General features: G+C 34.1%; 7 protein-coding genes across 7 annotated transcripts in view; 3 read left to right on the top strand and 4 right to left on the bottom strand.

The window, feature by feature from the left end:
- Positions 1–6,140, top strand: part of LOC128014861 (serine/arginine repetitive matrix protein 3-like) — a 62,976-nt gene extending 56,836 nt beyond the window's left edge. Inside the window, exons 14-15 of the mRNA XM_052598547.1 lie at positions 3,382–3,601; positions 5,422–6,140. Of these exons, the coding sequence (XP_052454507.1) occupies positions 3,382–3,589 (208 nt within the window). The 3' untranslated portion in view covers positions 3,590–3,601; positions 5,422–6,140. The remainder of the gene's footprint in view (positions 1–3,381; positions 3,602–5,421) is intronic.
- A 3,681-nt stretch (positions 6,141–9,821) lies between these two features.
- On the top strand, positions 9,822–13,480 carry LOC128014874 (heat shock protein beta-1). Its single transcript, XM_052598566.1, has 3 exons — positions 9,822–10,285; positions 12,146–12,209; positions 13,008–13,480. Exons 1-3 carry the CDS (start codon positions 9,886–9,888, stop codon positions 13,171–13,173), a joined length of 630 nt encoding a protein of 209 aa, XP_052454526.1. The 5' UTR covers positions 9,822–9,885; the 3' UTR covers positions 13,174–13,480.
- A 3,724-nt stretch (positions 13,481–17,204) lies between these two features.
- LOC128014873 (14-3-3 protein gamma-1) lies at positions 17,205–31,705 on the bottom strand. Its single transcript, XM_052598565.1, has 2 exons — positions 31,479–31,705; positions 17,205–19,721 (listed from the first exon to the last, which is right to left on the bottom strand). Exons 1-2 carry the CDS (start codon positions 31,563–31,565, stop codon positions 19,065–19,067), a joined length of 744 nt encoding a protein of 247 aa, XP_052454525.1. The 5' UTR covers positions 31,566–31,705; the 3' UTR covers positions 17,205–19,064.
- A 1,255-nt stretch (positions 31,706–32,960) lies between these two features.
- LOC128014864 (scavenger receptor cysteine-rich domain-containing group B protein-like) lies at positions 32,961–49,779 on the bottom strand. The gene is made up of 12 exons (XM_052598551.1): positions 49,661–49,779; positions 46,696–46,810; positions 46,386–46,418; positions 44,477–44,515; positions 42,162–42,464; positions 41,882–41,947; positions 39,737–40,051; positions 39,071–39,148; positions 38,747–38,818; positions 37,191–37,505; positions 35,253–35,345; positions 32,961–33,816 (listed from the first exon to the last, which is right to left on the bottom strand). Exons 2-12 carry the CDS (start codon positions 46,784–46,786, stop codon positions 33,503–33,505), a joined length of 1,719 nt encoding a protein of 572 aa, XP_052454511.1. The 5' UTR covers positions 46,787–46,810; positions 49,661–49,779; the 3' UTR covers positions 32,961–33,502.
- Positions 49,780–54,585: 4,806 nt separating this feature from the next.
- On the bottom strand, positions 54,586–57,642 carry LOC128014878 (cystatin-B). The gene is made up of 3 exons (XM_052598570.1): positions 57,442–57,642; positions 55,711–55,812; positions 54,586–55,008 (listed from the first exon to the last, which is right to left on the bottom strand). Exons 1-3 carry the CDS (start codon positions 57,511–57,513, stop codon positions 54,880–54,882), a joined length of 303 nt encoding a protein of 100 aa, XP_052454530.1. The 5' UTR covers positions 57,514–57,642; the 3' UTR covers positions 54,586–54,879.
- Positions 57,643–58,296: 654 nt separating this feature from the next.
- LOC128014875 (thiosulfate:glutathione sulfurtransferase) lies at positions 58,297–61,877 on the top strand. Its single transcript, XM_052598567.1, has 4 exons — positions 58,297–58,578; positions 60,122–60,244; positions 60,339–60,501; positions 61,657–61,877. Exons 1-4 carry the CDS (start codon positions 58,446–58,448, stop codon positions 61,709–61,711), a joined length of 474 nt encoding a protein of 157 aa, XP_052454527.1. The 5' UTR covers positions 58,297–58,445; the 3' UTR covers positions 61,712–61,877.
- Positions 61,878–64,243: 2,366 nt separating this feature from the next.
- Positions 64,244–69,483, bottom strand: LOC128014877 (cystatin-A-like). The gene is made up of 5 exons (XM_052598569.1): positions 68,102–69,483; positions 67,933–67,952; positions 65,312–65,381; positions 64,959–65,066; positions 64,244–64,469 (listed from the first exon to the last, which is right to left on the bottom strand). Exons 2-5 carry the CDS (start codon positions 67,950–67,952, stop codon positions 64,350–64,352), a joined length of 318 nt encoding a protein of 105 aa, XP_052454529.1. The 5' UTR covers positions 68,102–69,483; the 3' UTR covers positions 64,244–64,349.
- Between the last annotated feature and the right edge of the window lie 2,606 nt (positions 69,484–72,089).

Below are 72,089 nucleotides of genomic sequence, written 5' to 3'. Positions count from 1 at the left end.
TATATTTTTATTTTTTAATTTTAGTTTAATTTGTAGTTAATTCTGTTATGTGCTTTATTGTTACTTTTTAAAGTATATTAAATTTAAAGTACTTAATTATAAGTATTACTTACTTTTATTTTGGTTTTGACCAAAGAAATGTATTCTATTTTATTTCAGCTTAATTTCGACAACCAAAATGGTTAAATGGGATGGATCATGCAAATTAAAGAAACAGTGTCACCTACAGGCCAGTTTGTGTAATGCAGGATTTCTGCACTCATGTGTTTTCACTTATAGCAACTATTTGGCTAGTACTCAATTTTCTTTAATTACAATTGTCAGGTTTCTAAAGTGGACTGTGTCCTGGAAGAATGTTCAAAAGCATTATAAATGATTTTATTATCCTCATGTAAACTATGACTTCCCACAGTGTGTCTTCTCCGCTGAGCTCTGATTGGTCAGGATTTGAACTCACTCTCTCCTTTATGAAGGTTTCCTTGATGACCTCACACCAGAATGATGTTGTCACGCATCAGGACTCCTGAAGCAGCTCTCAGCATCTCAAGAGTACAACTTTATCTGTGTCTCTTTAGATTCTGTCTCACTCCCTTTCTCTCTGCTTTCGTCGTTCTCACCACTAAACGAGTTCTGGGTCGTTACTCTTCACAGATTAACACTAACAGTCCCGAACAGTTCACTGACACAGAGATGCTAAGAGCCAGAATGCTTTGTGATGAGTTCAGTGTCGTATACTTAACTACCTTCCGAAAAACATCGATAAACAGTGTTATTCAAATGAAGCACACATGACAATTAATTCATAACTTGATGTTAATGTATTGCTTAGATGACAATGTGATACTTCAGTGCTATTGTATTTTTAGGAATAGTTATATAATTTTTTCCTGAGCTTTTAGAAATGAATTCTGAACATCATGCATTTAAAAATAATGCTTATTATGGAAATAATATACTTAAGTGTGAACTGAATGTATTTTTTTTTCACTTTTAATTGCGTGTTATTAACAATCGAATGAAAATATGTTATTGATTAAATTTATATTTAATGCAATACTTAAGTAGGGCTTGAGTACATCCTTATGTGTAATTTCATAATTACTTCTACTGTCTTTAAAATATGATTAAAGATTAATATGAAAATTATTATATTATAAATTTAATATTATAAAAATGTATAAAAAACAACTTTAATTATAAAAATTAAATTAATTATGAAAGTGATAAAAAAAACTGTTATATTATAAAATAAATATGTATTCTGATATAAAAAATAAGATTAAAATAAATATGGTTCAATATATTTGCTGAACTTAAATATTATACAAATTATAAAATCAACTTTAATATTATAAAAAATATTTATTATATTATAATAAATGGATTCTTTCAAATATAAATATTTAATATATTAACAAAAAAATGAAAAATAGGATATTAAAAAATGAATAAAGTTTTAGTATGTTAGTCAACATTAGTTAGTACATTTATGAAGCTTCGTTGACGGAAGATTATTGAAACATGATGTTAAAGTGAATTAAAATGACTGCTCACTACAGAAGTGTATGGCATAGATTGAGCGTCTCTGCTAACAGCTAACAGCAAACGCTGAACACTACTGCGGTGTGAATGTGTGTCTAACATGGTCTAAGAACGGATCTTTCTCACTGGAGACAGAGCTCATCTGTGTATTTACTGTCTGTTTACATGATGATGATGCTCTAACACTCACTAACCAAAGCTGAACCTTTCCCAGACATTTTCTCTTACAGAAACTAATCACGGCTGCAGGACGCTGCCACTTCCACCGCTCTGACCACAACATAGTGATACGTTCACGTTCATTAAAAGGCAGACTGAGATTATAGAGTTTATTTGGAATATGTTAAAGCTGAAACCTGCTAGTTTTTTATGATTTCTAGCTGGTCCAATGTGGTCATAATCTGGTCTAGATCAAGGCTTTTCATACTGGGGTCTGGGAAGTGTTTTGGGGAAAAAATAGTGTGAAAAATGTGCATTAAAAAAAGTTGATTTAATTAATCAGATTAAAAAATAACTAAATGGATTATTTAATCATCAAAATTGTCTCAGAGACTAAATAATATAATAATAATAATAATACAATTTTAAAATAAATACAAATCATATTAAAATAAATTAAAATTTGATTTAAAATTGTTAATAAATAACAATACTACATAAAACAGTGTAGTATAAAATAATATAAAATAAAATTTAAATAAAACAATTTAAAATAATCAGAAATTAAAAATTTAAATACATTTAAAAAAAATTATTTATAATTACATTTATTAAAATATCTACAAAAATTACTAAATAAATGATTATTCTAAGATAACAAAATCTAAATAAATAATACAATTTAAAAAATTTAAAATTTTAAAAATAAATAAATAATGAAATCATTTATAATAAAAAAAATAAGTGAATGAATAAGTAATATATTTTACAGTTCAGTACAGTAATGAGTAGAAAAACAACATCATAATGTAACTGTAATAATGAAATATATGTGACCCTGGAGCACTAAAGCAGTCTGAAGTCTCTGGGGTATATTTGTAGCAATAGCCAAAAATGCATTGTATGGGTCAAAATTATTCATTTTTCTTCTATGACAGAAATCATTAGGATATTAAGTAAAGATCATGTTTCATGAAAATATTTTATAAATTTCCTACCGTAAATATATAAAAACTTAATTTTTGATTAGTAATATGCATTGCTAAGAACTTCATTTGAACAACTTTATAGATGATTTTCTCAAAATTTAGATTTTTTTGCATCCTCAGATTCCAGATTTTCAAATAGTTGCATCTCAGACAAATATTGTACTCCGAACAAACCACACATCAATAATGTATTAATCTCAATTTTAAAAAAATTACCCTTATGACTGGTTTTGTGGTCCAGGGTCACAAATACAGTAAGAGTATACTGTAGATATAAAAATAGATAGATAGAATAACTATATAGATACCTTTGAAATTTTAAGATGGTCCTATTTGGGGGTCTGTGGCATCTAAAAGATGAATGATGGTGAGCTGGTGAGGATCAAACTGACCTGGTAAACCAGCTTGCTCAAGCTAGTAGACTGCATTGGACCAGCAGGAAACTAGCTCCCACGTAAACCAATGTAAATGCACCAAAGCAACCATGGTTTCTAACTCTAGCAATAATCCAAAAATCTAGTTTTGTTTCATATTATAATATATTGCATTGCAAACCATGGTCATTTTTATGCAAAGTGACGTCACAGTATATAAATGTCATGCTATTGAGTGGTCAAAGTGGTATTAAAGGTGCTTTTTATGCGATTATGTGTCTGTATTATATGAACTCCCTCTTGCATCTTTTCCGCAGTGCACGAAAGCGTCCCATCCCGTACTACCGGCCGAGCCCGTCCTCTTCCAGCTCGGCCAGCAGCTACAGCAGCTCGAGTCGCAGTCGCAGTCGCAGTCGCAGTTACTCCAGCTGCAGCAGCTCCAGTCGCAGTCGCAGTCGCTCCAGGAGCCCGAGTCCTGCGCACAGTTACTACAGCCGAAGCAGCTCCGACAGCCCCGGATTCTGAGACCCAGAGAAGGTACACAGGGGGAGACGGGAGAAACACCTTTCTACTGCAGCATCTGTGCTGAGGAAAACCACTATATAACGTGCAGATTTAGTGCAGCAGGTATCAGGGGACGGTGCATGCATACATGTTAGGATGGACTGACTGAACAAAAATCATGTCTGGGGTGAAGTGGGTTAATTGCACTGGATGCAAATGATTTTATGACTCAGAATTTATCTATTTATTTTGTGCTCTGGTACAGATATATGTGACCCTGGAGCACTAAAGCAGTCTTAAGTCTCTGGGGTGTGTTTGTAGAAATAGCCAAAAATACATTGTATGGGTCAAAATTATAGATTTTTCTTTTCTGACAAAAATCATTAGGATATTAAGTAAAGATCATGTCCCATGAAGATATTTTGTAAATTCCCTGCTGTAAATATATTAAAACGTAATTTTTGATTAGTAATATGCATTGCTAAGAATTCATTTGGACAACTTTAAAGATGATTTTCTCAATATTTAGATTTTTTTGCATCCTCAGATTCCAGATTTTAAAATAGTTGTATTTCAGACAAATATTGTTCGATCATAACAAACCACACATCGATGGAAAGATGATGTATAAAGCTCAAGTTCAAGTAAAAATGGTTTAAAATGACTAAATGCATAATTTAAAAAATCATATTAAAGACTAAATATAATAATAATAATAATAATAATTATATATATATATATATATATATATATATATATATATATATATATATATATATATATATGTATATATATATATATATATATATATATATATATATATATATATATATATATATATATGTATATATATATATATATATATATATATATATATATATATATATATATGTATATATATATATATATATATATATATATATATTAAAAATGTAATTATATTATTTTTTTAAATAAATACAAATCATATTAAAATAAAAACAAATTAGATTTAAAAAGTTAATAAATAAATAGTAATTCTACTCATAAACAATGTACAAAATGAAATATAAAATAAAATGAAATTTAAATAAAAAAAACATACAAATGAGAAATGAAAAGGTATTGTAAAAATTATGTGATGTATAAATCTCAAGTTCAAAAAATGGAGCCTTATGACTGGGTTTTGTGGACCAGGGTCACTCATATATTTATTATTAAATCAAAATACAATTACTTGAGAGGGTAAACTGAAAAAAATGCAATATTTGATATGACAAAATTAACACAATGAATTAAGTTTATGCTTAAAACCAGAAAAAAATATCTGCCAGTGGGGTCAGAAAAATATAATTAATTTAAGGTCGAAAATATTATTTTTCCTGACCACACTTAATTTTGATAAATAGAAAAAATAAAAAAACAAGACTTAATATCTTGTGTCATTTTGCTTGCTAAAGTTTGATCCATATAATTAAAAAATGTTTACATATTTATACTGGGAATATATTATCATTCTTGCTGTTTATTTGTTTCTTTTTCTTTCTTTTTTTCTCTTGCTTTCTGAGTATCAGACTCAAACTTGTTGATATATAATAATATATTTAATATTTATAATACTATATTCAAGGGGAAAACATGATTATTTTTGTGAGATTATGTTTTTATAATTCAATTTGTTGCTTATGTTTGGTGATGCAGAAATCACACACTTCACCTTTAGCATAGGCTTTGTTCGGTCAGAAAATTGAATTTTTATTAATAATTTTATTAGTCTTTTTGTGTATCTGACTCAAATCCACTCCATACCATTCTTTATAGTTTAAACAGCATAAATGCATAAAATCATATGTTTATGACCTTTCTTTCCACAGTGACTTTTAAAATAATAACAGTAGTGAAGAGTGGATTTGAGCGAAGTGTGAACAAAAGCATTTTAGGATGTAAATTAATGCAAATGATATATTTGATGTTACACTGTAAAACACAGGCAGTCTGTACAGATTAAAATCAGCCGCTTTTGTTTTACTCAATAAGAGTTGCTGAGTAAATGTCAAACACTGTAAAACGCATTCAACGTTACACATCGATCATGTCTCTATTTAAAGACTAAAAGGCCTGAAGAACAAAGATGAGATGAGCACTTTTTCCTGACATTCTTCCACGCTGCAAAAATAACCAAAAAACTGGATTAACAATGAGAGACTAATGTGACGGAGACTAAAACCATCTCCAAATCAAGAGACTTTATTCCTACAGTGACAATTCAGACTCAACATGATGAACGGAAGCAGAAACAAACCATTCGGTTTTCCAGTAGCTTATGATTTGGGTGAATCTCATAAAGAAATGTCCAGGTCATTTAGAAATAAGCAATTAGATGTCGAACAAATAAATTACCACAAACAATTGTGACTGTATTTTCATAACAATCAAGTATACCCCAACATTTGAACAAATGGATATATAGTTGCTCAAATAAATAAAATAGTAAATTAGTTTTTTTTTTTTGTTATATTGTTATTATTTGTTGCTTATTAGACTTACACTTATATTGGTTTATATTTCTTGTTATATATATATATATATATAAATAAATAATTGTAATTATTAATAATTAAATAAAACCTATTTATATTAAATAAAAATTATATATGTATATATATATATATATATATATATATATATATATATATATATATATATATATATATATATATATATATATATAAACATTTTATTTAATATAAATAGGTTTTATTTAATTATTAATAATTAAAATTATATATTTGTACAAAGTTTTATTTAAGCTACTCACAGTAGGTGGTCTAAATGTGTTTAATTAAATCTTGAAAAAAATATAGTAATATAATAATAAAAATACATGCTTCAATTAATCTTTTTCCCTTTGGGATCAAAAAAAAAAAAAAAACGGACTTCCAGTTTTTGAAAGATTTTTTATATATATTAGCCTACTGAGAATTGGGTGGTTTAAATGTGTATTGCAATAATAGTCATTATAAAAATAAATCTTTATTAAATTCAAATTTTTTTGACTGACAGTTTTTGTGAGATTCACCCATTTAGTAACTAAAAAAACTCATGTTTTTTTAAAAGTTGTATTATAATGAGTGTATATCAGGATGTTTCCATTTTAATATTTACACTGCAAGTTTTGGCTGTAAACTATGCACTATATATTCCAAGTTATATAGCGGATTAAATATAAAGGCTTTGAATGTGGTAAAGCTGGGCATGATGCAGAGTAGAGGCTGTGTTTCTGGGTCAGTCCTTTACTCTCTGATCTCTTTGGCAAATCCATATCTGATGCACCTGTAATGCCAGTCCCTTTCAGAGATGTGATATTTCTTATTATATACAGTATTCCACTTCTATTTTGGCTGTGTTTAGTGCATATAAATAGAGCTCTGTGTTATATAGACACCATGTACAGTCTGAACTCTGTTGTTTTAACCTGCGTCTCTATGTAGGTGCACTTTCCTGAAACCAGGTTGCAAAAATATTCACATACATGTGTTTTTCAGCATATTTATTCAGTGACTTATTCGTGTGATGCTATAAGGTTTTTATAAGGAGTTTATAAGTAGGTTGGAAACACATTTTTGATTGTTTCCAATGACGAGCTTCTGCGTTCTTTAAAGTCAACATGAAATAAGAATTGATTTCTAAAAAGATGTTTCTGGTCTCATTTTGAATGATTCATCAATGCACATTATTTTTATTTTATCTTGCACTCTGAAATGCATCACATTTTGGAAATAAAATGAGTTTCATGTTGACCTTTAATGCAGAATTTGAATTTTCGAACAGATGACTGATTGTTGTTTTATGTGTTTGCATTTTGCTAATATTTATTATAATTTATTGTACTATTTATTCTGTCATTCACTCCTTCAAATGGAGACTGAAGTGGTCTTTGTCAGTGTTTTCTTCTGGAAAGAGCTAATAAAGGAACCAGATTACATTGAACTTCAACACTGTGATGCAGGAATGGAGCTCAGTTTTCCTCTTTCAGTGTTATATGATTTTACAATCAGCTGTTGGGTTTATCATAAGAGTTGATATGGCTCTAAATTCCCAACTGTAGTCAGTAGATTTAGTGACCAGACATAGTTAAACACATAATAAAAGTGTCTACAAATGGATCATATTCATGTGCTTTTCTTGATTTTGAGTTTCTGTTTGTTTCTTGTCAGGGTTAATATTGAAAAGTACTATTAAAACATTTTTGTTGAATGAAATAAAAGCTGTAATAAAATAAATAAAATAAAATAAAAATATTAGATGAAAAACTTTTTTAATTTGAAATGTGGTTGACGCTCTAAAATTTCTGATAAAAAAATCTTAAAAAAATGTTTTTTGCATAAATTTAATCAGAAAATATCAATATGCAAGCAAATTCTAAACATAATAAAAACAACTATAATGGTGCATAAATAAATAAAAACAAAAGAAATAAAACAAATTAATCCAAAATAGTATTTTAAAAATAAAATAGAAAAATTACAACAGCTCATAGAAAATGGCTAAAAATCTGATTAAAATGAAAACTGAAAATAAAAAAAATTAAAAGCTTATTCAAAACAATAAAACCTGTCATAGTTTATAAATAATTAAATAAATAAACTAAAGCTAAAAATATAAATACTAAAAAACTAAATAATCCTATAGTAGTTAAAAAAGAACAATATATGTGTATATATATATATTTTTTTTTTATGAGCTGTTTTATATATATACAGTATATATATATATATATATATATATATATATATATATATATATAAACAGCTCATAACAAAATAGCTAAAACATCTTAAAAAGAAAACTGAAAATATAAAAATAAAAGCTAATTAAAAACATAAATAATAATAATCGCAACAATAGATTAACAATGATAATGTATTAATAATATAAATTATAACTATATAATATAAGTGTATAAATAAATTAATAAAACAGATAAAATGTATCCTAAATAGTATATAAAGAAGAAAAACATTCTAAATAGTAATTTAAAAATTGATGATAGCTCATAAAAAACTGAAAATATAACAATATAAGTTTATTCAAATCATTAATAAAAAGCTATAATAATGTATAACCAATATTGGAATAACATGTTTGTAGTGCTTACTGTAGAATTAAATACTAGCACATATCATACAGTGTTCTTTTTGTACTATTTTTATACATTAGATGTCCTAGCTTTGGTTTCTGAGAGTCTTCAGCGTCTTCGGCAGTAGATGGCGTCACTGATGCTGTAGTTAGTAAAGGTCATGTGATCAGGATTTGAGTCTGGAAGGTTCCTGCTCTTTCACAAACTTCTGCCGATCACCTGGGAAAATGGATCAGTTGTATTTTTAGTCCTGTGGCTCAAATGACATTTCTAGTCATTTCTTCAACGCCTTCCAGTAGTTACTTCCAGAATTGTATTTCCTGAACATTTCAAAAGCTGCTAAGTTTAGATAGAAGTGTGTAAATTAATTAATATTATTGAAAATTATTTTTATTCATCTAGCTATTTAAAAGGAGGTTCTATTGTTATTATTTGTTTACATTTTAGGTAATTTACTAGTTTAAGTTAATTAAACAAACAAAATAATTAATATTTGCTGAAATAAAATACATTTGGTTAATTATTATACATGACATAATTAAATAAGTTCACATTTTACAAGAAAATAATTATTTTTTATTAAATTATTATTATTATTATTGTACTTCATGCATATATAATTTAGTGTGTAAACTGATGTTCTCTTAGTAGTTATTTGTGAAATTCCAAGAAAATTCAGAGTTAAAAGTAAAAATTGAGTGAAAAATATTTATTTATAAAAATATATATATATATTTCTCAGTGTAACCCTGCTTGGCTGTATTTAAATTTCTTTGCACATTCATTGAATTCCTCCTGTAAATCAGTGCATGTGTTTGGTCACCTATTGTATCTTTGTGTTATCAGAGGTTTGGGTTTCTGCTGACTCGCTCTGTGCGCTTTACACTGATCTCCAGATTCCTCTGCGTCTGTGTCATGATAAGAGAATGTGTTTGTGAGACAGTCAGACAGGTTCAACCATCCAGGAAAGGAACTGTGCTGACTTTGGGAAGGCCTTTGCCTTGGATTCCATTCTTGTGTGAAGCCGTCCCTGAATAGACATTCTAGTCACTTCTATAAATATCTGGATGGGAGGGGGCATTTCATTAGCATGGAAAGGGGAGTGTCTGCTGAGCATGAGGTTAATATAAATCTCAGCACTTCCAAACAGGACACAGCACTTTCCAGAAAACGTTCAGAGCAAGAACAATCTTCAGCCATGGCCGAGAGACGCATTCCCTTCAGCTTCATGCACGGCCCATCCTGGGACCCTTTCCGCGACTGGTACCAGGGCAGCCGGGTCTTTGATCAAGCTTTCGGGATGCCTCCATTCTCTGAGGAGATGCCCACTTTTCCTAGCACACACTGGCCTGGATACATCCGGCCCTTTGGATTTTCTGAAATGGCTCCGTTAATGCAGAGCCCAGTGGCTCAGATGTCCCCCTCTGCGACCATGATGCATCCCCCGAACTACAGCCGGGCTCTTTCCCGACAGATGAGCTCAGGAATGTCTGAGATAAAGCAGACGCCGGAAGCCTGGAAGATCAGCCTGGATGTCAATCACTTCGCCCCAGAGGAGCTGACGGTGAAGACCAAAGATGGAGTGGTGGAGATCACTGGTGAGCACTTATTTAATAAATTAGCCATCATTTAAAATAATAAGACACTATTCAAGTCAACCTTACAAACGTCTGAATGTCATTGCATTCGATCCAAGAGAAAAAAATAAATAAAGCAAGTTGCAGAGAAAAATGCATTTCTTAAGAATAAGCTTATTTCGGTTTCACGGAGATACAGTTGCAATAGATGTAGTGTTGAAGACGGTCAGTATTGTGTTTGTTTGTGGTTAGTTAGTGGATGATGTTTCTCTTTAACGTGATTCTTTACACCTGTGTGAACTGATTCATACATCCACTAAAAATCACCTAAACACCAGCAGAATTTAAACATGATGCAGAAAAGTGAACTCAGGTTAGGGCTGAAGATCTTCTCTATATAACGAATCATATCCAGACATTTTGTGTGTTTTTTGTGGAAACTGTAGTGTGTGAAACTACTGTAAAAGTTAATATTTTACATTCAGGAAGGTAATTAGTGCTGATTTGTTTAGTTGTTTTGGAAGGAAATGTCCAGGAGGTACGGAAGCCAATTACTGCTACATAAGGAAACGTAAATATGACGTTATATTAAAAAGAAAAAAATATATAAATGATGTTAAAATCAATGACGAAAGAAGTCAAAACTTTGAGATAAAACTCATAATTATGAACTTTCATGTCATAATTATGACTTAGTATATGTCATAATTTAATATTTTTATGTAATAATTTAGTTTTTTCTCTCATGATTAAATATCTCATAATTTTGACTTTTTAATGTCAGAATTTCAACTTTTTTAAATTATGACTGTATTTCATAACATTTTGTCATTATTGAGTTTTATCTCATCATTCTGACTTGGTATCACTTTGACGTTTGTTATAGTTGTCTTTTTTCTCATAATTATGAGTTAGTATCTCATAATTTCGACTTTTTGTATTATGCTTTTTTATTTGGTCATAACTGAGTTTTATCACAATTATGACTTAGTATCTCATAATTTGGACTTTTTGTATCAATTATAACTTTTTTGTCTCATAATAATGACTTTTCATCATCTGGACTCTTTGTTAGAATTTAAATATTACAGTATCTCATAATTATGACTTAGTATCTCATAATTTGCACTTTTTGTATTAATTATGCCTTTTTTATTTGGTCATGACTGTATCTCATATAATTTTGTCATAACTGAGTTTTATCACATAATTATGAGTTAGTATCTCATAATTTTGACTTTTGTATCAATTATAACTTTTTTGTCTCATAATAATGACTTTTCATCATCTGGACTCTTTGTTAGAATTTAAATATTACAGTATCTCATAATTATGACTTAGTATCTCATAATTTGCACTTTTTGTATTAATTATGCTTTTTTATTTGGTCATAACTGAGTTTTATCACATACAACTTAGTATCTCATAATTTTTGTCAATGTTTAAACTTTTAATCCGATGACTTTGACTTTGTGTCTCATAATTTGACATTTTCTGTCATAATTATGATATACCAAAACGTTTCTTTTTGTGGAAGAAATTTCCCAAAGAAAGAGAGATGGTTAGCAGATACACATCACCAAACAAGAGGAAACTTAAACATGACTCATTAGAGTCAAACCCTCATGATTGTGACGTGTGACACTAAAACTGAAAAAATAACCAGATTTGTACATTTTCTGAAGAATGTGAATGGTAACTGATAATACAAATCTTGTCATCATGGATATCCATATGTGGATAGCAACTTAGATCATTTCATCCAATGTTGGAGAAAAGACAAATATTAGTTCAGTCATTGCTGTTTTAAAGAATCTGAGGGCGTTTAAAGATAATTCATTTATGTGTGTTTTTTTTCTTTTCCATGTGATTTGCTTGCAGGCAAACATGAGGAGAGGAAAGATGAACATGGCTTTGTGTCCAGATGTTTTACCAGAAAATACACGTAAGTAGCGAGATGCTACAGATTTGCACACGAAGCACACTTGGTAGGGAGGATCAAGAGTCACAGTGTCCTGAGAACACTAAATGGGGGGGACGGGTTTGGCAATGAATCATGCATCACATTGCATAGTATTTCACATCTGTTTTTAAAAGAACTGAAAATGTCCGTGGTCTTATTTTAAGTTAATTTTAAGGTAATTGAGTTTCAAGAGCTTCAAAATGCATTTTTGAAATCTTCTTAATTGCATTTTTTTGTGAGTGTATGGCAGATACTTAAATGTAAAAAGTGTACTTAAAAATTGCTACTAAATTTAACAATTACAAAGAAATGGTAAGTAACCCATTGAGTTATACAAGAAATCCTGAAGTAGAAAAAGTTTTTTTTTTTTTTTTTTTTGTGCATTTGCATTTGCATTCATTGTAAAAGTTATTTATTTCAGATACTTTAATGACAAGTTTATGTTTAGAAACAAATTTCACTTAGAAGTTGTTGGCCAATTTCAAAATTACAACAAAATGGCAAGTAACACATTTAATTAAACGTGAAATTTTAAAGCAGAAAAACTGGAATATTATTTATTTTAGATAGAACATACTCCTATAAATCTAAGATTTAAGCCATTTTTAGTATAGTAGTTTTAGACCTAATTAAATAAATAAGACAAAAAATATATCTCTCTATTCTCTAGAGTCATACAGATGTAAAACTTGATGTGATGACTGTCTAAAGACGACCTTTCGTGACCTTTTGTCTGGAGCTATGATTTCGTGACTGTAATCTGATTGTCTTGTGTTCCAGTCTGCCCTCTGGTGTTGACTCTGAGAAGATCACCTCCTGTCTGTCTCCTGAGGGCGTCCTGACCATTGAAGCTCCTCTGCCCAAACCTGCCATCCTGGGCTCTGAAATCAACATCCCTGTTAACACAGGCAGCGCAGTGACTGCTAGCACGACAAAGAAACCCTGAGCACTATGGCATGCTACACACACACACACACACACACACACACACACACACACACACACACACACACACACAAGCAGGTCTGAATGGTACTTTGAGCTTGTTCACAAAAGCAAATTAAATTTATATATATATAAATACAATTATTTACAAGCTAAAGAACATATTGAAATATAAGTTTGCACATGGCTGCATGTGTTTTACTGAATTTAATTATAATTTATATATATATATATATATATATATTGTCTAGAGAGATGATTTTATTCGATGAGAATGTGATGTTTTTGCAAACTTTCCTAATGGATGCAAGCAATTCTGCAAAAAAAAAAAAAAAAAAAAAAAAAAAAAAATATATATATATATATATATATATATATATATATATATATATATATATATATATATATATATATATATATATATATATATATTGATTTTGAGGTGAATTACTGTATTACATTTCTTCAGAAGAAAGGAACTGCAGTTTTACCACATGCTGGTTTTGCTACAGTTTTTACACCTTTTTTTTTAACCACTACCAAACATATGCATGCATCTGAACACAGTAAAATGTTTGTTTTATTTAATAAAAATGTAATACGTTACTCTTCCTGAAATCTTTTTTTTCCTGCTTATATCACCTTGTCCATATCAGTTATTAGTTAATGTTGATCATCAGTTGAATACTGTAGTTTTTTTAGCCAATGTTTTAGGTTACAACATTGCAGCCTTTTTAAAACCAACCTGTCTCCATTCTTACACGAAACTTTTCACCATCCCATAAATTCCTGATGGATAAAATTAAGAATAACCTCTGAAAAAAAAGGTTTCATTTTGACTTTATCAAACAGATATGGCCATGCTGTTTAACCACAGGAAGCATAACAATCTGGTTTCCTCACATCGGTCGTCTCAGCCAGGAGAACAGCAGGGACTGTCTTCAGATTGTATTGTATTATGAGGCATTACATAATATTTTAAATGACTGTAATAAAGGCTTTCCCATCATGAACTGTATGTCTGAATATGGTAGAAATTGTAATAAACATCTCCTTTCTGTATTATCTGGCATTTATCTATCTGATCACAATTACTGGTATTTATTATTATGTTACCACATTTTACCAGTTTTGAAGAATGCCAAGAATGTCCTTTCAAAATCAGATAAAGTCTAGATGAATTTAGGTTGATGTATGTTAAAAAAAGCTTATATTCCAGCTTTATGTGCAGAAACAACTGTGACCTCTTCCTTGAGTAAACACTTTGGCAATTTGAAAATATTCCTAAGTCACCTGACATAGCAACATTGACATAAACCACTGTCATGAGATGTCCAACTAACTCTAAATGGGTGAAGTGTCCAAGAAATCAAAACCAAAGTCATTTTTTGCTCTGTAGGCTTCACTGCACTGTTCTTCTGCAAAGCTTTACCTCTATCCCATCTATTGGCTCTTTCATCTTTGCATCCTTCCATTCTTTATTTTACCAGCTGTCCTTTTCCGAGCCAGAGAACAATCCAGTCTTCACTGAGGGTTTGACTGGAGGAACGACAGATGCATGCACATGCATACACACTGTCAGCCGAAACGCTAAAGTAGGCCAGCTCTCCTAAGACTCAGTCTCACTAACTCGCACTTCAATAATATTGATACAACTGCCAAAATGTAATAAAAGAAAATTTAAACCTATATTTCACCAACGTACGAGACGGTTATGTAGTCTAAGCCGGCAAATGCATGACTTTAAGCTTGACTTCAGAACATGTTTCAGGATTTGTCTGTAGTTCAGCTGTTTATCTAATAATTAGTCTATAACACAAACATAATCAGAAATAGGAGAATGAACATTGCATTTTGGGAATTCTGCAGCACATGTTTTTCTTGTTTTTTTTAAACAATGATTATAATAATTTAATGCTTTCGTAAATCAGCCTTTTTATTCACTTACAGTAGAACAAACTGAGATTTTACTTGTTCAAGAGACAGAAGAGAAACCACTGCCCATGAGATTGTGAATCCCTCTGCAATTGATTTCTTCAGTGTATAATAATAAAGAGGATTTTTTTTTTTTTTTTTTTTTTTTTTTACATAGCAGCTTTCCCTTGCAAAAAATTAACCATGGTTTCATTATAGTAAAAGTGTAGTATCATGTTTTTGGCGTATGGTTAGTGCAGCAAAAACTATTTCTCTACACAAAAATTGTGTAGTTACTCTGTATACCGGAAGGGTACTTTACTAGTTATTTTTTCCTGAAAAACCATTGCAACCGCATGACAACTATGATCCTATTGGACGGCGCGTTCGCCCCTACACCTTTTTGATTGGTCCTTCAATTTTGAATCACAGAAGCATTAGAGTGGTGAATGTGAGGTTTCTCAAAAATATAAAATTACATATTCTTGCTCAGGCAGACTACTATTCTATAGGCAAACTACTATTCTAGCTGTAGTTCGTTTACTAAGTGTGCAGAACAACCACCCAATAAAGCATTACAATAATCTAATCTTGAGTTCATAAATGCATGGATTAACATTTCTGCATTTGACATTGAGAGCGTAGGCCGTAATTTAGATATATTTTTTTAGATGGATAAATGCAGTTTTACAAATGCTAGAAACGTGTCTTTCTAAGGAAAGATTGCTATCAAATAGCACACCTAGGTTCCTAACGGATGGCTATCAAGTCTTTAGACAGTGTTCTATGTTAATACATGCAGAGTTTTTAGGTCCTATAATTAATTAACCTCTGTTTTTTTTTTTTTTTTATTTAGCAGTAAGAAATTACTTGTCATCCAGTTTTTTTATATAGACTATCCATTCCATTTGTTTTTCAAATTGGTGTGTTTCACCGGGCCGTTAATAAATATAGAGCTTAGTATCATCAGCATAACAGTGAAAGCTAACACCATGTTTCCTGATGATATCTCCCTAGGCTAACATATAAAGCGTGAAGAGTAGCGGCCCTAGCACCGAGCCTTGAGGTACTCCATACTGCACTTGTGATCGATATGATACCTCTTCATTCACTGCTACGAACTGATGGCGGTCATATATGTATGATTTAAACCATGCTAATGCACTACCATTAATGCCAACAAAGTGTTCAAGTCTATGCAAAAGAATTTTGGGGTAAATAGTGTCAAACGCAGCACTAAGATCCAATAAAACTAATCGAGAGATACACCCACGATCAGATGATAAGAGCAGGTCATTTGTAACTCTAAGGAGAGCAGTCTCAGTACTATAAGGTCTAAATCCTGACTGGAAATCCTCACATATACCGTTTTTAATATCTTGGACAGAAAAGGGAGATTCAAGATCGGTCTATAATTAGTTCTTTGGGGTCAAGTTGTGTTTTTTTGATGAGAGGCTTAATAACAGGCAGTTTAAAGGTTTTGGGAACATATCCTAATGACAAAGAGGAATTAATAATAGTCAGAAGAGGATCAATGAAAGATGAGGTTAAAGAGATAATTCAATCAAAAATTAGTTATCATTTTCAAAAGATTTTTTGAAGAATGTTGGTAACCAAACAGTTAGTGGTCCTCATTGACTTCCATAGTACGAAAAAAAAAAAATACTATGGAAGTCCATGAGGACCAAAAACTGCAAGGTTACTCACATTCTTCAACATTATCTTCTTTTGTGTTCAGCAGATGAAAAAAATTCACACAGGTTTGGAAGAACTTGATTGTGAGTAATCATGACTGATTGGTATTTTTTGGGTAAACTATCTCTTTAAAGAATACAAGTTTCACCTGAATGAGCTTTACAATAAAGCAGATCCGTTGGCTCTAACTGTGTGGCAGATTTTAGCACTTAGCAAAGCTTTAGGAGAGACAGCCTTCAGCCATCTAGGAGATGGCACAGGATGGCACTTAATGGGAGGGGAAACATGAGCTCAAACAATGTTGTTCACTATTATCTGACTTCTAGTGCCATTGGACTTGCACTTATTAATAATAGTCCAGCATGCTTTCTCTGATGATATCAACAGGAAATGACTCAGTCATGTACTTGGACAGCACTGAAATGGTGGTTAGAAGAGCACATTCATTTTTTATTTTTTTATTATCATTATTATTATCATTGTTTCTTTTGTGCAACCACTACTCGACTTACATTTAAGATACCATTAGACGAAAAAAAAAAAACAGAAATAATAAGAATAGGTTCCCTGTTCTTACATAAACATTCTGAGGAGAAAAAAAACTAATATTACAGCACATCTCAAATATCTCACAGTAGAATTTGACAGAATAAAGCACAGAAAAGGAATTTTAAGAACTACATTAATTGTTTCACAATGTAATCATAATTTACCATGACAAAAAAACACCAGAAGTGGTGATTTCTCTCTCTCTTTCTTTTACCCTTCCTTTTTTTGTTTATTAAAAACCAAATACAAGAATCGCATGTCACTAGAGCAACATCCATAACAGATTAATTCATGGTAAACACACACTTTTGGTATAGCGTACTTCAGCAAGGAAAGAATAATACAAGGAAAAAAATAATAATAAGAGATTGAAACAATCCAATATAAAGTAATAAATAGAAAATAATCAGATTCAACACTTGTCATTTCATGTTCATAGGAATACATAACATCTGCAGTTTTTAAAGTTAATAAAGTCAAGCTATGGTATATAAATACATCACCAGCATGCACAATATTGTATTATGAAGAATATTGGAGCTGTAGTTGTCCTACACTGAGAAACCATCGGTGCATTTCATGGGAATAATAATAATAATAAAAAACAACCAAAGCAATTTTATGCCTGTGCACTGTCAAATATGTAAAAAAAAAATTATTTGAATAACAAAAAATAACCTATTGTACCAATATTAAGTGAGTGTATCAAACCAAGTGACTAGGCATTGCTTTTCTGCTAAGCATTGGGCATTTTAGTTTTTTTCTTTCTTTTTGTGAATTTCATTTCTTGCCTCATTTGTTTTTGTTGTTGTTGTTGTTGTTGTTGTTTTTTCTCTATAATGTTTAGAACAACTCTTCAGTACATTAAAAATCAAATCAAATTATTTTTTTGTACAGTGTGGGTCAGGCTTGATAATTTTTCAAAAAGTATCCATAATAATAGTGATAATAAAAATGATTGGAAAAAAGTTTTAGCTTTGGATTGAAAAGGCAATATATTTACTAAGGAAGTCATAATTGTTATTTACCTAATCAACATTACTGTAATACAGTAGTTTTGTGTAGTTTCGAGGTGAGATGCATACTAACGATGTGTATCATAAATGGCACAGATAACCAGTTTGACATGAATGACTTTCAAACATTAGTGGGTGCCATTCAGTACCCTATAAACGTATATCAGACAAAAACACACCGTTTACGCCCAGTGCAGCCTACTTTTGCGAGGTGAGAACATTTCAAGTTTTCACTTATTTTTTTTAAGCCCACTCTTGTCGCTTTAAAGTACTCTTTACTCACAATGTAAATGAATATAAGCAGCTCCACTTCATATATCACTACACGATCAGTACTTATTGGTTTAGTGTAACCTTTCAGCCATTTAGAAACGACTGACGTACTGACAAGCTTCTTCCTCAAAGTGTTGAGTCAACGTTCCAGAACGAGAAGTTTAATTTATTCTTTTTAAGCTACTTCTTAATTATATATTTTTTGGATATACCGTTCTTTATAACTAGCATATTTCTCTCAATTGTAATTTTGTGGATAATAAAGAAAACTGCGCTGCTTTGCAATCAGCAAACATGGCTGACACAGTTCCATCATATGCTCCCTTTTGTGAATTTTTCATGTAACTTATACTTTTTTTAGTTTTTCTTTGTTGTGTGAGCACGCGTGTTTTATGTTACGGCTGAGAGGAAAAGGGTCTCAAAGATTTTCTCTTTTCTTCAGCGTTTAATTGTTGGCTTCGCCTCCCTCGTCGTCTTGTTGGTCACTCGTCCAGAGCGTCAAGTTGTCTCGCAGGAGCTGCATGATGAGCGTGGAGTCTTTGTAGGAGTCCTCGTTCAGGGTGTCCAGTTCGGCGATCGCGTCGTCGAAAGCCGTCTTGGCCAGATGGCAGGCCTGCTCAGGTGCGTTCTGGATCTCGTAGTAGAAGACGGAGTAATTGAGCGCCAGACCCAGACGGATGGGGTGCGTAGGCTGCATGTGCTCTTTGCTGATCTCATGGGCCTCGCTGTAGGACTTCTCAGAAGACTCCACCACCGTGGCTTTCTTTTCACCTGTGGCCACCTCCGCCAGGTAACGGTAGTAGTCGCCCTTCATTTTTAGGTAGAAGACCTTGCTCTCGTGCTGGGTGTCGTTGCAGTTCTTGATCAGGAAGTTGTCGAGGAGGTTGAGCACATCTTGGCATACGGCCTCCAGCTCTTTCTCGATTTTTTCACGGTAAGCGCGGACCATTTCGATTTTCTTCTCGTTGCCGTCGGCGGAGGTCTTCTGCTCGATGCTGGAGATGACGCGCCAGGAGGAGCGGCGTGCACCCACCACGTTCTTGTAGGCCACAGAGAGCAGGTTCCTCTCTTCGTTTGATAGGGCCTCGTTCAACTCTGTTACCTAAAAGAAAGAGAAGGGGTGGAGAGGTTACTTTAATAAGGATGGGTTTTGGCACAAATTACACGAATCAAGTCTGATCCACAAGCTTTCGATTCAATTTCCGATTCAATATCAGTTATTTTGGATATATATCAGGTACAGTACATGCCAAATTTGTACTACATTTCTATATTATTAAAGGTTAAAATTAACTGATTTGTATAGATATGCTTAAATTGCATACAAATTTGTTTTTCAGAAATATAAAAATGTAAATGGTGGCTGTCTTAAAATTTTATTTATTCAAACATTAATTAATGTTTCAAATTAAATATTCAAATTAATTAAACATCACAGAATTAAATTGTATATTTAATATGGTGTATATATTTAGCAAAAGAGTACATTTTTCTAGCTAACTAACGAGTTTTTCTGAAGTAAAAGTGACGTTACATGACATTGTTTACAATCTGTTATATTGATGTCTTTGTGCGGTTGCTTGAATATTGTAATAAAATGTGCAGATTTTTTGTTAATTTCAGTAACAAACATAGACTGTAAAAAAATATGGACGTAGTGTCCGTGACGTCACCCATGAACTCCTAATTTGCGGTTTTGAAGCCTAAAGTGTGTAGAGCGGGCCGTCGCCATCTTGGCAGTGCGTCACCGCGCGACTCTCATGGATAATCGAAAATGGGCAAAAAGGCGGGAGCTGATTGCTGAAGCCACGCCCACCTAGCGCAACGGCATTGTCAGCAGCGGCAATCCACCTGTCACTCAAGTGCCCTTAATTATGCAGAACTTTAAGTCTTAATATAATTTAAACGGATGAGTTTAAAAAACATTCACCCCCCTCACAGTTGTCATGAAGGGCAAAATTAGCAATATAGACCAAAATCATTTTTTGAACCAGGCTGTAAACATGTTTTTTTCTGCTGTAAAGTTGGGCATTTTAACATGGGGAGTCTATGGGACTGACTCCCTTTTGCAGTCAGCCTCAAGCGGCCAGTCGATGAATTGCAGTTTTAGTCACTTCCTTATTGGCCTCAAGAGAGAGAGCGGGAGGTTAAGGTCGGTAACAAAGCACAAAGCTTATTGTGATTTACTAGATGGGAAGCATGCTACAAATTTTAGGATAAATTAACTTCCAGAATTAATTGAGAATAAACTTCATCTTCTCTTTCCTAATGTTGGGATCAGAAGGAAGTTGATGCAAGATGTTTTTATTCAGCAACATTGCATTAAATTGATCGAAAGTGACAGTAAAGACATTTGTAATGTTACAAAAAAAATTCAGTACTTTTGAACTTTCATTCATCCAATAATGCATCACTGTTTTCACAAAAATATTAAACCGCCAAAAAAATTTCAACATCGATAACCAATGTTAATATTTGAGCACATAATAATTAATGATGACTGAGCACCAAATCAGAATAGATCATGGTTTGCCCTCAGAAATAAATTACATTTTCAAAAATATTAAAATAGAAATCATAATTGATCAAATAAATGCAGCCTTGGTAAGCAGAAAAAAATCTTAAATCTTAATTATTCCAAACTTTTGACTGGTTGTGTGCACTAGGCAGACACTTTTAGCCACGTCAAAGCATTATATTCTGCAGTTTTTAATCTCTTTAGAATTACAATTGTTTTGTGAACCATTGGTAATTACCATTACCATTTGTCCAATACACTTCAGTTTAAAATGATGGCGCAGTGCAGTTCTTGTTTTATGAAATTATATTGTTTTCTCTACCGTTTTGTACAGGAAGGAAAACCTGCTATACTGCAGTATGCATTTTGATGACGTCTGCTTAAAGAATTGCTTGCAAACCAAAAAAGCACACTAACTTGACGTTTACAGCATCATTTAGTTACAAAGCTGTTTATGCAGCAGTAGGGTCACTGATAATCCTTCTTCATTTGCATGGGTCACTAATGAAAATCATGGGGATGATGATCTTTCTACACTAATCTGTGTCTACTTCATCCTTTTCTATGTACTTTAAATTTGAATGGATGAAAGTTTAAGGATGTGTCATTTAAGTACAGATAACAGCATAGATGTGTTGTATATGGTAGTACACAGCATCCTTTTGGGAGTCATTTGAGTGAACCGTTCAAGTAGGCTTCAATGTGGTGATATGCCAAATGCCTAGTTATGGACACGGCATCTTCCTTGTAAATTTTTTGACCAGCACATGTACCACATGTCCTAGTGTAGGCTGGAGTGTAGTAAATCTATTTCTAGTAGACTGGCAGTGTTTCAAAATGAAAGATCTGTTTGCTTTTGTTTAGAAACACATTGCAACCTGAACTGCTTGTTGTTTACAGTGATATCTTGAAAAGTGAGCCTACACATTGCTAACCAAAATTTGGGCGAATGAAAGCATCGCAGCACATCGTTGCAGAGATGCTTTGATTTAAAGGGGGGGTGAAATGCTATTTCATGCATACTGAGTTTTTTACACTGTTAAAGAGTTGGATTCCCATGCTAAACATGGACAAAGTTTCAAAAATTAAGTTGTACGTTTGAAGGAGTATTTCTGTTCCAAAAATACTCCTTCCGGTTTGTCACAAGTTTCGGAAAGTTTTTTTCGAGTATGGCTCTGTGTGACGTTAGATGGAGCGGAATTTCCTTATATGGGTCCTGAGACACTTCTGCCGGAAGAGCGCGCGCTCCTGTATAGCAGAGCAATGAGTGAGAGAGCACAACAGACTTCACTGATCAGAGCGAGAGCGTCGCGGAATGTCACAAAAGAAGTGTGTTTTTGGTTGCCAGGGCAAGACAACCCTGCACAGATTACCAAAAAAAAACAGCATTAAGGGACCAGTGGATGGAGTTTATTTTTACAGAGCATCAACGGAGTTGTGCAAGTGTTTTTGTTTGTTCCCTGCATTTCGAAGATGCTTGTTCACAAGGCCCAGTTTGGTCCAAATCCAGACAGATTTGCGTATCATTTATTTCTTAAGAATGATGCAATCCCAAGGAAAAATGGTCACGATCGTGTTGGAACCGCAGGCGGTGAGTAAAACTGCTTCAAATATCTCTACCTCCTTGTTAGTGTGTCCGCCTCCCATGCGGAGACCCGGGTTCGAGCCCCACTCGGAGCGAGTCGTTGCTGCTGCTGCTCTCGTTCAGTTTCAGCCTCTGGATCTGATTCTGGCTCATAAATAAACGGCTGAATCTGACTGTAAGCCATGGTTTGTTTTGGATGATGGGTTTTCCCTCACAGTAATGTCACAGCTTCCAAACGCTCTCAACGCAAAAGCCTACTGGCGCTCGTGATTCTTTAGCTCCGCCCACACGTCACGCCTCCAGCCGGTCGTGTTTTTCCGGGAAAAATCGGTACAGACTATCTTTTTCTCTTATGAATATAATAAAACTAAAGACTTTTTGGATTTATGAAGGATGCAGTACTACTCTATATGTACTCAAGATTAACAGGAGATTGAGTGAAAACGAGCATTTCACCCCCCCTTTAACAGCCTGGTAGTGGGAGGATGAGCTGGTGCCTACAGATCTTTTTCTCTTCTACTACCTTTCACAAGCAATTTACTGCATCCTTTTGAAAAGCTTCATGATTTACTGAATTTTTTGCTGTATCTTTCACTTTCTGCGTCATCGTCAACCAAATTTCTCGCACAACCATATAGTATGCCGATGCATCATGCTCAAATTTAATACAGAAAATGGCTGATGATAAAACGAGCACTCGTCAACAAAGCAGGCTTTATGTTGCTATTATTTGGAACCCATTTAATTTGACTTAAAATATTTACTTGAAATTCCCAGAGATTAAGTTATTATTTCAATAATTTAACAACACATGCTCATGGTTCGCTTTTGACTGAAGTATTTTACTTTTTTGTTTTTTTTATTTTTCACTTAATCAGAATGGTACAAAACTTGCCGGTTTTGGCACTTGCTATGTGAACACACACACATTCAAGCATTAAAGGTTTATGACAGTTTAAGTTACTAATTTTATTTTCAGGTTTCTGCTCAAAAGTGGTGAAGAGGTAATAAAAGGATAATAACTATTGCAGAAATATTATTTAAGACCTTAAAATTCCCTAAGAATACAAAATATTAATAAAAAAAAAAAAATATTATATTAACTAAGTGTTCCTGTAGCTCAATCGGTAGATCATTGCGTTATCAAGCGCAAGGTTGAGGGTTCGATTACCCGGAAACACATGATAGGTAAAAAATTGATAGCCTGAATGCACTGTAAGTCGCTTTGGATAAAAGCGTCTGTTAAATGCATAAATCTAATTTTAAATTTTAACTATAATATAGTAAATTCAAAATAATTTTATATAAATTGAAATACACTTGTCTTATTGAATCCACAGTTCTTGGAAATTTGGAACTAGTTATAAAACGAAACTGGTTCTCAATACCCGGTCCTAAGTAACTATAATTATATTCTCTGATTCCGATATCCATCATATACAGTAAGAGACACAAATGTTCAAAGCCATGTTTAGAATTCGGTTTTGTTAAATATGACCTCACTCATGAACAAACAAACACACAACCTGTTTCCTGCATCAGACTCGGAATAATTTACAGAATTATGGATCAATTATTCCACAACCTCCTTCCTTCATCTCAAGCACAACAGCCATTAAACACCCTGAGATTGAAGAAGTCAGTCGCTGGATCGTTGTGTAACACATTTACTGGTGTTGCAGACATAGTTTAGGTTGCATACAGAAGTTACCATTTACAAACTGCCTTTAACCTCTTCCACACATAACCTCCCACCCAGACAGCGGGAGGGGAGTAAAGAGCAATCTTCATACTGTAGAAACAAGGCAGTCGTTTTTGTTTGGACGCAGTTGACTATCTCTGCTGCTGCCATGGCAACAGCATTGGTGTCCATGCTTCTTGCGTGTGTGTGTGTGTGTGTATGATGCACATGCAAGCTTGTGGGTGGATGTGTCGAGCTGTTTTACGCTGTCACACATGGATTTACATTTACATTCAATGATTTAGCCGAAGCTTTTATCCAAAGCAACTTACAAATGAGGAATACAAAAAGCAAGCAGACCAACAAGAGAGTAACAGTAGTATACAAGTCTAGCACAGTACACACAGCAAGCTTTTTTTTTTGTGAATAAGAAAAATGAACAGAATAGAATAGGTAAGTGCTATTATTGATTAGTCAAGTGTTGACAAAAAATAACAATGCTTCAATCAGGATTTTTGGAGCTGATTACCATTTGTTGATCATGATCTGCCGATACGATCACCTATACCGATCTTTTTTGAAGCTTCCTTTCATCATGTAGATTAGGGATTCACCGATTTATCGGCCGCCGATATTTATCGGCCGATTTTTCCTCAATTTACAACCATATACATAACTGCTATATAAGGGAAAAGGCCGATATAACAGACCAGTGGTTTATTAATGAACTGCGTGAAGGCACTGAGCTGTATAATGTCTGTTGCACAATCCTAGCGCTGCTTTCCGCATTTTAATGCTAATCAAATAACAAATAATGCACACTATTCTTGACTAAATATCTTTTGTAACTTTCATAAGTGTAGAGGACCTCATCTGAATGATGACCAAAACTTTACAGATGTTTTATTAAAGTCTATTGCATCCATTTTCACTCCAAAAAAAGAAATAACCATAAGCGCTTAACAAAGCACAGCATTAAACTCTCTCTCTACGTTGCATTATCACCACCATACAGGGAATACACAAAATGCTTATTACTGCTAAGAGTAAACAAATATATACAGATCTCATGACTTTTCATGGGGTTCCTTCATAAACTGACACACTTTAAATCCGAAGAACTGCATGCTTTCATTACTCCAATAGCTCTGTAGACTAGAAAACACGTCAAAATAAGAGTCTTGTCTTAGTAAAGGAGATCTAATACATATTTAAACTTACAAAAAATATTAAACTGTATACAAAAACAAATTAGAAGATGAATCATCATAAAGTCTGTTACAATTAAGAATTAATATGCATTTAGTTTATACAGTCAAGTACTATTTTACCTTTAACTTTATTTCTTTACCTGAAAACTGTTAAACTTCCATAAAAAGCACTGTTTAATATGTATCTTTGTTTTGTTGTATTTATGTAGGTCTGCTGAATGTTAAATGAATCCGATCCAAGTTCAGTAGAAATTATTTGATGATGCAGCAATAAAACTGCTAGTATAATTTAATGTAGTATTTTGAACTAAGCTGATTTAAAACATAAGAATACAATCTATTTTGCCAAAATGCCAAGTAATAGAGGAAGTGACAAATATCTGTATCGATATTGTAATCAACTAATAAGCGTATGTTAAAATCAGTATCAGCAGTATCAGCATTATCTCACCTTAATGTTTGATCATGCTGTGCATTTTTGCTTTCACAATCATGCAATTGCTGCATAATAGCTAGCACACAGCACAAGCCTGATTTCATGAGCTCAAGGAGAGTGCAGAATGGTTTAAACACTAAGACTTATTGTATTGCATGTCAGAAATATTAATATATAAGACACACTGTAACACAAAACAATTCAAATGTCACTTCCAGTGTAGATATTGTTGATTTATAATAGGATCAATCAAATTTTGTTTCATCACTTATGTCTGGTAGCGTAACTGATTTATGGGTCTAGAAAAACAAAACATGGTTGAAATGCAAATAAATCCAATTGTGTTATTTTCTTGCTTTAATAATATGTGCTGTACTACTACATAAAGGTCATCTGATGACATAAGCACATTTCTGTACAGTTTGCACATATGTTCATCAGTGGTTGGATATGCAGTCGGGTTTGATTAATGAAGATGGACTGCACTTATGTCTTTTCTTCCTGGTGGAGTCCATTAACCTTTTCATTTCTCCATCCTGTCCTTTCCTCTCCTCTTGATCTCACTAAAGTAAGCTCATATCCTTAACAATAAGTGAAACTGACTTTGTTTCCTGTTAAATATCCTGTTTCACTCAGTAATATATCACATTATGGAATTAAATTAGTTGTGAATGTCATTAGATGTCGACTTTAAAGGATTCTGCCAATAAATAAACATCCTGTCATCATTTACCCATTCTAATGATGTCTGAAAACAAAAGGAAGGATTATGTACGAGTCAAATCTGGCAGCTTCACAAGATGCATGTCTACAGTTTGTGTTTTTTGCATTAGACAACCACAAGTCACTGTTGTAACAATGAGTCAGAGGCGTTCGGATCCATGTGCAGAATTTTATTAAGAGAGTGGTCATACAGGCAGAAATCAGGAACGGCATCAGGTGTGTTAGGGATATCCAGAATCATTAACGGTAACAAGCGGAGATCAGGGCAGGCAGCAGAGAATCAGAGTCGGTAACACAATCCAAGATCAGACAAGGGAAAAGGCTCGGAAATGCTAGACAGGCTAAACAAGACTTCGCAGTGAGTGAGAGCGATTGTGCTGCTTTTATGTGTGCGTAATTGAGGTGCAGGTGTGGCAAGGAAATTGGCTGATGAATGAGGTGCAGGTGTGGCACGGTGATTGTGATGCAGTGACTCATGGGGAATTTAGTTCGCGTGTGGTGCAACAGTATGAGAGGTGCTAGTGTCCAAGTGACATCTGGTGGTTGATGGGTGGAATGGTCCTGAGTGGAGTGCCCTCTACTGAAGTTAATGGGCACTCCATCTAATGATCGTGACAACTGTGGTTGTATATAAAAAAAAAAAACTTGGACAATATAGAAACATGACACTTTTTGTGATCTGCAGGAAAAAAAATCACGTTTCAAACATGAGTCAGTATGTTACAAGAGTCAGTGACACACAATGCTGAATGATTCATAATGGTTTTACTGGAAGGCAAATCTCAAACTACTCGTAGTACATTGTTGGCGTGCGGCTTTGGATATATAAATCGTACACAACCTATTCTAGCACAAGCATGGTAAAGCACTTGATTATTTGGCCTAATTAGAAACAGATGCATTGGGCAGTATTGCACAACAGTGCAATGATACAGCTCTCATAATGTGTTAATTCTGTCTGTGAGCCCTTTGTAGTCTCAGGGCACTTGCAGTTTGGGTTGCATCATAAGACTCCAATGGAGCCTCCAGCTATTGCAGCAGCGAATGTTTGACGACTTTTAGCCCTAGCTGTAGATTACGACAAACACAAAAGGGCGAAGAAAGACATTAGATGAGGCAGGAAGTAAGAAAAAAAAAGTTTATGACAATCAAAATCTAGATAACGTGACTTTTAGTGTTTTTTTTTTTTTTTACAGATACAGTGAAATAATATAGTGGTCATACCGCCTACTCCTATTTTTATTATATTCGTCAAAAGTAGAAAGGTGATTTAAATTGATCATAATAAAAGGAGAGAATCATGAGCTGTATTAGACAGATTTGACTGACAGGGCGCTATTGTTAAACCCGACTAGTGCTATGGTGTCATCGCTAGCACAAAGAGGCTCTTTCTGCCTCTTCTACAAGATGACAGTATTTTAAAGCTGCTCATAATTCAGCTGCACATTTAAAATTTCATGTTAACAATTAGTATATTGTCTGAGAACAGCATTTCGTTATTGTGCTACTTTCTATGTAGCTAAAAGGCATTCAGGTATTTTGATCTGTGGAAAGTTCAAATGTGTGAAAGAAACACATTTCAATAATTTATTTTATGTCAGCAATTAAATCTGAGAACATAAAAGTGCAGTGCACTGCATCCTGCAATACTTCAGTTTGATGAAAAGCATTGCTTCAAATCAAAGGTAGCTGTAAAAATGCACAGAAATGAAGTACCCATAGACTGAAGGTTTTCTGTAGTGAAAGTGAAGCAGGAAGAAGAATGGATGGATGAGTGGAGGATGGGATGATGTTATAAGGCGGATGAAGGGGATTCTTGCTTAAAGTAACTCATTGTTATATAACCATCAAGTGATTGCAGATGTGCTTTTTTTTCTTTTTTTAATGTTTTTGCAGCTGCAGGCTTCTAAAAATAAAATGCATAAAAGCTTTATGACCATGCCGCTATAAAAAAAAAACATGAGTTGTCTTAAAGCAATGTCTATGGTGATGCCTGATGAAAGACAGCGGATGGAGGTGGATGTGGGTTCAACGCTGTCGATTCATGACGGATAATTCAGAGAATAAACACAAAAATGTATAATCATTTAAAAATGGAACGCCTCAAGAATTGTAGTTAATTTATTGAAATATTACCTTAAAATCTCAGGGGTTCAATTATATAATGTACATCTAAGGTGTTAGGCTTTTTTTTTTTTACAACATGCATGAGCATTAACAGGAGCAGCATGTATCCATGCATACATACTGTACATGCATGCATGCATAAATATTTTCTAGGTAAAGCATGACTAAATATTTTGTAAAGGAATTTGCTTTATTAGCATTTTTCATATCAGTTTTGATTATGGTTTAAAATCACTCTGGACCCCTGATGAACACACACCCCTGAGCTGCTCAGGGACCTTCAAGCTAGCTGAGCTTTCTGGTCGGCTGAGGAGTAAATCAATTCCTCTGTCCTCCAGTGTGTCTCAAAAAGAGACAATGTCGAGTAAGTTGCATGAATTCCTCTGCATGCATAAGCACACTGGATGACACCAAATAGAAAAAGTTTAAGTTAGTCACTTAGTTAGTCAAGCTTGTTTCTGCCACTGAATAGATAATAAAAAAGGTAATTGCAACTTTTTAGCTCACAATTCTGAGTTTTTTTTTTTGCAATTGTGAGCTAAAAAGTCCTAATTGCATGATAAAGTTGCAATTGCATTTGCTAGTTTATAATTCACAATTCTAAGAAAAAAAGTCTGTTAGTATACTGTTTTGGGTATTATAATGTTAGTATAAAATTGTAATAAAATGCACATTTTTACTTTATAAAGAGGAAAACAATCCTGTGTATAGTTGACATTTGAGGCTTAATACTATTGAAAAGAACTTAAAAAAAATCAGTTAGTGTTAGGTTGATCCATGCCATTACCGGTCAGAATTATTTATTGGTATAGCCCAGATAAAAGCAAACAAAAGATGATGGAGATCTGGGGGAGATATTCATTATATAATTAATTGAAATACACAGGAGTAGAAACTATATCTCAAGCTCCTTGTCTCCGAATGATTTTTTTGTTGTTGGTAGAAACCATTATATGAAACACACTTATGGCAGACCGGTGTATCAGAGGCAGTGTGCAATACACCTTAACATTTCCTCTAAGTAACTACTCATCTATCCAAAGCAGATGTCAATTAGACTAATAAGACAGTATTTTTCAGTAATGGACAGCATCAAGACTTGATGAGGTGCTAAATGGAAATGCACTTTCTTATTTATTTAAATGGTTGCAAGGAGTTCATTACACCAAATCAAAACTTGACAAACCAATAGCCATAGATGTTTAATAGCTTAAACTAAATGTTATGAACATACTTTAATATGCTGTTGCGTAACTTTTTAGAAGTGTGAAAATGGTATGTAGTCGTCACTCTGTTAAATTATTGGCTCTAGTCCGATTTTAATGATTTTATAACATACTAATTAACAGGTTGTTCTTTTAAAAGCTAAATAAATGTTTGGTTTTTCACACATTACATTTACGGGGACTAGACGTAATGCTAAAAAAAAATTAGATTTTATTTAGATTTTATGATTGAATTGATAACTGATTTCTTCATTTTATTTGTCACTCCTAGTTCTCCATACTGTATTAAGTCACTACCAGGTGTTTTCTTAAATGTTTTATTTTATTGTGCCAGAAAAAGGAGACATGCAAAACTTTCATAACAGGAGGGAGAATATAACCATGAAACCTGATTTTTAAAACACTGGTTTTAAAAATGTGATGCAAACTACTGCCTCCTTGCATTATGGCCCTATCAACTTTCAATGCAAACCTACGCCCTTGAGAGAGAGAGAGAGAGAGAGAGAGAGAGAGAGAGGGATAAAGGCTGATGGATCGGATGAAATGGTGCATTACAGACACTGCACCTTGGCACACGTTGCGACACGCCTAGCGCGAGCGAAACTGCAAGCCACATGCGTAAAACCCACATGCCATCGCTTTGATTTGGACGTCTTCAAACGCGAATCGATGGACGCACGCAGCTGTCAGCGCATGCATACACTGCATAAGAGTTCAGTATGAACCTGGCGTAACTGGTTCGGTTCGCCACGTAATAAGACAAAGAAAAGCGTTTATTTCTGTATTTGCATCATTAACCCGCATTATTATGGCACGGTTTCAGATTCCCGCACCGGGGAAGAAGGCTCCGAGTCTTCATAGCGTAGGCTACAGTGGGTTTTTAATCAAAACTGTTAAAATTAGCCTACGTGCATGTGCAATATTAAAGTGTCACTCTGTGGTCATGTTGTCCAGTTCTGTCGGATCTCAGAAAGGCACCGCCCAAAGATCCACTGCTAGTTCTGGATTCACATTCAACGTAACATTTCACTCCAGTTTATGAATGACGGACAGTGACACGTAATATTCCGAAATAAGCTTCGTCATCATTTGGATGACAGGACCGTGCACCTGTCAGTCGATACGGATCAACTTATATGGGCCTTTTAAAATGAAGAACGTGCACTCCAATCGATTCGATATAAAAATCTTTAAAAATATTCGATCGCGAAAATGAGCGGAATTTCTATCGATTATATTATATCACTAGAATTTCGCATGCAATGTTACCAATAACGTGGTGGTAACTATCATAATAGCTAAGTCATACATGCATTTTGCGTGTGCATGATAATGAAGCAAGTTGCACTTACCGATTTCATGGCAGCAGCCATATCGTCATACCTCTCAGCCTGCTCGGCCAGTCTGGCTTTCTGAACCAGCTGCTCGCGGTCGACCATGTTTAAACAGCGGTTAATTCAGGAGCTCTGTATGGGTGGTCGAGGAGGTGTATTTGGTGAATATGCAGTGGGACGCACGCGCGCGCGAGCTCGTCTGGCCGCTGCAGCTGCTCTCTGCTGTCTGCGCGTGCCCGTGCAAGACGCCCCTCACCTCCCGTACACTTTCACTGGATTGCGTCAACAGCGTCATGACGTAAAAAATCACAAACGTAGACTTGCCGAATCATCCCCAGAATAACTACTTGCAAAACGTAAAATATATCGACATGGATGGTTCTCTTTGTAAAAGTCATCCTAAGAATTTGTTTATATTTGTAGAGTAGGCCTACAGCAATCCTTGAGACAGTGTTGTCTTTTTAAATAACTTAATTGAAACCGCATGCATTTTGCAAAATGTAAATTTTTAATTGGAATTTAAATATTTGACTTATTTATTTTACTAAATGTAGGCTATTGTACACTAGGTTCAAAAAGAGCTGCAATTAGGATCTTAATTTTATGACTCGCTAAAACCTCAATATTTAATCCCAATTACTGTACATTTAAGAATAAAATCGTGTATTCTTTAAAAGTCTTTGATTTTATTGGCAAGACTAATACGGTTCTTTTTTTAAATGTATAATTTTTATTTCTATTCTCCATGTGATTTGCACTTTTCTCAGGCAAACAAAAATATTAATGCTAACAAAAAAAAAAGTCTAAATCCAGACACCCATTATAACAAGGAACTACTATGTTAAATGGCAAAATAAGTGTTTTACATTGATTATTTTATCAAATTGGTTTTAAATGAAGATAATTAAACCTTAATTATATAGAGCACCTGCAGGAGGAAGAAATGATGCAATTTTGTCTTAAAAGAAGAGAATTGTATAGATATTTCAATTAAAAAGAAAACGCTGCAGTCCACCTGTGTTAAGAATGTATAATAAATTCATAACATACTTTATTTACATATGACAAAAACATTGACATTTCATCGTTTCACAAGTCTGTACAGTAAAAAATGGCATCAAAAACATTGTATCAATTGTCTTTTTCTTTACTTTTTTCTTCTTTTTTAAATTTATGTTATGTATATATAATTGTAAATAAAATATATTTTGTATATTCAATATCTTATATAAAATATTGTATGTAAAATATCTTATTATATGTACAAATTGTATATAAAATATCTTAATCATAACATCAAACAAATTTCTTTCTTTTTAAGAGGCTATGAAGTTAGGCCAATGACATGGTTTTCTTTCCTCATTACCAATGCAATATTCCTTTATCCCATAAATTTTTATTCTGTGCATTTCAAAAACAGAAACAAAAGGATATAATTTTTTTTTTTTACATTAAAGCCATTATTTTTCCCAATCAAAATGGACCTGAGAACATTTTTTTTTTCTGAACAAACCCAATAATTTTTTTCTGAAATAATAATGAAAGCTATTTTTCATTTCACAAAATGCAAATATATTCAGATACACTGTTAACATTTAAGACATGCAACACAGCCATCTTTAAAAATGTAAAATAAAAAAGTTGTGTTTCTTTTTATAATTGGAAAAGTACTAGGAGTACAGTACGCAAGTTTTTGTATGGCATAATAAATTTGGTGCTTGCAATCAAAATGACAGGCTAAAACTTTGGTTTCCATCAATAGTTTAAAATATGTTCAGCATACTTGTTCACCCACATTATTATAGTTTATAAAGTGCATAATTAGAATTTCATTCATAATATTTATTACAGTTATTTATATAACAATATTAGGATAATTTATTAGTAATTATTTAATCTTGAACATTTCTTCATCAGGGTTGTCGTGAGGCGTTATGTACAAAATGCATACAAGTCCTGGAAACCTCTTCCTCTCCCACTGTGTTCACTGGGCGGGGGTGGTGGGCGTGGCTTACAGTGGGTGTGGCCTGTGGTGGGCGGAGTCAGAGTTCACACGTGACGCTGGCATCCTCTGAATGGTCACAGTTGTGGATGTTCCATGCTATGTGAGAGCACTGAGTGAGAGCAGCTTCTCTGCCTGTGCACTTCAGATTGTCCATCTGGATTGTGCCACGGCCGGGACCGAAGTAGGCCATCACCTGGGCGGCTCGAGGCAGCCCACAGCCCATCTGCCTGCACACCACCTTCGCATCCACAATATCCCAAGCGTCATCACACACGGTTCCCCATTCTCCTCTCAGGAATATCTCCACACGGCCCTCACAGTGATTCAGGCCCCCTACAAGTCTGATGGTACCTTGAGAAGAGATAAAGAAAGAAAGGGATCAGCTGTGTGCCTAAACGGTAAGAGAGACTAGAAATAGTGTGTCTTTGATCATAGTATACAGAAAACTAGTTTTGGAGTAGTGTGCATTCATGCCTTTTCAGTTATTGTCCACAACCCCCATATTATTATAAATATTTTCTTTCTTAGTATTTTCGATTTCCAGTACAAATATCTAAATGTTTTAATATCTAAGTGAGTTTACGCTTAAAACGAGAAAACAATTATCTGTGCACTTAAAGCTGCAGTAGGTAACTTTTGTAAAAATATGTTTTTTACATATTTGTTAAACCTGTCATTATGTCCTGACAGTAGAATATGAGACAGATAATCTGTGTAAAAATCAAGCTCCTCTGGCTCCTCCCAGTGTCCTATTGCCATTTGCAGAAAGTCATCTGCTCCCGGTAAAAATCAACCAATCAGAGCTGCGGTCCGTAACTTTGTTTGTGTTCAAAATGTAGAAAAATGAACATAATAAGCGAGTACACCATGAATCCATTTTCCAAACCGTGTTTCTAGCTTGTCCTGAATCACTAGGGTGCACCTATAATAAGTGTTTATATTCGGACTATTTTAGATTGCTTCGGGGGTACCGCGGCGGACTAACCCAGTACCTTTGTGATTCTTCATAGACATAAACAGAGAGAAGTAGTTCCGGCTACGATGTTCTTACGCAAGACGCAAGCAGTGTTGTTTATTAACCGCTAGAGCGTCTAAAAGTTACCGACTGCAGCTTTAATTCAGAAGGAAAACAAGATTATTTTGTCTGACCTTATTCACAGATATTTTTTCTTGGAAAGATTCTGACCCATTATAATATTAAATAGCCAAATCTATCAGATCTATCACATATTCATTAATTCACAAAACACAGTGAACACAGATGATGAAAGAAACATATTATTTTATTGCTGCCAAATGATTAATCGCGATTGTTTGCGTCCAAAATAAAAGTTTTGTTTACACTATATATGTGTGTACACTGTGTATATATACATGCATGTATATATTTAAGAAAATTTTTGTTTATATATTAAATATATTTATAAATAATATCAAATATTAGAATCTGAATATATAAATGTATATACATGTAAATAATTTTAAATAATATACTGAATGTGTGTGTGTGTGTATATGTGTGTGTGTATATATATATATATATATACACACACACATATACATACATCATATATATATATATATATACACAGTACACATAGATATATAATGTAAACAAAAACTGTAGGTATAACCAGTGTTTAATTATATACAGGTTTTCTGCGGGTTTTGAAAAGTTGTGATAAGTTCTGATTTTAAAGGGATATGTCACTCAAAACTGAAAATATTGACTGTTTCTGTAAAATCCTTTTGGATGTTAAGAGTCTAGTGTGATTCGGTGTTCTTACCCTCCGCTGGTGATGTGGTTGTAGTTGCTCTTGTAGGTTTCTCTGTCATCCATATGCCAAAGTCTTTTCCGACTACCATATACTCTGTAAGTGCTGAAAGAAAGTCAGCACAAAAGATATACTTCAAAATCTTCTTTTGGTAAACTTTCATTGACCGTGACATGAACGTATTCTTTTATAAACACTAACTTTTGGTTCTCATTCATGATCCATGGGTTGATACTCATACTTTCATTTCTTAATCTTGTGTATATTTTAGTCTTTCTTCTTCTCTTAAATGCTCATATATTAGACGCATGCATGCATGTATTAATGCGTTAGTGGATCCATGTGGCCTGTGTGGAGGACGGCTTCCCTGCGGTCTGTGCTGATGATGATTTGCTCTGACGGACCTCTTTGTTTTTCATGTAGTCACGGCTGACTGGCGTACAGAGGATGCTTCTAAATTAGCTGCAAATGCTGACCTTGGATCAAATGAGTGTGTGTTTGTAAGTGTGTGTGAAAGTGGAAGCGTGCCAGAGGAAAAAACGCCCGCAAGACTTGACCACAATTCAGCAGAACATTGTGTTGCAGCGAGGATTGTGTGTGTGTGTCTGTGTTTTATAATGAATAAATGGTGGTGTTGTGAATGACTGCATGAATTTCATGAATGAAGGATTAACAGCACACACAAGTCTTATCTATGCATAAAGAATCTTAATTTTTCTTAAAATTCTTTCTAAAGAAGTTTCTTCTGCTCATCAAGGCTTGATTTATTTGATCAAAATGCAGAATTTTTTTTTTTTTTTTTTTTTATATTATTACAATTTAAAATAAGTTTTCTATTTGCATATACTTTAAAATATAATTTATTCCTGTGATGCACAGCTGTATTTTCAGCATCATTACTCCAATCTTCAGTGTCACATGATCTTCAGAAATCTGAATAATATGTTGATTTAATATCAGTGTTTAAAACACTGATTTTTAACAGTGATTTTATTTGGAATGTATAATACCTTTTTTTTCCTTTTTTAAAAGAAATGAAAAAGGATGTGTTAAATAGATTTTTTTTTTCAAAAGATAGTAAAGACTTCTATTGTTACAAACGAATTCTATTTTGAATAAGCCCTGTTCTTTTTACCTTTTGAACGGCAGTGTGTGTATATACACTTTATATTATTCTGTATTAAACCTGATGAACAAATAGTTGTAATTCACTATATTACCAAAATGTGTATTTTTATTTTCTAAAAGTAGGATTTGCTGTGTAATGTGCCCTGAACATGTTTCTGTGAAATACAGCTACATGTATGGATATCAGTTTATTTTCATTTAAATAATTACAATAAAATGGAACTAATTTACATTAAATTCTCTGAATAATTGTTTAATATTGATCTAAATATCAATGAGTTAATGTATATGAATAAGTATGCACACTGTATATGCGACCCTGGACAACAAAACCAGGGTTATATTTGTAGCAATAGCAAAAAAAAAAAAAAAAAAAAGTTTTATCATGCCAAAAACATTAGGAAAATTAGTAAAGATTGTGTTCCATTAAGCTATTTTGTAAATTTCTATCTTAAATATATCAAAACTTTTTTATTTTTATTTTTTATATTAGTAATATGCATTGCATTGGTAAGAATTTGCAAAAACGCATTTCTTTTAAAATACATTTTTTCTGAAAAATCCTGTCATACGTGCACAAACTGACAGCCACCACTTATAACCTACTACTAAATATTGTAGAAACGTAATTTTTCTGTAAAGTTGCTTTGTAATGATTTGTATCGTAAAAAGCACTATACAAATAAACATTAATGTAATTGAACTGAACTTAAGTTTTGTGGTCCAGGGACACATATGAATGTAAAATGCATGGCTTTTCAAAACTATTTATTTCCATGTGATCGTTCTGTAAGTCTGTAAGGTATGTTATAATTTTCTTACGCTCACAGATGACTCCAGCGTCTTCGTAATGGCCACAGTTATGCTGTCCCCAGCCCAGATTGAAGCAGTCGGACAGCTTCTGCTCGCTGCCACTGCAGTCCACGTTATCCAGCAGTATGGGACCAGAGCCGTAGCCGAAGTGAGCCAGAGGTTTGGCTGCGATAGCCGGCCCGCATCCCATCTGTCTGCAGACCACCTGAGCGTTGTCCATATCCCAGTCATCATCACAGACCGTTCCCCAGACGGTGAAGTAGAGGATTTCCACTCGGCCCTGACAGCTGTTGAGGCCATTCACCAAACGGATGCTCGGCTTCTCTGAAAGAGAGACACAACAGATAACTCACAAAACATACACTGCTGTTCAAACGTTTGGGGTTTCGGGGTCTCTTCTGCTTACCAAGGCTGTAAATACCATACAGTAAAAACAGCAATTTTTAGAAAAAATATTACCACTTCAATTAGCTGTTTTCTGTGTGAATATATTGTAAAATGTCATTTATTCCTGTGATGTACAACTGTATTTTCATCATCATTACTGCATTATCTATATATCTAATATATATATTTATTTATTTTAAAATTAGAAAGATACAATTGTGAATAAAAACTGGATGCAATGATGCACTCATGCAACCCCACACCATCAGAGATGTAGGCTTATGAACTGAACCCTGGTATCAACTTGGGTTATCCTTGTCCTCTTTAGTCCGGATGACATGGTGTCCCAGTTTTCCAAAAAGAACTTCAAATTTTGATTCGTCTGACCACAGAACAGTTTAACACTTTGCCACAGTCCATTTTAAATGATCCTTAGCCCAGAGAAATCGCTTGCGCTTCTGGATCATGTTTAGATATGGCGTCTTTTTTTGACCTATAGTGTTTTAGCCGGTAACTGCGAATGGCACAGTGGATTGTGTTCACTGACAATGTTTTCTGGAAGTATTCCTGAGCCCATAATGTGATTTCCATTACAGTATCATTCCTGTATATGATGCAGTGCAGTCCTGAAGATCACGGGCATCCAGTATGGTTTTCAGGCCTTGACCCTTACGCACCGAGATTGTTCCAGATTCTCTGAATCTTTGGATGATATTATGCACTGTAGATGATGATAACTTCAAACTCTTTGCAATTTTTCTCTGAGAAACTCCTTTCTGATATTGCGCCACTATTTTTCGCCGCAGCATTGGGGGAATTGGTGATCCTCTGCCCATCTTGACTTCTGATAAACACTGCCGCTCTGAGAGGCTCTTTTTATACCCAATCATGTTCCCAATTGACTTTATAAGTTGCAAATTGTCTTTTACTTTTGACTTTTCCGGCCTCTTATTGCTACCTGTCCCAATTTTTCTGGTAGCTCTCATGAAATCCAAAATGAGCCAATATTTGGCATGACATTTCAAAATGTCTGACTTTCAACATTTGATATGTTATCTATATTCTATAGTGAATAAAATATAAGTTCATGAAATTTGTAAATTACTCGGTAAATTAATCGGTTTGTAGATAGATAGATAGTCACTGGATGCTTTATGAGATGTTTGTGTTTTTGCTACCTTTCATTGTTGAGGCTGTAGTGGCCGTCTCAGTTGCGGTTACAAGGCTTACTGCCACTGCTGTTTCTGTCCCTGAAGATAACAGAGAAAAGTGTGGTGAAAAAGAACAGACAAAATACAAAATTGTTCTCTGTGATGTTTTCAAAGGACGCCACCTGCTGGTGCTCTAAGGGGCTTATTATTCAGGACGGTCCTGTTAGCAGGCAGTGTGTGACAGATGGTCAGGGACAGCAGTTTATAACAATGGATTGGCTCTCAATTCAACCGTGCATTATTGAAAATCACAGGTGAAGTTACATGAATCAGAATCAGCAGAGTTTATACCTGCTGTGCTTTCAGGAAAGATGAACTCTCTGCCTCTTGTCTCGGTGTTGATAACCGGGACCATGGTGGAACTGGCACCTGTAATATGAGAGAGAATTAGATCTGCCATCCAATCTAAATATCTCATAAAAGTGCTAAAGAAATTTGTAAAAAGAATGAAAAAATGGTTGAAAGTGCAAAATAAAATAGCAAAAATATTGAAAAAATTACTACATAAAATAGCAAAATGGAAAACTATCAAATAAAATCACTTTATATGTCTTATAAAGAAAAGAAAAATAAAATAAAAATTTTGTTGGACTGTTGGACCCCACTAAGTACATTAGTTCATCTGAATATGGCTTGTTCGACAGAAAATGTGCATTTTATGTGTGAGTTTAGTGAGTTGATGTGATGATCTTAATTTTTAATGTAAAAGCAGTGTGGATGTTTGTAACTTGAATGTGTGAGGCTCACATACACTTCCAGTCATATTAGCTGTACAGTCAGTTATGCTGCTTGATATAGCAAACAGGTATTTATAATCATATTATGTGATATTATTATTGTATCCCTAAGCACTAGTTTTTAGCAAGTATTTTTTCCTGTAGTTATTTACCTATAGTGACCGAAGAATCAGAAGAGTCGTGCACATCCACAGGGAATAGTAATAGGAAAGAAGCCCACCTGAGCAGATGACCCCGGCGTCCTCATGGTGGCCACAGTTGTGTACTCCCCAGCCGAGGCTGTTACAGGTGGCCAGGCTTCCCTCCTGCCCGTTACAGTTCACATTGTCCAGCAAAATCCGTCCCGTGCCGTAGCCGAAGTAGGAATTTGAAGGTGCGCCGACAGCTTGTCCGCAGCCGACTTGTTGACACACGACTGAAGCGTCCACCATGCTCCAATCATCATCACACACCGTCCCCCAGCTGCCCTGATAGTAGATCTCCACCCGGCCCTGACAGCGGTCCCCGGACCCCGCCAGACGCACCGCCCCGTCTCCTACAGCACACGACGGTCAGACGTAGTGTAAGGAACAACTGAATATGAGAGCGGACAGCTCTTTAAAAGTCATTTTTAACATTCCTTTTATATACAAATTTATAATATAGGCCTGTGCACTCTTAAAAATGAAGGTGCTTTACAGTGATGCTATAGAAGAACCTCTTTGTCTAAATGGTTTCATAAAGGAACCCTTGTTTCTCAGTGTTCCTGTGGCTCAAGTGGTAGAGCATTGTGTTAGCAGCGCAAGGTTGTTGGTTCGATTCCCAGGGTTTAGATAAAAATGTTAGCCTGAATGTAGTGGAGAAAAAGCGTCTGATAGATGTAAGAACCTTTAACATTTGAAGAACCTTTGTGGCGAAAGAAGGTTCTTCAGATTTTAAAAAGATAAGAAAATTACTGAATGGTTCTTTGTGGAACAAAAAATGGTTCTTCTATAGCATCACTTGAAGAACATTTTGAAGCACATTTATTTTAAAGATTGTACTGTATATGTAATAGAAATGTATTTATTTAGTTTTGTTTTTTTTTTACTTTTTTTTTTTCAACACCAAATACCTTTACTGCTGTTGCTTTCTAATGCATAATAGATGTGTTACTCTCAAAATACATCATTTTGGGGAATTTTTTTTTTTTTTTTTTTGAGAATTATTGTATTCTTGTTTTAAAGTAAGAATTGATGCCTCAGAAAGTAAGAGGAAATTCAGACACTTGTAATTTAAATCACTGAGACCCTTTTAACGTTACACCAGATACTTCCATAAAATAATATGAATATGAGATGTTAATGATCCGCACATATAACACAGTGATTGAGAGCTGAAGAAATCAATGCTCCTCAGAAGATGTGAGATGTTCTGGAGGCTTGTGAAGATCATTCCTCCGCTGAGGAACACTCAAACTAAAGCTTCTGGAAACAAACGCTCCTCAAAAGATCCTGAGGATCAGATTTGAGACTTGATTGCTGGAGAATTTCACGAGCTAAAGATGGACGTTTGTGCAATTAAATACCTTTTTCTTTCTTTTTTTTACTGCAGGATTGAATATGAACTTGGCATTGAATATGATGCAGACGGAGGGCTACGGTTTCAAGTAAACACACACTAATGTGCCTCGAATTGGAAACATGAGGAACATATCATGAATACCAATGCCATTAAATTCCCCAAACAAATTCCCATAAGGCTTTGTTTCTTTCTTTAGCTCTTATAACATTTGAGCTATATTAGGTGAATAGATTATACTGAAACAGGATGAGAGAAGCAAAGACAGGATGAACATGATCCTTCAGAGGAAGTTCTGATGTGATCTGTTGTTCATCACTGCACTTTTCATTTGGGATAAATTATAACTATAAGCTGGGTAATTATATAACCAAAATTAAATGTTGTATTTCTTAAGAATATATATTATGACTCAGTAAATGCTGTAAAATAAGCAGTAAATGAAATAATAATAATAATAATAATAATAAAATAAATAAACTTGTAAAACAGCTGGAGTAAAAATTAAATAATTCAAAATATAAGACATTTAAAAAAATATATAACAATGACAAAAACATATTTTAAAATATTTAAAACTAAATCTTACTGTTATTAATATAACACTAATTATAATGAGCCACTGTGCAGTTTTGGAGGGAAATCAACAGTACAAGCAACTTAAGTATGAGAAGAAATTTCTGGTGTTTTGTATCTTGTTTAATCAAATTTAGTTCGGTAATCCTAACATTTCATAATATGTTTATGTAAAACACAAAAATGAATTAGAAGTGGATATATCCTCATGTAAAAGTAAAAAAAGGGCCGAATAAACTTTGCAACTCACTTAAAGCAGAGATCAGACGGGACGGTGTGGTGGGCTCCAGGCCTCGGGGTTCGATGGCATTATTGCCTGTGAGAAACGAACAAGTCATGATCTCACATAAATGAATCTTAATATGATTTTTATTTGTCACATACATGATTATAAAGAGCATTATAACCCATGAACCCATGCAAAGAAATCAGCTTTAATGCACTAATAAAAAAAGCAGAAGCAGGAAAAAAGAGCTTGGGTGTTTCAGCATATTGACTCTGAGTGGTGTTCCTTGGGTCTCTCCACATACCTTTACAGGTGACGGCCACGTCTTCATAGTGGTAGCAGTTATGGACACCCCATCCCTGATTCCTGCACTGACTGAGGTCCATCTCTCCTCCTTTACAGTCCACGTTGTCCAGCAGGATGGGACCGGATCCCTGGCCGAACCTGGAGCTGGTCCCCACAGCCACGGCCACACCGCAGTCCAGAAGCCGACACACCACATTGGAGTCCACCATGTCCCAGTCGTCATCGCACACCGTCCCCCACGTGCTGTTAAAGAGCACCTCCACACGGCCCTCGCACGGGTTCCTGCCGTTCACCAGCCGCACTGGAGGCCCAGCGCATTACTTTCAGCATTATACTGAGACACTGTCACTATAACTACTTTTTGTTGAGCGATATATTGCCCTCGAAGTAATTGCGATAAGCAATTTTATTTTAATTTTTTTTAAAGACCATCTTATGCCACCAAATGTAACAGCATAACAATGCAAGAAGGCCTACATACTTCCAAATAACAAAAAACTTTTAATTGTTAACTCTTTCCCCGCAATTTTTTACAACTTTTCATGTTTTCACTGTTATACACTTGGGGGCGCTATTACACATCTACAGTACAAAACCTCCCAAACAAAAACACACATGAACAGGATGGAAAAACTAGTGATCTCTTATGTAATTAGATGCATATGATAAATAATGCGATCATCAGCAATAGACAGCATATAAATGAAAACTGTATAACGTTATGGAGTAAAAATGTTGATCCAGAAAGGTGTATACAGGTATCTCTGTGCAATCTTCGGAGGTGTTGATGGAAGTGAATTACTAGATTTATGCTTTTATAATCGTACTGAATATTATCCAGATGTAGTTTTTTATAAAAATTTGATGTCTCACCTTTTTAGTTAGTTTTAGAATTTTTTGTTTTTGTTTTAGCTTTTTTAACTTTAGTTTTCAAGTTAAACTAAATTAATATTTTATTTCAGTTTCATTTAGTATTTTGTATTGTTTTAGTTTTATTATCTATAATAACTCTGGAAATTGCTAGAACATACAGGGTACATGTATGTTTCAGTGTTATTTTGATATAACTGAAATAATATTATAGTTCTTATAAATATTTTTAATTAGCCTATTTGTTGCATTTTCTTTTTCATTTTAGTTAAAGGTTTAGAAATGTATTTTTTTTGTAATATTTATAATTTTTTTAACATTTCTCTATATTTTTAAAATTGATTTTTATTTCAGTTCTAGTTTTTGTTATTTTAATAGTTTTTGTATATCCAGTTCCACTAAATGAAAACAATGTCTTGGCAGCCATCAAAAAATGTTATTATACATCTATTATATTTTTATTATATATATATCTTTCATAGTTTTATTCAGTAATTTGTTATTTTTCACATGTCATTTTAGTATAATTGAGATATTATTATAATTTTTATTAATATTTTGAATTAGTTTTGAATTATATTTAGTTAGTAGAATACATTTTATTATAAATTAGTATGCATTTTATTTATATTTTCTGATTGCATTTTAATTTTAAAGTTTTGATAATTTTATTGTTATTTTTTTTGTTACATTTATTTATTAAAAAACATTTCTTAACTATTTATAACTCCGGTATGTTTTTAAGCTATGTCTTTGGAAAACTCATGTTTTTTTAAGATCAAAAATATATATTTTGCTGGATAAATTTGAGTCTTTATTTTTGCATGCATTGTATTCTCTTTTTAACTATGTCAGTGCTATGGTACTGAATCTTGAATTTATACATGTACCACGGTAAATACATGGTGCTCCAATTTACCTTAAAGAATTTGTAAAAAAAAAATATACAAATAAATTGCATAGTTCAATATATTTATATCATATTTATATAAACATGATATTTCAAAGAATAGCATTATATTGCTATTATACATCCATAAAATGGTATTACCTTGCAATACCTGGTATAATATTCAAACAAGACATTATGCATGTCCAAAAACAGAAGAGAAAAGTGCATATATGAAAACGGCTGGTTTCTGAATAACACACTGCACGGCTCAAATATAATGATATAATGAAGCCTGTAAGAATGTCTCTAATCCCCTTCAACGTAACGCACAATAATAAGTCTAAATATGACATACGACTCCAAAAAGAGAGTGAGGACATGGCATAGCGGTGGAGAAGGGATTGTGTATTTTCTGGTGCCTCAGTGCCAATTATGATCCTTTCCTGCCGTGATCCTGCCAATGCGCGAAGGCAAACTTCTCTTTTCTTAAAAGGGTGTTCTCATACAAAGATGTAAGAAAGAGTGAGAAAATGATATCCTAACACGCTCACCTTGAGACTGTGTTGTCACTGGGGCATTTGTGTTGGTGGCTGTTGAAAAAAAAACAGGAGAGAAAGTCAAAGAGAGAGCAAACAACGATTGTGTCAAATTATTTGTTGAAAGTAAGCTCTTGGCCCTCCAGAGCTGCGGCCCTCTATATCTACTACATCTATTTTCCTGTAATTTTAGACTGGTGAAAATAGGGAGACTCTGAATTCAGCTCGGGCTGTGAGACGCACAGACTCACTGCTGAACAGATGTAAGAAACAATATTACACACATCTCATAATGCAAGATCAGATGGTCAGACTGAACAAATTCAGACAGTGGATATTGAATCTCAAATATAGAGAAAAATATTAGCAGTAATTCTACATCTACCAATGTAGACCTCTGAGACGCATTAATGAGCCACTTATTTTGGATACCTTTTAGAAATATTACAGTATGTAAAAGTTTTTCTTTGTTTTTCGTAGTTTCATTTGTGCCATGTTTAATTTGTTTGTGATGTATGTGTATATATACAGTATATACATATATATTTGTGCATATTTATATATATATATATATATATATATATATATATATATATATATATATATATATATATATATATATATATATATATATATATTCTGTATATACACTACCATTCAAAAGTTTGGGATCAGTAAGATTTATTATTATTTTCTTTATTATTTTTCAAAAGTAAATCAGCAAGGAAACATATTGATCAAAGGTGACGATGTTACATTGTTAGGATTTTTTATTTATTTAAACTGTTATTTTAAATTGTTATACTGTTATACTGTTTTCTACTGTTTTTTTTTTTTTAATAAATAAATAAGTGTAGTCTTGGTGAGCATTAGAGAATTCGTTCAAAAACATTTTTACAGATCTTACCAAACCCAATAAATGTAGAGAAATGAAATGAATAATACTTTAAATTAAATGAATAAATCTGTATTTGAGTGCACTGTTTCTCTGTGACTTATCAAATGTGTGGTCAACTCCATGCTTTCATTAATGTATATGTACTCTTAAATATTGAATATTTTTATGAATGAATGTTTTATGACATGGTTAGCTAGACATGATTTTGCCTAGATGATTTTGTTAGTGGTGTTTTTGACCAAGCGCTTCCCTTCCCTTCTCTCCTCAGACACACTTTCACTGGGTCTGTAGCAGTATTGAGAAAGCTAGAGGCTTTTGTATAACTGTGAATCAATGGAGCTTGATTTCAGCTCCTGACAAAGAAAGCCGAAAATAGCCTTTTTTTTCAACACATCCCATTTAGGTCAGTTTATAACCTTAACCTTTAATATGTATGTTGCTGAAATGTTATTCGCTCTAACTATAGTGGGTTAATATTAATGCATTTGGAAAAAACTGGGTGTAAAAGCTAGTTAGAAATTGCTAGTAAATTTTTCATTACAATGAGTCATTACAAGAAGAGCATGCAACACATTTAAACATTACATTCTTAAGTAGAAAAACTTATTTTTTTTCTTGTAAAATATATAGTTGTTTTATTAAAACTTGTTAACTTTGAGAAAGGTTCTTTTTTTTCATGCAAGTATTCACTATGGAAGCCCATTTCTGAGGAATAAAAAGGTAATTGGGACTTTTAATCTCACAGTTCTGAGTGTATACAGAAACCCACGATTCCGAATTCATAAACAAACTAATTGAAATAAAAAGCTGCAACAATTTTTTATGTTTTATTCAGTAGTATTCAAGATTTTACACTGTACATTTTCAAATGTTTTGCCGCCACAATGTAGCAAGTTGTTTAGAATTTTGCTTCATGGTTGCTATGATGCTCTGAGTTGTTTGTAGAATGTTGTTATGCGGTTGCTATGGTGGTTTCTAGGAAATTGTTAATGAAAGGTCAAAGGTTTTGTTTAAAATGATACTTACTGGAAACTGATCTTTGTTGGAGTTTGATGTCTTCTGCATATAGAAAAGACCAACACAATTATTAACATCATCATCAAATAAGTTAAATACACGCATTATCTCACATCTCTGCTGGCGTTTGCATGATTGTGAATCATTTGTAAGATTCTTTGAGAGTCATTGATCTGCTTGAACACCCATAATGCTCATGCTATTGCATATAATGCTATTTTTGATCAAATAAATGTGGCTTTGGTCAGCAAAAGAGACTTAATTACTCCAAACGTTTGACCGGTAGCGTATATTTTATATCTGTACAGCTGAGACGCACCGGTTGGAAGGAAGCAGGTGAATGCGATCAGTAAGAACGACGCCAGCAGGCAGGTGAGGATCCAGGCAGCAGATTTACAGCATCTGTTCATGGCAGAATAGATGCAGCTGGACGCCTGCAACACATACAAACACCTTGTGTGAGACCTTTATCCTCTCAAGACCCGTTTATCTGCGTTTTCTGTCTTCTGCAGTTGCTTAGTTTCACTATAGCTGTACAGTAACTAGGCTACTACTGAGTCTGCTGCTCAGTGATTGGACAGCTTCATCTCATAGTACATTATGTAAAAACACACATGCACTCATATACTGATATACGAGAGCAGGCCCATCGCTTGTGACCTGGTCATATGCTATCCAGAGAGGTTTTTATGCTCTAGAGATGGAGTAAAATGTGTTTATGTATAAATGAGTGATGCATTTTAATGTAGAGTCATGCATTGTATGTATTTTTGCACGTGAAAGTAATTTTCGGTTGCTTTCAGATTGATTTGCATGTCCAAATTTGACCCATTTTTTGGATCTGGATTCTAGAACTCTTATACATATAATTGCAAGTTCACAAGACTTCTCTTTTTGTTTTCCCCAAACCCCTTCTGACCTCATGCTGGAATGCGTGTAAATGGTGGGATTGGGCTCAGGATCTCGGCTCTGGGGGAGAATATGATATTCGGCGGCGCAGATAGTGAACATTCCGGGCCTTGGGTGCACAAAAAGACATTTCTGCTGTCTGTGGCCGCCATCGTCAGCGGCTAAACGCTGCTTCCTGCGAATCTGTCACTGGGACCGTCCTGAACGCTCAGGCAGCTGATGACACCGCTGGGGTACAGAAGAGGGGTAGATCGTGGAGGCAGAAGGGCAGGACGGAAAGCATTTAGCCTTGGTTGCCTTATGTCTGTGAGAACCTGGATTACTTCAGCTAGTTTCCAAGTCAACATTTGCCATTTTAGTTTAACTTGATATATGAAAATTACAAAAAGATGCATATAGACATTTTAGTTTCTTAATAAAACTAAAATAACACTATAGTGAGCACTAACCATCAGATAAACATATTGTAGTTAACTAAAACTAAACTTTACCTAAACTAAAAAAAAATTGCGAAGGCAACCATTCTCATTTCTGTTCGTTTAAGTTGATGCATTAAAAGAACTAAAACCTTAATAATAAAAATGATTTACTTTAAAACCAAAAACTAATAAAAATGACAAAAATACGCAACAAAATTACTAAAACTTTTTTTTTTTTTAACTAAAATGATCATGAAAGCTTAAAAATAAAATCTAATTCAAAATATTAACAAAAATTGAAAATAAATAAAACTGGTGAGACCTGACATCAAATTAACACGAGCTTCAGCCCAGGGTTATTACATGCAACTGAAACTAAATCCATAAAAAATATATAATTTTAACTTAAATCAAATATTTGTAAAATAAATGAATCAATTTAATTCTAGTTGAAAACTTTTTTTTTTTTTTTACAAAAACACAATATAATTATTAAAACATTAACTGAAATGAAAACAAAAACTAATTCAAAATATTAATTAAAACTATAAATAACATTGCTTCAGCCAGCAGTTTGCATAAATAGATGCTCAAAGGGAAAATTGCATTGTAAGAGATCTTATTTGTGTTTTTTCTCTTCTTCAGGTGCCTCAAAAAGCCAGAAACCTCGCAATGATCATATAAGGCAAGCCAAACTGAATCGAAACCTCTGTCTGACAGCAACAGAAAGCAAATCAAATCACGGCCTATTCACATGAAGTTTCAGCATAGGAAGAGCTAAAACCCTGACGCTCAGATTGTGCAGACAATTAGCCGCTGAGAACCTTCTAACGAGAGCCTGCAGACAAAATGGTGCAGTTGTGAAGGCCTGAAAATGAATCTAGTCACCAATATTAGGTTTTCAATACTCCATTCATGGCTGGATGCAGCATGGATCCACGAGGGAATAATGTTGGCTTTTGTGTGGTCTGTGTTTGCCCTCCCTCTCTCTCCTTCTCACGCTGACAGATCCCAGCCGCTCGCAGAAATACACACAGATAAACTGGGAGAGAACTGTCATCTCGCTTTTGACTCCAAACTGGATTTTGATCCAAGTTCACCATCAAAAGATTAACTTTGATTGTTTTATGGTTTCTGGTGTTATTTCTTTTCAATTAAGACTTTGCAAAGAAATTGGTGAACCTTAAGTTTGAATAATGAATATTTAAAAGAATCTACTTTTGGAAAATAATAATAAACCACAACTAATAACTATTGCAAAATTCCAGATTCTATCATTTTTGTAAAGATATGCATGATTTTAATATATACAATGATATTTAATTCAGTATATAACAATATATTGCAGTAAGTTTCTTTTGACAAGTTGTATATAAAAAAAAGATAATTTCAATAATTAGCTTTTTTCATATATATATATATATATATATATATATATATATATATATATATATATATATATATATATATATATATATATATATAATAAAAAACTAATAATAAAACATTTATTATTTAAATTTAAATTAACTTTATTATTATTTTAAATATATAGTAATATATTATTACAAAGGTGCTTTATGAAAAAAAAATGTATATATAAAAGTTATATAAATATTTTTTGCATAAAGCACATTTTGTTTTATTTTAAGGGTTATGGTTAATTTCAATTATACATTTTTTTTCACAATATCAGAATTACAAAATATTAGTTTTTTTAATATATATATATATATATATAAATATATTAATATTTTTGCATAAAGCATATGTTGAAAAGTTGTTTTTTTTAAGAAGTATTTTTATATGTTGTTTTTGACTACACCATCATTTTTCACAATGCATTATTACAGAATATGCTATTTAAATAAAAATATAATTTATTATTTTATTTAAAAAAATAATAATATTTATTATTATTTTATTTATGCCTCATAATGATAAGTATAAACATACCTTAGTTGAAAAGCAGTTTTCTTCAAATTCAGAAATAAAAGCACAAAAAGGCAACAGTCCACTGTGCTCTGGAATTCAGATGACTTGCAGCTCACAGGACGATTCTCCGACTCTCAGAGGTAAACAGAGAAAAACAGTAGTGCATCCAGCAGAAGAGCCACGAGGTCTTTCATCTCATTAACCCTGTGAGTCTATAAGTATATGGCTGCTCGAAAAAAAATTAAATAAAAGGACAATAGCATTGTATGTTAATGCCCTGACACCTCGTCCCTGCTGGGTTCATGTGAGTGAAGAGGAAAAGGGAGGAGGACAGAAGACCGGCCCTTCACAGCTATCTCAGCATCTCTGGTTTCAGGTTGCACTCACAGAAGGTGTGGTTCATCCAAAGCGCTGTACAGGAACGTGCAGGTGCATGCTTTTACATTGTCATTACCGAGCTTTCACATTTTGCATATAAAACCAAATTTTAAATCTGTATGTTCAGGCTTTTAAGTTCTGGCCATCAGACTCATCCTGCTCCTCCGCTTGATCAATAGTGTTCGGCTGTAGTCACAATATCAGTTCAGTCACTTTGATTGTGCTAATGTTTGGACAGCTTCCATGGTCATTACTGCCACTGTGTGAAGCATTTAACCTCAAATAGCCAAATAGGCATTCGTGGCATCCAGTGGGGACATAATTACTGATTATAATGAGTTATATTGTTGCGCATTGCGCTGCGTAAATATAAAACCATGTGTGCATTTGTGATCGTAGAATTGACAGACAACAAACTTGACTCTACACTGCTCAAAACTCAGGTTTTAATCATCAGTGGCAAATCCTTTACATATGAAAACATACTTACAGGTTGTGAGTCAGAACAGCTGGCATTGTATGTTTAGGAAACAGTCCTCTGTTAAATGCATTGTGCACAAACGAATATTTAGGTTGAACTGTTCTGGAACAGTGTTGTAAATACAACTTCACCACTGATTTCTAGTCATGTCCTTTTTTGGAATTCAAAACAAAGTACTGGAGCTTCACTTTCAAAACAAAACACACAGCGTTTCCATGAAATGGAACAACGAGAATAAAGGTTATGCCTTCTTTCTTTGCATGAAGATATTGTCCTGGCCCCTACGTATTTTGGGTTTGGTGAGGGGTGTTTGTTGTCAACGGTTCAGAAAACGAGAAATAAAGTGCGTGCATCTGTAATAAAACGTCCCTCACTTGGCTTCAGAAGGGGGGGGGGGGGGGTGGTAAAGCGAATCCATGTGTTTTTGTAAGATAAATATCCAGACTTTTTTTTCTCACTTCTGTTACTGTTGGGAACTGGAAGATGTGCGTTGTTAGAGAACAACACGCTGGTCACGAATAAGAAGCACAAAACGAGGGTTTGTAAAAAAAAAAAAAAAAAAAACCTTGTTGGATTTTGAAAGTAGCCAAGAGGAGACTGGTTTTCTTTTTGTTGAACTAAGGAAACTTTGTTTTCTTTGCTCCTACACTTCCCAGAGGCGGGCATACGATGCATATTTCTTCTGTTATCCGTCTGCAAGTCTTCCACAAAAAAAGTGTTTATTACATTTGAAATATATACGTTTTTTATATAACTCCCATTGGATTCATCTAAAAGAAGAAAGCCACATACACCTAGGATGCTTCGGGGTGAGTAAAAATAACTGATTCAGACACTTTTTCATTACTCTGGATTATTTTTATATACAGCTGGAGTCATTGAAAGCAGACAGATCTGACAGTAGCCAATATTTGTATCTTTTCTTATTTTTAATGCTGTCATGTAATTTGAGGACACTGAAATAATACATAAAAATGACAATTTATTATTTAATTTTATGTAGAAGTAACATAATCCAGGAATTAGTGTGATGTCTGGAATCAAGGAATATCCCGGAATATCACACTAGTTCCTGGATTACATATTTCCTTTTGTGTGGTTTGTAACGCAGTACAAAACTTCATATTCACTGGAAGAAGGAGGCGGGAACCGGCGGACAATCAAATTACATTTTAATAATCAAAATAAACACAAAACAGGACGGCAGCCCCTCACGGACGACAAACGCACACAAACAAAATCAAAACACAAAATAAAGTCCAGGCCTGGTCCTCTCTCGTCCTTCACTGTCGTCGCTCCATCATTAATCGTCATTAACAGCATTAATCGTCTCTATTTAGTTTATTGAAGAGCGATGTAGAACCACACTGCATTTGGCTTGTTTACATGAGGAACGTCCCTTACTCGCTTACATGTCACTTGTCTATTCAGTGCTCATTGAGTCCCCCTAGTGGTTTGGCAAGAACATTACAATTAAAGAGGTTATTTACAATACCCTGACAGCTACTTCCCCAACACATCTAGTACTTACACAAACGTTGATCACACTACAAACAATACAAAACTATGCTATAGATACAGAAAAGATGAATTCATTGTTTACCTGGGTCTTCAGTCTGTGATTAGCTCACCTCAGCTCTTGTCTGACAAGTCTTCGGGTTCAAGTCATTCCTTAATCACGTGTTAATCAATTCCCTTTCGGCTCAAGACGGCATTGACTGACACAGGTGAATTACTACCATAGACATTAAAATAAATAGACACAGCGACCCCATTGGATTCAACAGAGACAAGTGAAGTCACTTAGAAGTACGCACTTCCTGGGGGTCGAGCGAACTGTGCAGACTCAAACTGAACTTGTTGACGTAGATGTTACATGAGCAACCTGTAAATCTTCTAACCGCTGTGCCAAGAGAAATCTGAATCACCCACCGAATCTTGCAGACACTGTTGAATAATTTTGTCCCGTTGCTTTTATGGACTCTCTATGGGCTTCTCCCTTGACTTCATGCCTCCACGTCCCCCCGATTGCCTCATAGACAGTAAAAGATTGTCTGCCAGCTTCTCCTTCTGTCCATACGCTAATTTCTCTACTGAGTCGTAGGTTATAACGCAATCGTTAGCCTATTTTTTTTTTACAAAAACTGCTTCTACGGGGCCATAACGCAAGATACAAGGTATTGGAGCCTTTTATACATTTTCGTGTTTCTTTCGAAATAATGAATGGACAAATGGAGTCTTTAAATGCCTCAGATGTAAAGTTATTCGCTGTCAAAGTGAAGGAAAAAATGAATGGGAGTCAATGGAATGCTAACAGCAGGTGGGGGTCCGCTAGCCAATGGCGGCGCACAGGGGTGCTTCAAAAAAATATGAAATCCTGCCCCCCTGTTTACTACCAGTCGACCGGAAGTTGAAGTCGGCCGCGTGCCGCCATCTTGTAGCAGAACTTCACTTGCGTTAGCATCCCATTGACTCCCATTCATTTTGGTGTCACTTTGATAGCGAATAACTTTACATCTGAGGCGTTTAAAGACTCCATTTGTCCATTAATTATTTCTAAAGAAACAAGAAAATGTATAAAAGACTCCATTACCTTGTATCCTACCTTATGTTCCCGTAGAAACAGTTTTTGTAAAAAATAGGCTATAGACTCTCTATCGCACAGTAGCGAAGCTCGCAGGCAATCTTTTACTGTCTATGAGTCTATCGGGGGGACGTGGAGGTATAAAAAGTCAAGGGAGATAATTAATCAGAATACTTACTTCTGCTCACTCACGCCAAAGAACTCCCCGCTCAAGCTCGCCGTCTCTGCAAGATTAACGATGGCAGTTTGCACACACAGCTACTAGAAGATTTACATCTGTCAGACAGGTTGCTGACGTCGTCTAGCTTAGTTTGAGTCTGAGCGTCAGAAACGGAAGTGCTAAAAATAGCTAAAAATGGGCTTCACTTGTCTCAATTGAGTTCCAATGGGGTCGCTGTCTCCATTTCTTTTACTGTCTATGATTACTATGCGCATGCGCGACTGAATCATCCCCCGAGACGACTCGTTCTTCCTGAGTCACATTAAAGATTCGTTCAAAATGAGGAGTGAAGAACCGTTTCTGTCAGACGCGTCCGATTCGAGAATCGAGGAGCTGATGATACTGCGCATGTGTGATTCAGCGTGAAGCAGACCGACACACAGAGCGTCTGAACCGAACTGATTCTTTTGGTGATTGATTCTGAACTGATTCTGTGCTATAGTGTTATGAGTGCGGGTAAACTGAAGGCTTGAATCAATCTCCAATGACGCAATTACGTCGAGCGCAAAAGAACCAGTGAACCGTTTTCCTTAACCGGTTTATTGAATCGAACTGTCCAAAAGAACTACTGGTGATCCGAACACCGATGCAACCGGTTCTTGACTCGAGAACGAGTCAGTCTTTTGTTCGTTATCTGGCTCGGCTCGGTGTTCATCTTCACAGCAGTTCAGTCAGTCTACTGTTTGAGTGCATGAATTACTCCGGGATATTGGTTTATTTTAACTCAGAGGGAGTGTCAGCCACATTAAAAAAGTTAACAGTTTAAGTCATTTGTGGATTAATGTGTATTAGAGATGCGAACCGTTTAAAACGATTCAGTTCGAGTTGGTGACAGGAAGACAAGACAATGTTGAATAAAGTCGTAGTTTTTGCTATTTTTGGACCAAAATGTATTTTCGATGGTTCAACAAATTCTAACTGCCCCTCTGATGTCACATGGACTACTTTGATGATGTTTTTCTTACCTTTCTGGACCTGGACAGTAGACCGTACACACAGCTTCAATGGAGGGACTGAGAGCTCTCGGACTAAATCTAAAATATCTTAAACTGTGTTCCGAGGATAAACTGAGGTTTTACGGGTTTGGAACGACATGAGGATGATGACATGAGTCATTAATTACATAATTTTGATTTTTCGATGAACTAACCCTTTAAGTCATCACCCTTCCTCTTAATTTCTCTCAACCAACTTCATTATTGTAGCTGATGAAGCACTGCAACATTATTTTACCATTCGGAGTACATTCTGTTAGCAGGTGTTAATAAAACAAAGACTTGCCATTTAAAATAAGAAATTTATTGCCCTTTAGGTTAGAAGAAGCATAATCTTTTATAAAACCTTTGGAATGATGATTCAAACCGGTCTGCAATAATTTCACCACAATACAGTGTTTGTGAAAGTAAACAAAGATGTGTTTGTAATAAAACTCTTCTACATACAGTAGGCACTGGACTGGAGATGTTTTAATGGTGTAGCACTGAATAAAGCTTTTATATCTGCATTAGTTGATTATATCCCATATATCAGCCTATTATGTATACAGTATGGTGTTTTATTATCTCTGTGTCTATGTATTAGAAGTATTCAATAGGATCATGTTGAGATTTGGACGTCTGGATCCCGTGCAGCTGGAGTTTTTCTCCAGCGTGAGGAAGCGGCTTATGAACCTTCAGATGCACAAATTCATCTCTTCCAACATTTACCTGAAGAGAGAGATGCGAAGCATGAAAAAAAAACTTTTTACACATGCTTTGAACTTTCAGAAAGCAGATGGCAAGCTGTAACATATCAGTCCAAACAGCTGATAAAACCATCACAATCCAGTCCATCAGTTCATGTCTTGAGAAACCAAAAGCTGCGTGTTTGTAAGAAACAAATCCATCAAGACGTTTTTAACTTTAATTTCCAGCTCAAATATGAGTCATCTACTCATAATACTGCTGTCTCCAGTGGAAAAGTCTGAATCAGGAGAGAAATAAGCACCGTTGAAACACTTCTAAATAAATATATGGGATTTTCATGATAGAAGACAACAGGAAATTGACTTTTTCATTTCTTTCATGGACTGTATTTTGGACAGAAGCAATGGTTTTAAGTTAAAAACCCCTTAATGATGGATTTGTTTTTTACAAACATGCAACTTTCAACACAAACATGCAAGGCTTCTCAAGTCATTAACTGATGGACTGGAGTGGTGTGGATTATTATGATGTTATTATCAGCTGTTTGGACTCTCATTCTGACGGCACCCATTCACTGCAGAGCATCCATTGATGAGACACTGATGCAATGCAACATTTCTCTAAATCTGATGAAGAAGGATGGGGGTGGCCTGAGGATGAGTAATAAGTGTTTTAAATGTTTTTGCCTTAAGATAAGATCATATCCTGGTCTTTAGAGTTTACCTTGATGAAGTAGTTGGTTCCGGCCACAACCTGTACGGTAAAAGATTTGGCAATGAAAACGGCAAACTTCTTCCCTGTCTTCTCTTCTGCATGATGTTTGACCTGAATCAAAAGACAGATTTCAGAATTAATGCAAACATGTTTAATTTAATTTAATCCGGTCCTAAAATGTGCTTCTTTTTCAGTAAACAATGTCATGTGTTTTGACCTCGACTGAAATAACCGGTTTTGCAGTATGTGATTTTTCAAGTTTGATGGCTTACTACGACACACACATGAATGCTTCCTCAATAACGCGTGACGTGAAGAAGATGGGCTATTCCTCCTTTATTTCTAAATCAGTTAAACGGGTAAAAGTGTGCTATTTGCTTTGGGAAGCTGTTGCTGTGAACCCACATCATTCAGTCAAACAAACTCCCCATGCAACTGAAACAGATGATTGTTAGACTTCAAACACAAAACCAATCCCTCAGCGAGATATAGCAGGAACATTAGGAGCAGCCAAATCTACAGTTCGGTGCTTTCTGAGAAAAGAAGATCTCAGTGGTGAGCTCAGAAACATAAAAAGGTCTGAACATAAAGAAAAACACCCTTTCATAATGTCCAACCAAGTGAAGAACACTTTTTAGGGGGTAGGCATGTCATTGTCAAGGAGAAGACTTCACGAGAGAAAATACAGAGGCTTCACCACAAGGTGCAAAGCCAGATTAGACTTTGCCAAAAGACATCTAAAAAAAGCCAGACTTCTTCTGGAAAAGTATTCTTTGGATTAATATCAACCTGTAACAGACTGATAGGAAGAAAAGAGTATGGAAAAGGCTAGGAACAGCTCATACAAAAACTGTCCAAATATAATATAGTTGCACCTAACTCTATAAAGTAATACACTTTTGGCAAAATCAAACACTTAAAACACTTTTATCCAACATACATTCATACAAAAGAAGCAGTCAAAACTAACAATAGGGGAATAATATGTAAGTCTTGTTTAATCTAATGCAGTACACGTAGCAAGGGTGTTTTTTAAATAATAAATTAAAAGGATACAAGTGAATAGAATCGGGGAAAAAATTCTAATAAAAATAAAACAAAAAAAATAGAGAATGGTAGTGTTAGAGGTTCTTTTTATTTATTAAATTTAAAAGAAGGCAAGAAGTAAGAATAGAAATAGAATAGAGAGTGGTAGTGTTAGAGGGTCTTTTTTTATAAATAAAATAAAACGTCAAAATAATAGAAAAATAATACAGAATGCTATTGTTATATGGGCTTTTTATAAATAAAATAAGTCAAAAGAATAGAAAAATAATACAGAATGCTAGTGTTAGAAGCTTTTTTTTAAGAAAACGATTAAGAAGAATAGAGAATGCTAGAATGCACAAGGATCATTTTTTTATCCTAAACAAAAAGTAAACAAAAAGATAGAATAGACAGTTAGAGTTAGAGGTCACATGAAGTTGGGAGAGATGTGTGTTACTCGTTTCTTGAAGAAGGGATTGAGTTGTGCAGCTCATTCAACCAGGAGGTAACATTTAATGTGAAAGTTATTGAAAGTGATTTTGTGCCTCTTTGGGATGCCACTATAATGCAACGTTCACTTGCAGAGCTAACTAATAAATAATGATCACAGCTTATAATAACTAATAAATGCACAAACTAATAAATACACACCACTTGCATTCCAGCATCAGCTGACTTACAGCATCAAAACACACACAGAGGGTCCAGTCTCACCTCATCGCAGATCTTCTGCACCTCAGCAGTGGCTTGCTTCACCACGGATGGACCTCCAACCAGTGTCGCCATTACTGTAATGTTTCGCTGATCGGTGTCGAGATGTAGAAAAACTGTTTTTGACAGTCCAGTTTGAGAGTATTGTCACTGCTACGGTATTTATGTGGTCTCTACACCACTATGAGCCATCGGCGGAATGTACCATGTTGTCGGAAGAGGTGGGGGTTGATAAAAAAAACTATTCAACAACAATTTCACATGAGTTATGACTATAACAGTAATTATATATAACTAAATATTGTATAAAATGAATACTTGAAATACATGTTTCTATCATGGCATCTGATATATCATGGTTATTTCCTCTTATATTTTGGTTTAGACCAACACAAATGTGAGAAGTACAATTGTAGGCGTGGCTTATCAGACCGGGCGTTCTCTCTGATTGGTGAACTCCGGTGGCATAAATAATAACTTTTTCTGTTTTAATTACACACGATATTTTCGACTTTTAACGGCTCTTAGAATTACTTTAAGAAATTCTCAACGATTACATTATTGTCCAGATAGTTGCAGAAGCCTTAACGTAAGCGACGCCGTCACGTGGTGTATGTTATTTTTCCCAGCGCTGATCTGAATGGACCGATCACAAACGATTGTGATTACTAGATAAATGTTTGATTTAATAACATAAAAAAATGTAAACAAAAAAACGTGTCTGTATAAGACATTGCTTACTCGTTTAAATTAACAGGTTTAAACGATTATATAGAAACATCTCCAATAAAATATATACACAATAAAACGCCCACACAGAAAATCTGCTTATATGAGACTCCGAGCGCCGCCCGGAGGAAAACATACGCGATCAGCGACACACTCAGATCCGTGTAATCGCCTCAGTCATACGCTGGTAGTTAAACCAAACAGTCATAGCTGCTTCTTTTAGACTTAATCCTATCTGTACTCAAACGCTCACGTATCTTATATAGAATTCGATAGAGATGAATAGACTGACGCATCTAGTGGCGCTGCTGCTTCTGTGTGTCTCAGCATTCAGAGCGGATCAATGCGATGATGGAGCTGACCGATGCAACAAATGGACCGAGACATCTCACAATCGACCTCTAAATACAGGTAAAGTATTGAGCTCGCACTGTATGATGTCTGAAATGATGAAAAATCGACTTTAATGTGTCAGATTTGTATTCCAGTGGCTGAATGTGGGAAAGTAACACTGTCATTCATAGTAAGCATGAGAGATTGCACGTATGGGTCAGTGACGCATGGGTCAGAGTTGCATCATCAGCGTTCCTTTTCCTTTGTTATAACCTGCCTGGTTATAATAAATCAAAGTCGGTTGAATAGCAGTCAACCAGTTTACCTCAACCGTTTACTAAGGATGCAATGCTAGATTCTGTTCAGTCTTTGGTGTAAAAAGCTCACATTAGCAATTAAATAAAAAAATATTTTTGGTCCCAGATTTTTTTAACGGTTGTCTAATGTATGAAGAATTTTTGGATATAATTTGTCATGGTTTACTTTATTTTTATATGGTGTCCTGCACCCACTAGTAATTAAAAAAAAAAAAAAAAAAAAAATTATATATATATATATATATATATATATATATATATATATATATATATATATATATATATATAAATTATAACTGAATATGTTTTAATTTGACTGTGGATTAACTCTTGTTAAAACTACAAAGTAATTTAGTCATGAGAAGTGAGTGGATTTCTGTCTTTCTTATATGTTCTTGACTGGCTAGTGATATTTGGCATGTATTACTACATCTTATTCTTATCCTGCATTTATTTTTTTGTGAAAACACGAGTGAAAACCAACTTTCCCACAGAGTATATTAGTTTAGTTAAATGAATTACTGTGACAGACCCTTATGACGAATATTGATTCATACAGGTCACTAAATCAGCATTAACTGTGTTTGGGTGGGAGTCTAGATTCCCACGAGAATCTGCACTATGACACACATTAAGTAATACTTTTTTTTCTTAATTTTTTTTTGGGATGATGCACTGTAAATCAGTTTTGGGGGGCAAAATAAACATAATATTTATTTAAATGTAAAAAATATATATTTTTCTATAGATGGCCCAATCCTGTCATTTATACTTTGATATGTCCTTTTATCGTAATTGTTTCATTGCAAATTATAGGTGAATTTTAATTCTTTTCTGAAGGATCATGTGACACTGAAGACTGGAGTAATGATGCTGAAAATTCAGCTTTTCATCACAGAAATAAATTACATTTTGCAATACATTTAAACAAAAAACAGTGCTTTTAAATTGTAATAATATTTCACAATATTAATGTTCTTACAGTGTTTTTATTCAAATAAATGCAGTCTCGGTGAGCAAAAGAGACTTTAAAAACATTAATCAAATTTACCAACCAAAAAAATCATTTACAAAATAAAAAAATCTACTAGGTTTGAAATCATAAAATAGTATTTATTTTAATTCTCAACACATCACTTGTGCTATTTTGGTGCCTCATGTAGTTCTACTGATCTATATTTGTCCGTAATATCAGATATTAAATGCTAAAATATATTTAATAGATGGAATACACTAGTAAACACAGCTTTGCAGTATGAGTTAGCATCAGGATGGAGTCCGTGCTCACCCGTCGTGTGTTTCAGATGATGTTGTGACGTACGAGCAGCTGAAGGACATGATGTCCACCGGAAGCGTGCAGCTCTTCGATGTGCGTGAACCAGACGAACTGGAAGCAGGATTTATTCCAGGAGCCACTAACATTCCCTGTAAGTCACCAGCACACACAGATCAGCACAGACACACACACACACACACACACACACACAGACATGATGAGTTACCGTGTTTCTGCTCATGCAGTGGGAGACGTGGAGCAGGCCCTCAGACTGACCCCAGATCAGTTTAGAGAGCGCTACGGCGTCCCGAAGCCCGGTTTAGAGGACTCAGACTTTGTGCTTTACTGCCAGAGAGGCGTCCGCAGCCTCAGCGCGCTGGAGACCGCAAGAGATCTGGGATACAGCAAGTATATAAACACACACACACACACACATAGGTGTAATGGTTTTTATACTGTACAAACTGTATTTTCTGTAGTATCGCTCTACACCTAAACTTACCCCTGAAAGAAAAATGTATGCATTCAAAAAAATGTTGTATGTTTTTAAGCCTTCTGAGTAACTGAGACACAGGTAGTGTCCTCATAGACCAACTTCATATTGTAATACCTGTGTCATACCCATGTCATTATACAGATTTGTGTCCTAGTGCACACACACACACACACACACACAGAGGTATTTATATCATGGGAACTCTCCATAGATGTGATGGTTCTTCTACTGTATGAACTATATTTTCTATCCCCTTACACTAGGAAACTATCTGCTATTATACAAAAAAAAAAAAAAAAAAAAATTCTCTATGATTTATACACTTGTTTCCTTGACCCCACAAGGTCAAAATGTACTGGTATTACTGTACTTGTGGACAAATTATTTGTTTATTATTATTTGCATTGTTTGACATAATGTGAAAATATTATTTAATTTTAGATGCATTTTTTTTGTAGTTTACTTGAGTAGTTTAGTTTGTTTGTTTTATTATCCTTTTAAGGTATATCTATATCATTTTATTGACTTTATTTCAGTTTTAATTATTTTATCACATCAAGTTAAAAAATGAAAATGAGAAATGTTGTTTTATATATATATATATATATATATATATATATATATATATATATATAAACATAAACAAGACTTGCTACTTGAAATACAGTAGAATAAACATTATCTGAACAAAAATAAACAATATATATGTATATGTATGTTCAGATAATGTTTATTCTACTGTATTTCAAGTGGCAAGTCTTGTTTATGTTTTTTTGCTAGAAAAGTATTTTTATAATTTAAAATACTTTTTTAACTTATTATTTTTATTATTTATTTATTTTCTTTTACCGGTAGTGGCATCAGTTATATTACTGATCAGTAATATTATTAGTTTTTTTCCAGTAGTTGAAGGAGGCTTTGTTTCATACTCAGCACAATTATGATTCACAAATATTTTTTTGCTCTAAAATATTATATTGGCTTTTTTTCTTTTAAAACCTCATGACAACTCATTTAATTTATGTTCTCAAGTAATGAAACTCATGGTGAGTGTGTTTGTCTCTCAGAGCCCGTCATTATTCTGGAGGATACAGCGAGTGGATTGAGCTGGAGCCTCAGTAAACCAAGCTTGTTTCCTCCTGGTGAAGGACCATGAAGATGAAGAATGAAATCTATACAGCGCTTGACTGTTAAAACGACAACACAGACCAAAAATGTGTTATGCATAATATCTCAGATGTATCTATATATTTTTGGTAAAGAAATAAAATAAGTTATGAATAAATAATGACTATTGCATTGCAAATATTTATGATAGTTTGGTTTTTATGCCATAAAATGATTTTGACATGATTTTGTCGGCACATACTTCACAGCAATTCAATTCAATTCAGCTCAATTCAAGTTTAATTTTATAGCACTTTGTTCAATGCGAATCGTTACAAAGCAACTTTACAGAAAATTAAGTTTCTACAATATTTAGTAGTAGCTTATGGTGGTGACTGTCAATTTGTGCACATATGACAGAATTTTTTGAAAAATGAATACAAGATGTAGTCAACCAGACGATGAACATTATTAATATTAATAATTAATAGTTATTATATGATGCAGTCACACTTGTAGCAATATTTGTTAGTTCTGTTGTTGATAGCTGTCATAGCTGCGGATCCAACAGAGTAAAATTAATTAGTTTAACCCAAGCTAAAGAATAAGAATTTGATCAGATGCAACTGCAGTCACAAATTATGTTTTTAATCTAGATTTAAACAGAGAGATTGTGTCTGAACCCCGAACATTATCAGGAAGGCTATTCCAGAGTTTAGCAATAGAGCAATAGATCCAGCTAAAACAAATGTAAAGCTATTTGTGGTACATTTATGTTTTCCCAAATAGCTCAAACAAACAATACAATAAAGTTATATGGTTATCTAAAATTATATTCATAAAATTTTTTTTTTTTGCACTTGAAATAAAATAAAACATTAAATGAAATAAAATAAATACAATTTTATTTCAGCTAGTTGCCAAAACAGTATTTCGCATTTTAATTTAGTTTAACTTAATGTAGTAAAATTGTTAAAACTATATATATATATATATATATATATATATATATATATATATATATATATATATATATATATATATATATATATATATATATATTTACCAAAACCTAAAATGTCCCTAATATAAAAAATATAAACTAATTCAAAATTATAAAAAAAAAAATTTGAAGTCATAATCAAGCACGGACCAACCTTATGATGGAAGAATAAGTATAATAGGAAAATATATAATAACAGGGATTTCTAAAAATGAAATTCACACATTTTCTCTGCAACAACCACTTAGCCTACATTCACTTAATAAACAAATTCGGTTTCCTTGAAATTGAAATTAAATTAAATTTCACCAGCCTGTCATTTAATTCATTTGAAATAAATGTGCAAAATTATATGTATGAAATTTAGTGAGAATTAAGCCACAAGATGGTGCTACTGTATATTAGAGGAGTTTTCCCCTACCCAGACACGTTTAACTTCTTTACAGTAAATGTATAGATTCTAAATTGTACACATTTGTAAATATTTTGAAACTATTGTTGTACAAAGTGTGTGATTGCAGGTTGACTTCATAGTGATAAGCTTGTCCAGACTTGTTTTCAACTAAGGTATGAAAATAAGAAAAAAAATATTATAATATATGTTTTACAAGGGTAAAAAATATAGCAGAAGTAGCACTGACATTCAAAAACAATGTACTTGTGACAAGGCTCCTTAAATACTCAAGTCTTCACTTTAAGTTTTCATTTAGTTATGAGTGAATATTTGCTAGAAAAAGAGCAGGAGAAATAACACAAAAGTGTCTCAGATCCGGCAAAAGTTATGGAAAGAGAGACACTTTATCTCACGGAGTATGACGCAGCCTGCAGAAGAGACATGCATGTTTGTTGTCACCACTAGAATTACCTACTGTAGCCAAACTCATTTAAACTCTTCCATATTTACAAAATAGAAATCCATATTCTGGTCTCAAGAGACCAAGTCAATTATTTTGGAGACAAAAGCATCCAAAATGTTCTTGACATACTAAGAACTAGAATATTATACATTTTCTGAATTAAATCTCGGGTGTACTTATTTCTGCAATCCTTCACTGAAACAAAATGGGTTAATTTACTTATCTTACAGGAAATATTGGCATAAGTATATGTTTAATATGTTTCAATTTTCCCATGTTTCCATGAATTATATTAGGGATCATTAAGAAAATACATCGTTTATATTTATTCAGTATTCATTTATGCTGTGCATGCACTATTTAACTTTATTTAGCAAGTTCCATTTCCTGAAGGTTTAACAGTATATAAGACTGGAATAATGGCCGTTGAAAATTTAGCTTCACTCCACAGTAATACATTTTATTTTAAAAGATATTTCAATAGAAAACAGTTTGCGTTTTAATAACATTTTTCCAATATTACTGTTTTTACTTTGCTTTTTTATTTTAATTATTTTTTATTATGTTTATGTTTTTAATTGTTTAATTATTTATTTAATTAAGAAAATTTGCCACTTCCTGTTCAGTTCTTTCAGCATAAATGTGATTTTGTTTGCATCCACACATAAACACACTGACACTGGAGGGTTTGCATATTGATTTTAATGACTGTAATATTTTACATGTTCTCCTAGCATGTGTGTTTCTGTTATATGATAAGACAGACTTGCTAATTCTGTGCGGTTAGAAGTGTTCAGAAGGGGACCAGAGGGTCGCTGTCAGATTTTGGGTAGCAGGTATCTTGCACATTGAGTTCTCCTCCACCGGCTTCAAATATCTTTGCATGAACATATGTGTTTCTTCCAACGTCCACCTGAGAGAAAGAGTTTATACATGTTAGTTTAGACAGAGAACCACAACAAGTTCATCTTGCACTATAACAAGGGGAGCGTTTCCCAAAACTAAGTTAGCAACTTTGTTGGTTGCAATACAATTTCCCATTGCCAACAGGTTAGCAACTATGCTTTTGGGAAACTCACCCCAGATGTGATGAATTAAAGCAGCAAGTGATAAATGAGATCTCTTCACCTCATTCCTAACAGCAACAACTTAAAATCTTAAACTCTTTTTCCACGATGGGGAACATTAGAGATAGTGACTGCTGCAGATTTGGACTAGATTTTTCCAGCAATTGGAAAAACATTTTTTATCTTATGCAAATGCAGAGAAATTATATACAGTAACTTGGTGCTTCTTCACAATCAATATGCAAATCACTTGACATTAAATTATCAAATAAAAACTGTCTTGGAATAATTCACTATCTCAAAATCATAAAAGCATTGCAAAAATACACAATCACCTTTATCACAAATGTGTAGTTTATTTCACTGTCATTTCTGGAAATAAAATCTACAGGAATATAAACGGCAAAACAGGTTCCAGCCGACTCCTCTACTTGTAACTTCATCTGAATAAACAAAAGAATGAATTCATTAGTTTATATATATATATATATATATATAAAATATATATATATATATATATATATATATATATATATATATATATATATATATATATATATATATATATATATATAAACATATAAAATGAATTGTGCCTTTAACTGAAAAGCAAAACAGAGTGATCTCTTAAAAAAAACAAAGAAAAAAAACAATGCATTCACAAAATGAGTGATTTTGAGTCCTTTACCTGAAGGCAGATTTGCTTCACCTCTGGAGTGACCGGCTTCACCGGGGTCCAGTGAGACATCACTGCAGTGCTGATGATTAAACAAACATTTTCAATGAACCATAACTTTATGGGGGTAGATTCCTGGTAAAGTCATAAATGACATCTTCAAAAATCAACAGACAGGTGGTTACATATGCTCTGTTTACAAATATTTTAGAGTAGCTAAACAATAGTTTATTTACAGCCAAGGCTATGTTTCACTCAGATGTTTATCATGCTGGTAAAGGTCGGTTCAGAACAATACGATCATATACAACCATATAAGTGTAGATCATTGCTACATGCTCACCCTAGTAGTAATCTAAGAAATGGACACTTTTGTATTTAACCTTTTAAGCTGAAATATGCTTTGAAATTAGAAGGGCACAGGAAGCTTCCAAAGGACACTGGAAGGGGCAGTATCTGTGGCCTTTTGGTAGGGATCAGGGACGTCACGTCGAGAGTGACTGACTGAAAGGGAAAATCTCAGTTACGTATGGTAACCCTTGTTCCCAGAAGGAGAGAATGGAGACATCACATCCCATCACCACAGCTCCTGTACCATTGCTGAGTGGCCGGGTCACCGGTCAGGCTCCTCAGCGAAAACCTGAATATGCAATGCATCTGCTGCCTATTAATACTCATGCTGTGATCAGTGGCAACTGGATGCAATAATCGCATGCTAAAGTGCATTGGCTCGTTTAATTTATACTCGAAGTAGATTGGTCTCTCTAAGTGAGATCTCAATTCATCGTTTATCCGACGTGACATCTCCGTTCCTTCCTTCAGGGAACGAGGTTTACCATATGTTACCAAGACATGAGGACCTGAGAGGTTTAGGTTATGATTTAAATTCAACTTTTTGTTTATTTATTTTCATAAATTTAACTTATGTTTGGACATCGTTGTGTAAAGTTCTATTTCTTATTTCTATTTCTTTTCTTAATAAATATATATTTATTGTGACCTAAAACAATATTTTATTTTATACAGTGTGTTATGTACAATTACAGTTTTATTGTTACTATCTTTTCGTTAAAAGAAGAAAATAGTGTATTTTATAAGATCAATAAGCTTAAACAAATGTTGAATACATGTTTAAATGTATGATAAATGATTTGCTTCAGGAACATGTAACTACGATGTCATATATTTTATTACCATATATTTAAAATCATTTTAGCTCGGAATGTGTGTCTTCATGTTTATATGACTTATCAGGATGAAAAAAAAAGTTTAATGATGTGGGTATTACATTTATTGAGTCCTCATAATTAAAATAAAATACTTACAAACAATATTTCCTAAAAAATATAAGCATATGCAGATTTTTGTGGGATGGGTTTTTTGTTGGTACAGTACAAAATCATTATGCCTATAGAGGGTCCCCAGAAATCATAAAAAATAATGTGTGCGTGTGTATCTGTGAGAGAGAGAGAGAGAGAAAGAAAGTGAGGGGGAGGGTTAGAATGAGAGACAGAGGAGCTTTTCCTACTAAAACCTCTGGTTGGTCATCGTCGCTCCCAGAATAATGTAAAGCATTTTTATTGGCAACTGAAACTATAGTAAACGTTTATTTTTCTAAAGTACGTTATATATAATCATTTTTTTTTTTTTATTTAAATTAAGAGAATGATGTGTTTTATAAGCTCAGTAAACTTAAATAAATGTTGAATACTTTGATTTGTTTCAGTAGCACGGCAGTCATATAATTATTTATTTTCATATTCTTTAAAATAGAGATAAGTCTCTCTTTAGCTTGAAATGTTTATGTGTGTGCCTGTTTATATGATTTATCAGAACACAAATTTGTATACACATATGGTTATTACACTGATATAACAATGCAAATGTGTTCATGAGGATATCCTCAATTCAGATCGCTTAAAAAAATTATTTTATTAAAAATGTATGTATGCAGAATTGATGTGTGATGGGTAGGTGTACAGTTTGTACAGTAAAAAATCATTATGTCTATGGAGTGTAGTAATACTCAAAATGATTGTCCCCATGAGCATAACAGCTTTTTTAAATGATAAATTATACTAAATGGTGTTTCTGAAAATTTAACAAATGTAGAAAGTTTACTGTGATGGTAGGTCTAATATATAATGTATATAAAAATATGATGCAGAAACTTTTATTTTCTGTGAAACTGCGTTGCGACAATTTGGTTTGTGAAAAAAAAAACGATACAAATAAACATGAATTAAATTGATTTGAATTAAGTCAATTTGACATAAGGTCCATGGTATTGGGGCATGTTGTCACATTTCACTTCCATTCTTTTGGGCTAAATAAAGAAAAACACATACACTGTAATTATAAAACAAATTAACCTATTGACAAGTATGAAATTAATGTGGACAAATAATTATACTCTGAACTCCATGTGGATTTACACAAACTGAGAAAGTCAAAAGGTGTTAGGTTGTGTCCCGCTCTCCCCTACTATTATTTCATATTATTTTTGATTTCAGATTGAAAAATTAATCTACAATTAACATTAATCAGTTATCCTCAGATTTATCCAGATTGCTAGACTTAAACTGTGTAAGTAGGATTTGTTTTACTGCTTCCATGAATCTGAGCAGGATTACCTTGAATTGGATCCACCCATCTACAAAAAAATACAATCGACATTAAAGTTAAAATGCATAATTTAAAAATGACCAGGGGAAAATAATTTAATCTGAACTCATGAAGTTTTCACTTAAAAAAAAAAAAAGCTTTTAAGTATGTTGTAAAAGCTTTAACACATATACTCACTGTTCTTGATATCCTGAGATTCACCAATAACAACAGCTGCTGTTGTCTTTCCAACTGGGCAGAAGAAGAGCTCTGAAACCACTCCTCCTACGTCTAGGGTGGGGTGGAGAAGGTGCAACTTAAAACCAGAGACAGAGATGAGGAAGATGTTCTTCCATGCAATTTCTTAGTAACTGAGAATTACTGGCAGTCAAGTGATAAGATTAATGAGATTAATAACATTATTTTTCCTCATGCACATTTCAGCAGGTCATATTTTCATCCATGATTGTGTTTCCATAACATTCTTTATATTATCATTGTTACGTGTTAGAACGTAATTGGGGTGTCAAAAGTTTTAACCTGTGAGTGGTGTGTATTTTCTTGTCTCTCTCTCTTTCGCTCCCTGCTCATTAGAGCAACAGGTGCAGCTGCTAAGTGGACGCAGCTGAAGCATGTCAACGTGTGGATATAAGCAGTGAGGATTGTCTGTTTGTCGAGCTCACCCTCCTGCTTCCTTGGTGTAGATCGTGTGTGGACGACTGCTGCTTTAAAGAACAGTGTTGTGTTAACCCCGAGAGAGCTGTGCTGTGTCCCAGTTCATGTAAAACTCCTGGTGAGGAGTTAGAACTGGTAGTGGTATTAGGCCGGTAATTGTATTGGCAAACTAACCATTATTTGTTTAAAATAACCTGTGAGAGAGGTTTTTAGGCCTTTTTTATTTCCTTTATAGTTTTCTCCTGTTTAATGGTCAGAAAGGGAGGTAAGGATTTGTATTTTATTTATTGTTTAATTCCAGGGAAGAGGACTTAACTTAGTTAGAAAACTCCCTTTTGTTTATTGTTTTGGCCATTTGAAGCCCTCTCAGCTTAAGTTATTCCTCAAGTCTCATCCCAATGTAAACAAATAAATACCACTTTTCTTGACTTCTGGGTTGTGTGCCGGTGTGTTTGTGGAAGCAGGAGATTGAACTCCGGACGGCACCCCTTTTCTTTGGTGTCGCTCTCGATGTGCGTGCATGTGGCACGTAACAATCATCAACAGCCACTTTGCTGGTGTACAACTCCTGAAATAGGACAAAGCATTACTTTATGGATCCTCCAAGTAGTTCAGTGGCTGCTAGTGCTCTGCTATTTGGGGGAAGATTTTTGCAGTCGTGATGTTACTGTAGGTTCTTGAACGAATCGTTCATTTGAGCTGGTTTTCAGGAACTAACCGGTCGAGCTGGTTCACAAATCGACCTGAATCTAACTTTAGTTCTGGGTTGATGATGCAGGTCACACAGCCGAAGTAGCACGTCCAACTAAAAAAAAAACCTTTCTGTCGAGTGATGTAAATAAATTTTACAGTAGTTTATTGTGCATGCATATTATATTTAAAGTTGCATAAGGGAAATCAAGGACTTTATAAGACTGGATTATTAATTCTTTATAATGTAGACGTAGAACATATCCGCAATGTCTGTAATGTGTGCTGTAGGTGTGAAACTTTTAGGAATCTTATCCAAGTTGTAGGCTATTCAATATTGGTCAGTCAGTCGAATCTGACATAAAGGATCGGCGAATGAAACTGTGACCACAAACACCATTAACTTAAGTGAATAATATGGCAATAATATGCAATATGCAATTATGTCACTTTTTTTTTTTTAATTCCTTAAGAGTTTCGTGTTCTGAGTTAGGTTTTGCCTTTAACGCTGTTTCTCCAAGTCCGACCTCAAGTGCCCATCTAAAACTTCAACCAGCCTACTACTCCACAACTTCAGCCAATGCCCAAGACTTCACTACAACTGACTACTGCACTTCCGGCCAATCAGCAACCTCGGGAACCCCCCTTTCCACAACCAACAAGAGAACCCCTTACACGGGCAATGCAAGTACCTCCAGATTCTAGCTCAACTGGTGCATTTTATATAAATTTTAACCTCACTGAGGAACTCAATGCGAGGGTTAATTAAATGACTGAAGGTTGTTCAGGTGATGCCATTGCACATATAGCTATAAACTTGGGATTTCACATTTTCATTCCCTTAAAGGGTTAGTTCACCCAAAAAGGAAAATTATGTCATTAATGACTCTCAGTCCCTCCATTGAAACTGTGTGTACAGTATACTGTCCATGTCCAGAAAGGTAAGAAAAAACATCATCAAAGTAGTCCATGTGACATCAGAGAGTCAGTTAGAATTTTTTGAAGCATCGAAAATATATTTTGTTTAAATAAGTGACGTCTTGGGAAGCCCGTGGTTGGGCATTGGCTGAAGACGCGGAGTTGTGTGGGCTGATTGAAGTTGCACGGGCCCTCGAGGTCAGACTCCAGAGACAAAACTTAACTCAGAACACAAAACTCTCAAACGGAAAAGAAAAGAAGTAAAGTTTGACGAGACTAGGTGGTGTTTCTTCTCATTGTGCCTAAGTAGCAGCAGGCGTGCAGGCCGAAGCACGCTGGAACCGCGCTCAGAAAACCAGTGATGAATAAAAGCATGGCTAGTAGCAAAGCTAAAAGCTAAGAGTATAGCTAAAAAACTAAAAGCATACTAAAAGCTGGCATGACTGACAGCAAAAGCAAAGCTAAAACTAAAAGCAGACATGACTAATAGCAAAAGCTTGAATCTAATAATATCTTAAACTCTTTTCAGTCTGGTTTTAGAAATGGCCAGGGTACCATTATTGCTGCTATGGTAGTATAAATGACATTATTGGTGCCCTGGATAAAAAACAAAAAACAAAAAAAACAGCACTACGCAGCCTTATTTGTGGACTTATTCAAGGCATTCAGTTCAGTGGATCATGAATTGCTGCTAAACAAACTTAGCAGTGTTGGGTTTTGGACCAGGGACGTCGAATTGATTTAGAAAATACTTGGTAGATCGGACTCAGTGTGCTCATGTGGAGGATCTCAAACCAGATTTTCTTGATATATCTAAAGGGGTTCCCCTGGGTTCCATCTTGGGACCTATATTGTTTTCTATTTATATTGATGATTTAGGTAAGGACAGTCAAGCAAAAAAAACAAAAAAATGTATGCTGATACTCCTATTATTTATACACTTGCTCCATCTATAACACAGGTGATGAAAGAGCTTCAGAGTGCTTTTCAGTCAGTGGATGGTTCTCTTAAAATTGATTTTATATTCTCAGAAAACAGCCTAATAGAAAACATCTTAATGAGCCTTGCTTCATTACGTTTTATTACAAATGCAAATTCCCGTACTCACCATTGAATTTTAAATTACATGGTGGGTTGGACATCACTTACTATATGCAGAAAACAGCACTTGTACAATTTTTATCTATAAAGCAATGTTAGGGAAATTTCCACCTTTTCTCTGTAACCTTCTGCCTTAGTTCCGGCAGTTACCAGCTAGGCTCTTCCAAGTGTTTGCTTTTTAATGTACTTTTAGTTTGTACAAAACTGGGGAAAACTGCATTTTCGTATTATGCACCCTGGGCATGGAATAATTTGCAAATAGATTTAAAACTTGATACATTTGTGTCTATTGTTTAATTTAAAGGCATCATAAAGAGATTGGTAATTGAGGCTTGTGATTGTTTTGTTGAGAGGATATTATGTTTAAATATTGTTTAATTTGTTGTATTTTTTGCTGTATGGCGGCTACCTTGGCCAGGTCTGTCTTGTAAAATACATTTTAATCTCAATGAGACTTCCTGGTTAAATAAAGGTAAATACATTTAGGTGTAGGTTATATTGTTGATTTTCTATGAAAGTCTGCTATAAATCTATAACTACTAAAATATCATTGCATTTTTAAAACTATGATAATCTGACATAAGAGTGAAGTAAACAAATATTTATAGTTTGAAAATTATTGATAGTTTTCATGCATAAATTTTAAGTTATTTAATTTTAAGTAATGTAGCAGCCTACCTGTTGTCCATACCAAACAGCAGTGTGAACCACAAAGAGCTGGAGATGAAACATGAGATGTGATGTGGGAAGAAAACTCAAGGCAAATACAAACAAAATTTGTATTTATGAAGCTGTAATTTTA

The sequence above is a fragment of the Carassius gibelio genome, chromosome A5 (assembly GCF_023724105.1).
Source record: "Carassius gibelio isolate Cgi1373 ecotype wild population from Czech Republic chromosome A5, carGib1.2-hapl.c, whole genome shotgun sequence".
Taxonomy (NCBI): Eukaryota; Metazoa; Chordata; class Actinopteri; order Cypriniformes; family Cyprinidae; genus Carassius; species Carassius gibelio.
The sequence above is the reverse complement of the archived record's forward strand: the minus strand, read 5'-3'. Positions and strand labels throughout refer to the sequence as shown.

Bases quoted from the DNA above. Each gene is read 5' to 3' on its own strand.
- LOC128014874 (XM_052598566.1), top strand. From the start codon at position 9,886: ATGGCCGAGAGACGCATTCCCTTCAGCTTCATGCACGGCCCATCCTGG. The intron at 10,286-12,145 runs GTGAGCACTTAT...ATTTGCTTGCAG, and splicing joins TGGAGTGGTGGAGATCACTG to GCAAACATGAGGAGAGGAAA. The intron at 12,210-13,007 runs GTAAGTAGCGAG...CTTGTGTTCCAG, and splicing joins TGTTTTACCAGAAAATACAC to TCTGCCCTCTGGTGTTGACT.
- LOC128014864 (XM_052598551.1), bottom strand. From the start codon at position 46,786: ATGAACAGATGCTGTAAATCTGCTGCCTGGATCCTCACCTGCCTGCTG. The intron at 39,149-39,736 runs GTGGGCTTCTTT...CTCATATTACAG, and splicing joins CGCCGGGGTCATCTGCTCAG to GTGCCAGTTCCACCATGGTC. The intron at 37,506-38,746 runs GTAGCAAAAACA...TCTCTCTTTCAG, and splicing joins TACAGCCTCAACAATGAAAG to AGAAGCCGAGCATCCGTTTG.
- LOC128014873 (XM_052598565.1), bottom strand. From the start codon at position 31,565: ATGGTCGACCGCGAGCAGCTGGTTCAGAAAGCCAGACTGGCCGAGCAG. The intron at 19,722-31,478 runs GTAAGTGCAACT...TCTTTCTTTTAG, and splicing joins TGGCTGCTGCCATGAAATCG to GTAACAGAGTTGAACGAGGC.
- LOC128014875 (XM_052598567.1), top strand. From the start codon at position 58,446: ATGAATAGACTGACGCATCTAGTGGCGCTGCTGCTTCTGTGTGTCTCA. The intron at 60,245-60,338 runs GTAAGTCACCAG...CTGCTCATGCAG, and splicing joins AGGAGCCACTAACATTCCCT to TGGGAGACGTGGAGCAGGCC. The intron at 60,502-61,656 runs GTATATAAACAC...TTTGTCTCTCAG, and splicing joins AGAGATCTGGGATACAGCAA to AGCCCGTCATTATTCTGGAG.
- LOC128014877 (XM_052598569.1), bottom strand. From the start codon at position 67,952: ATGGGTGGATCCAATTCAAG. The intron at 65,382-67,932 runs GTAATCCTGCTC...TTTAATCATCAG, and splicing joins ATGGGTGGATCCAATTCAAG to CACTGCAGTGATGTCTCACT. The intron at 65,067-65,311 runs GTAAAGGACTCA...TTGTTTATTCAG, and splicing joins TGAAGCAAATCTGCCTTCAG to ATGAAGTTACAAGTAGAGGA.
- LOC128014878 (XM_052598570.1), bottom strand. From the start codon at position 57,513: ATGGCGACACTGGTTGGAGGTCCATCCGTGGTGAAGCAAGCCACTGCT. The intron at 55,813-57,441 runs GTGAGACTGGAC...CTTTTGATTCAG, and splicing joins TGCAGAAGATCTGCGATGAG to GTCAAACATCATGCAGAAGA. The intron at 55,009-55,710 runs GTAAACTCTAAA...CTCTCTCTTCAG, and splicing joins GAACCAACTACTTCATCAAG to GTAAATGTTGGAAGAGATGA.